The sequence below is a fragment of the Hemitrygon akajei genome, chromosome 23 (genome assembly GCF_048418815.1).
Source record: "Hemitrygon akajei chromosome 23, sHemAka1.3, whole genome shotgun sequence".
Classification (NCBI taxonomy): Eukaryota; Metazoa; Chordata; class Chondrichthyes; order Myliobatiformes; family Dasyatidae; genus Hemitrygon; species Hemitrygon akajei.
This window is the reverse complement of record NC_133146.1, coordinates 34,428,877-34,500,965: the sequence shown is the minus strand read 5'-3', so window position 1 is coordinate 34,500,965 and position 72,089 is coordinate 34,428,877. Positions and strand designations below refer to the sequence as shown.

The 72,089-nt window shown below is 41.4% G+C and overlaps 3 protein-coding genes and 2 pseudogenes across 3 annotated transcripts in view; 4 read left to right on the top strand and 1 right to left on the bottom strand.

Annotated features, from left to right (window-relative positions):
* Positions 1-3,576, bottom strand: part of LOC140715078 (interferon-induced protein with tetratricopeptide repeats 5-like) — a 21,313-nt gene extending 17,737 nt beyond the window's left edge. Inside the window, exon 1 of the mRNA XM_073026807.1 lies at positions 3,523-3,576. Within this exon, the coding sequence (XP_072882908.1) occupies positions 3,523-3,527 (5 nt within the window). The 5' untranslated portion in view covers positions 3,528-3,576. The remainder of the gene's footprint in view (positions 1-3,522) is intronic.
* Positions 3,577-38,976: 35,400 nt separating this feature from the next.
* On the top strand, positions 38,977-47,980 carry LOC140715021 (cholesterol 25-hydroxylase-like protein; annotated as a pseudogene).
* A 6,315-nt stretch (positions 47,981-54,295) lies between these two features.
* LOC140715075 (cholesterol 25-hydroxylase-like protein) lies at positions 54,296-55,427 on the top strand. The gene has a single exon (XM_073026804.1). The coding sequence runs from the start codon at positions 54,306-54,308 to the stop codon at positions 55,116-55,118; it is 813 nt and encodes a 270-aa protein (XP_072882905.1). The 5' UTR covers positions 54,296-54,305; the 3' UTR covers positions 55,119-55,427.
* Positions 55,428-61,509: 6,082 nt separating this feature from the next.
* On the top strand, positions 61,510-62,551 carry LOC140715074 (cholesterol 25-hydroxylase-like protein; annotated as a pseudogene).
* A 4,528-nt stretch (positions 62,552-67,079) lies between these two features.
* On the top strand, positions 67,080-68,178 carry LOC140715020 (cholesterol 25-hydroxylase-like protein). The gene is made up of 2 exons (XM_073026752.1): positions 67,080-67,175; positions 67,278-68,178. The coding sequence occupies exons 1-2, from the start codon at positions 67,080-67,082 to the stop codon at positions 68,028-68,030; spliced, it is 849 nt and encodes a 282-aa protein (XP_072882853.1). The 3' UTR covers positions 68,031-68,178.
* The last annotated feature ends 3,911 nt before the right edge of the window (positions 68,179-72,089 follow it).

Sequence of the window (72,089 nt, the reverse complement as noted above, 5' to 3'; positions counted from 1 at the left end):
ACTGCTACGGCGGAAGAGAAAATATGAACCTGACCCGACAATCCGGATTGACCATATAGGAATGCCGAGAGGTATACCTAACGAATTCAAGGCACGGAATGAGATTGCTGTGGGCTAGGAAGCACTCATACCTGTGATAGGGATAAGCAAAAATGTTGAATGGATAAACTATATATACTACAATCAACAGAGATTCATCAACTACACCGATGATGCGCTGGAGGCCTTAGGGCAACAGCTGGATGCAACTAGCAGGATGGCGTGGCAAAACAGACAGGTACTGGATTGGCTTTTGGCTGACAAAGGGGGTGTGTGTGTAATGTTTGGAGAACAATGCTGCACTTACATACTGAACAATACTAGCCCAGAAGGGTCTTTCACCAGAGCAATGAATAAATTAAAGAATTTGCGGAAGGAGGTCAAACAGAATGCAGGATGTGGGCATCAGTGGTTTGACTGGTTAGAAAGCAGACTAGGGGGATGGGGTGTGTGGCTGACCAAAATGGCAATGACTGCAGGTGTTGTGTTGATAAGCTGTGCAATTATTCTGTGCTGTTTTCTTCAATGTCTCAAGACTTTGATAGTGCGTGCAGCAGCAAAACGATTCCCGATGCTCCTGGAAATTGTTGAATCTGACCCCAGACAAGGAGAAAAACCAATGATGTACTGCTACAGTCTGCGGGACGCATCAAGTGGACTGGAGGGTGCTAATGATGTGGACACTAGTCTGTAAAGGTGTCTGAGTCTTTTTCCCTGTCTCAGCTATGGAGGGACAGGTTTTTGGCTCAGCAGCCTAGGGTAACAGAGAGAGATCATTTTGAGCTCCGAGTACAGAAATTGTAGTTGACCCTAATTAGGGATTAAATACTGGACTTTATTTTGGCTTTTGTGCACGGCCTCTGAGTGTTCTCTTTCTGTGTGAGACCCTGTGGGTCTCAAAGGAGTATACCTGACATAATCACTATATATACCTGAAATATAATCACTACGTACTAGCTATTTACTATACTATGTAATCACTCCTATGTACTGAATATTACTACCGTAGATTCCGGACTACAAAGCGCACCTGATTAAAAGCCGCTGGCTCTAATTTTAGAAATAAAATCAATTTTTTACTTGTAAAGGCCGCACCGGATTTTAGGCCGCACCGGATTTTAGGCCGCACCGGATTTTCGGCCGCAGGTGTCCCACGTTGTAATATGAGATATTTACACAGAAAGATATTACACGTGAGGATTTTTTAACTTTTAATTAAATCCATATGGTAACAAAAACAAATACATATTGCAAATGCTTTTTTTCGAACCGTGCCTGTAACGCGGCTACTTTTAAATATACGTTGCGTATACTTCTTTACTGAACAACATTCCAATATCTCCTAACGACTGGTAAAAAATATATATACTGCAGCCTACCAGGAAAAGTTATTGATCGCCTTTAACTTAAAAGCAGCGTTTTGGCTCCGCCGCTCCGCTCGCGTAATGCCGCTCCCCCCCGCTGTCCTGTTTATCGCAAACCGGCGTTTTCCCACAAGACGCGACGAAACCGGGTGTGACGTCATAGCATCCCGCGATGTAGTACAGAAAACAAATATAGTTAAAACTCTTCTAACTTTAACCAGAAAATGAATTACTAAGCGAAAATATTATAAACTAAATAACTGCCATAAGGCAGCACAATGCTTCGAGTGTTTTCCATGTTGATGAGGGTGAGTACAAATGACTGATTTACAATAATTTAATTGTGAAAGTGCGCTTGATTTATCGTACAATTTCATTGGACCTCTGTGAACTACTCATCAATTTTATTGGTCTACTGTTACGAGGCAAAATGTTTACGAGGCGGCATGAAAAAAAATAATGCATTAGCCGCTCCGTATTAAAGGCCGCAAAGTTCAAAGCTGTTCAAAATGTGGGAAAAAAGTAGCGGCTTAAAATCCGGAATCTACGGTATTTATTATTTTACTAGACACATTTCACTATGTATTGTTTTACTAGATACCTTGTATTCTCTTACCTACATACTATGGCAGTTAAAGAACATCCGTTTAGCATTAGCAGCACTAATTAGCTGAAATGTACTCCATATATTATACAATAGAATGGCTTATGAAGAGATACCGGTGGCAGACAGGATGGTATGAACAGGAACTGTAATGTGAGGGAGGTTAAGGGAGGCTGACTGAGAAACAACCGTGGCCAGGAATGAGGCCCAAGATGTGAACTGAAAAGAAATACTGGTGGCGCACCGAGAGCTAGGCAAGGGCGATTGATTAGTTAATATATAGATGATATGCAACTAAAAATTGATTGGGTATGCTGATAAAACCGAAATGTAACTGAGATAAGAAATTACGATAAAGAATGCTGTACACCAGAGCTCGGTGGGCTTTCGGTGACAAGTTCATTGATTGCCTCAGCCTTTGTTTGCAAATAAAGGTTTAATTTTCTCGAAGGATCGTCTGCATCTCCTGGTCATTTCAAGTAACCACGACAGGATCTGAACCCGATCTGTGCGCACAGAATCATAAACTGAGGAAGAGCATGAGTGGATCAGTAAGACAGATTCAGTTGTTGGAGATCGAGACAACAAAGGTGAATGAGATAAGTCTGGGGAACGTAGCACTGACAACTGATCCAACCAAGTACAGACACAGATGATCATGAGTGTGGGGAGAATCTGACCATTCATGTCAAAGCCTGAAGCCACAAATGTTGGAAGCAATGGAACAAGGAATAAGTCTTGGGAGGGAAGAGTGGGGTTGGCGAAGGAAGTCAGGATAGGAGGTTGGTGGCCGGGGTTGGGAAGGAATATTAGTCAGTCCATGGACAAGAAGGGATACTGGGCAATCGATTGGAGGAGGGATAGGATGAGGACTATGAGGATTTTCTCCTTTTGGGGCTGCATACAACAGATGGATCATGTTACTGGCAGATCAGTAGTTGGTGGAGAAAAAGTGAGGCCAGGAGATTGCCGGGCAAAATTCTGATTGTGAACTTTCCCCACTCCCCTCGATGCAATTCTGTTAACATTGATTGATTGATTGATTGATTGATTGAATGAGCCCTAAAATTAAGATTATAGGCTATTGCAATGTCCTTCCCTTGTCAAACTCATCAAGTTATTTAGCTTACTAAACTTGGTATGGTCTTTCTAAATGTCCTTCAGTCAAGCAAATATCAGTCCAGCTGCAAAAACTGATGACATATTTTAATGTTGCCAATGCGGATTCCCCAATGCAGATTCCTTGAAATGGAGAACACGTTTATTTATTTGCCTCTCGGGGCTCTCTCTCCTCATGAATTCTGTCCATTTCAGGGACTGGACTACAAACCTTACCTCAAATCATCATCTCCTGGGATGAAAAAATGAGTACTCATGAACATGAGTACTCTCATGTTCTTCACCTCCCCCACTAACTCCCAGTTGTCCGAGTTCCCAGGATCAAGTAAAGTGCTGACACTATTGGCATTTTCTGAGACTTCTAATAACATTGTGGTAAGGGAAGGGTTTACTCACCTCATTATGTGGTTTGGGATCGCAGATATACTTCAGACGAGTTGAAAAGCTATGTGGCTGTTCAATTTGTGGGTTTCTGGTAGCTTTTATAATCTGGGGGCTGGTCCCAGTAGTACGATTTATTGACTGAGAGTGGAATGGAAACTGAAACTGGAAACTGAAACTGGCAAACCTGCCCCTTCATTGAGAATTGAATTGGTCACAATAATCTACTATCTTTAAAGCAGGCAATTTTAATACAAACATCACCCAGATTAAACCCTTTACATGCTAATCCTGACAACTAGTTAGACTTTTCAATAATATTCCAACAATCTTTGATGGTTTACAGGAATTATTTAATATCTCCCCCAAGCAATCCAGAAGAGTTCAGACTTTAACCCACTGTTATCCATCATTGCTCTCACTCTGTAATGATCTCCTCCCTATGTTCTAGCTTTCATTAGTTCTGCTCAGTGGGGATGTGACTTACAGACATCACGGGCATTGACGTAGCAGGCAGGTGACACAGAGAGTCTACTGAAGAACATGTGGAGATTCAGGAACAGAGAGCCTCCTACACTGAACTCACCTCTGAAATCAGAATGGAATCTTTTCCATGAGACATCTCTGAAATCAGGACTGGGCTGACTGAGGAGAAAGGAATGAATGAGGAAAAGGAGGTTGTGAAACGTCTGTGATGGAGTTTTGCTGCAGGAAGAGAGGAGAATGAGGTGTAAGGGAAATTAATGGGGAATCAGAAAGAGAGAATGGAAACTGTAGGGGAAATTTCGGATTCCAATGGGCCTGTGATCAATGATCTGATGCCCACCGGAAGAGAAAGTCCAGGGAGTGAATATAATGAGTATTTCTGAGAGAGCTGGGAGCATCAACCAGTAAACTGTTGAATGATACCATGGGACAAAACTTGTGCGCCAACATTGTGTTGCACTTCTTAACATTCAGATATCATAAAAGAAGTAGCTGAAGAAAATCCCCAATTTAGCTAAAGAATTGCTGCATTGGGAAATCCTGTGGAAAAAGCTATTATTTTATTTTTTAATGTATGGAATCATGTTGAAAGAGGCCTATATCTTACATTGGACAAATTCCCATGCCACTTAATGGGATGTGATTTGATCATTTCATAAGATCGGGACTGCTAGTCAGCAAGGTGGCCAGAAAAGCTCACTTGAGACTTCAGAGGATTAGTTTCCTCAGGGGTTTTCTCACATATTATCGTCCATGTTTTTAACTCACAGATTTGCCAGTGAAGCTTTCCACTACCCATTCAGGCACAGCAGCAACTTCCCAGAGAGTGGAAACTTGGATAATGGCCTTCCCAAGGCAGAGCTCAGTTATTAAAGATTTTAGACCATAAAACTATAAGACATAGGAGTAGAATTAAGCCATTTGGCCCATGGAATCTGGTCCAGCATTCAATCATGGCTGATATTTATTTCCCCTCCTCAGCCCCACTCCCCAGCCTTCTCCCCAAAACCTTTGATACCGTGTCCATTCAAGGACTGAACAAGCTCCGCTTTAAATACACCCAACAACCTGACCCCCACAGCTGCCTGTGGTAATAAATTCCACAATTTCACCACCTTCTGGTTGAAGAAATGTCTCTGCATTTTGTTTATTGTTTCAAATGGATGCCCCTCTATCCTAAGGCTGTGCCTTCTTATTCTAAACATCGCCCCCCCTTGGGAAAAATCCTTCCCACATCTACTCTGTCTAAGCCTTTCAACATTTGGATGGTTTCAATGAGATCCGCCCTCATCCTTCTAAATTCCAGCAAGTACAGATGGAGAGCCATCAAACATTCCTCATATGATAACCCTTTCTTTCCCAAAATCATCCTTGTGAACCTCCTCTGAACACTCTCCAATGTCAACACATCTTTTCTTAGATGAGGAGCACTGAATTGCTCACAATACTGAAGGTGAGGCCTGAGCAGTGCCTTATAAAGCCTCAGCATCACATCCCTGCTCTTGTATTCTACACCTCTGGAAATGAATGTTAACATTGCATTTGCCTTACTCACCACCAACTCTATCTGCAAGTTAACCTCTAAGGTGTTCTGCACAAAGACTCACAAGTCCCCTTGCCTCTCTGATTTTTGGATGTTCTCCCCATTACAAAAATAGTCTGCAGATTTGCTTCTTCTATCAAAGTGCATGACCGTGCATTTTCCAGCATTGTATTCCATCAGCCATTTTTTGCTCACTCTCCTAATCTGTCTAAATCCTTCTGGAGCCTACCTGGTTCCTCAAAACTACCTGCTCATCCACCAATCTTTGTATCATTTGTAAATTTGGCAACAAAGCCAGCTATTCCCAGATCTAAATCATTAATAAATAGCATATAAAGAAGCAGTCCCAACACAGACCCCTGCAGAACAACACTAGTCACTGGCAGCCAACCAGACAAGGATCCTTTTATACCCACTCACTGTCTCCTACCAATCAGCCAATGCTCTAACCATGCCAGTAACTTCCCTGTAATAACATGGGCTCTTAACTTGGTAAGCAGCCTCATGCCTGGCACCTTGTCAAAGGCCTTCTGAAAATCCAAGTAAACAACATCCACTGCATCCCCTTTATCTATCCAAATTGTAATCACCTCAAAGAACTCCAACGGGTTTATTGAGAAGAAAGAAGAGGGGGAGGAGAAGGACAGGACACCATGTAAGTGAGGCTACCTTGCAAGGTCTCTTCCCAATGCCCACAGTGCTCAGCTGTGAGGAGCTCAATGAACTGAATCTTTCGATGGATTCAGTTGTTTGCCAGTCTCTATTTGCGTCTGTGGTGAGACTAAGACAGGGAATTGCTGATGTTCACTGCTAGAAGTAAAGTTTCTGGTGGGACATGTGCAGTGCTGGCAAACAATAAAGTGCAAAGATGTAAGACTGTGAGATCAAGAGTCCATATTATCATACTAGGAAACCATTTAATCATCTTATAGCTGTACGGTCTCATCGTGGTTAGGAAAATGCTTCTCCTACAGGTGAACTGGTTTCAATTCCTGCCACTGCCTGTGAGAAGTTGGTACGTTCTCCCTATGACCATATGGGTTTTCTCCGGGTTCTCCGGTTTCCTCCCACTGTCCAAGGTTGTATCAGTTGGTAGGTTAATTGAACCTTTGCTATCGGTGTTTGGGGGAGAAATGTGAAAAGAACATCATGCAGAACTGATTTCCATCAGCAAGGATGAAACATCTATGTGTTGACCACTAAAGAGGCAAAGCACAACATCAAATGAAAGAGGAGTTATGGGAAAAGGTCAAACAAAAAATAGCCTGCGAGACCAAGCACAACAATGACAAAGCAGAAACCAAGATCACCAGGTACTGGAAAATGAAAAAAAAACTTATAATGGTTATCAAAATCAACATGGACTGTTTTTAGAAATTATCTTAGGAAGCAGACGTTTGCTGGGCGAATTGCCAACCATTTAAAAACAGAGACTGTGAATTTTAAGTGAATATGAAAAACATTCATATTTTGATCCATATTCATATCAACAGAGGAGAAGACAGGGTGAACATTAAAATGTCAACATCAAAGCAAAAGCACACAAAATGTATAATATACACAAAGGAAACATTATATATATATATACAAATTATACAAAAATTATTCAAGACATCCTCAGGCAACAGCCATCAGTTTGGCAAAACTGGAGGAGATACTAGAGGGATGTGAATTCAGCTTTGGATTACATGAGTTTGAAAATATTGAGAAGAAGATTCCCCTTGTGAGAATTCTGTATCGAGGCCATGTAGTCTTGGAAAAAGGATATGGGGGTCACTTTTTTATAATAGAGACACGGAGGAATTTATGGAATTCCTTTTCCCAGGTAGCAATGGAAGCTGAATTGTCAGATATATTATATACAATATTCAAGGCTGATATGGGCCTCATTCTAGAGTCATAACCAGTCACAAAAAGACACATAATGCTTCCTGTGACTGTGTGTGAAAGGTGTGCTCCCACATGGAAATATGAACAATGAACTCATGGAGGCTATAAGCAGTTGCTTAAAATTCCAATTATTGCTTTTATCAGAGTTGTTGAGATTTCTGTGAATGTTTCTTTCTTTCTTTATCAATCTTTTTATTGAGTTTCAAGTAGATAGACATAACAATGATACTGATACAAAGAGATCGGGATTACATTAATAACGGTTAACGTATACAGAAACAGACTCCGAGTAACATGTGTAATCTAAGCCTCCCAATCTCTTAGTAACTAAACATGAAAAAGTTTTAAGGAAAAAAAAATTTTACTAGAGAAAAAGAGTCCCCCTAAACTAAAAAAGAAACAAAATGAAAACAAAACGAAATAAAAGCTGTTCTGCCATGTTTCATCGGTTAAAATTGTTATTTGTCATGAACTCCGCTCCTCTATACACGAACAAAAAGTTATTGAGAAGGATTCGGAAAAGGTCAGCTTACATCACATGAAAATGTTGAATAAATGCCTCCAAGTTTCTTCAAATTTAACCGAAGGGTTGATAGTGCCACTCCTAATTTTTTCCCAAGTTTAATCATGTTATAGTTTGGGAAAGCTATTGAAATGTAGTAGAGGAATTAGCATCTTTCCATTTGAATAAAATGGATCTTTTGGCTATTAATGTAACAAATGCAATCAAATGGTAAGCTGAAGGGGATAATTGACTAGAGTCCATCACTGGTAATCCAAAAATTGCAGTAATAGGATGAGGTTGTAAATCAATATGCAAAACTGCTGAAATAATATTAAAAATATCTTTCCAATATTTTTCCAAAAGAGGACAAGACCAGAATATATGTGTCAAGGAAGCTACCTCAGACTTACATCTGGCAGAGACAGGATTTATATGGCAATAAAAACGAGCTAACTTATCCTTGGACATACAGGCCCTATGAACCACCTTAAATTGTATCACTGCGTGTCTAGCACTAGTTGGAGAATTTTCTCCCATTTTTCTATAGGTAAAAATACCTTAAGTTCTCTTTCCCATTCACATTCTGTGAATGTTTCACTAGTCTTAAAAATGTGTGTAAAGGATTGAGATAGTCTGTTGGCATTTTAGACTTGACAATATTGTGAAACAAGTAAGAAAGTACATAAAGGCCAGTACATCCTATGCTCTAAATTGAAGTTGGTCCAAATCAAGAGTTCAACATTGATAAGCAGCACCATCATGCACCAAATAAAGAATCAATTTTAAGTTGTACTATTGTAACATTGTATTAAGTTGCTCAATATACACTCAGTGGCCACTTATTAGATATGTCCTGTACATAATAAAGTGGCCACTGAGTGTATATTGTGGTCGACTGCTGCTGTAGCCCATTCACCTCAAAGCCACAGTTTTTAGATTACGTTTCTTCCTCACGTTGATGTTTGGTCTGAAAAACAACTGGTTTGCACTACTAAGCTGGTGCACAGGTGTACCTAATAAAGTGGCCACTGAGAGTCTGCCCAAAATGTTGACAGTTTACTCTTTTCCAATAGATGCTGCCTAACCTTCTGAGTTCCTCCAGCATTTTGTGCGTGTTGCACTGAGAACATGTTTAAATAGTATGGTGCACTTTGGCATTAGAGAGACATGGTCATTAACAAGGAAAACATTAGCAAATGGTTTAATACAGAAGAAAGAAATATCTGCTGCAGACTTCCCAGAGAGAGTGATATTTTGGGGAGATGGGTAAATAGGGAGCTGAGAGAAATATTTAGTCAAAGTCAGCTCTTTAAAATTGAAAATACTAATTTTCCTATGCAACAGGAGATGTAAAACAGATCAAATCATAATGCAAGGAATTTACAGAGATATACTTGTGTTATGTATCTGGAACAGCTGAGTTTCTTTAAAATATATTTATTCATCTAAAGTTTAATACAGCTACAGCATGACTTCCCTACTCATATACACAATATCCCCAGCAATGAAGGTAAGCATGCCTTATGCCTTCTTTACCACCTTAGCCACTTGCACTGCTACTTTCAGTGAACTATCAGGACCCCAAGATCCCTCCATACCTCAACGCTGTTTGGGGGATAACTATTAACTGTAAACAATGGCCTTTTTTTTACATCCCTGAGTAGGATTGCTCACACTTACCTGGATTAATCTTCATCTGTCCATATCAATAACTGATCTATATCCCACTGTATTAATTGATAGCCCTCCATACTCTCCACAATTCCACCAGTCTTGTGACATCCACAAACTTGCGAATCCACTGTCAATGTTTTCATCAAAATCATTAATATTTAATCACAAGCAACACAAATCCCAGCACTGATCCTCCTGAAACACCACTGGTCATGATATTTCAAAGGTTTCAAAGGTACATTTAATGTCAGAGAAATGTATACAATATACATCCTGAAATACTTCTTCTTCGCAACCATCCACGAAAACAGAGGAGTGACCCAAAGAATGAACGACAGTTAAATGTTAGAACCCCAATGTCCCACCCCCCAACCAGCTCCCCTCCCTCTTGCGAGTAAGTGGCAGCAAGCAACGTTCCCCCCTCCCCCCACCGGCAAAAAAAAAGCATCAGCACCCGCCACCGAGCACTCAAGCGTGAGCAAAGCAAAGATACAGACTTGCATTTACCCCAAAGACTACATTGTTCACCCGGCATTCGACACACCACAGGCTCTCTCTCTCCCTAATAAGGGAGAAAGAGTTGTCTCCATTTCACAGCGTGTGGGGAGACATAACAAGCAACTCGCTGGTTTATGATGTTAAAAGTCCACTACGTTGCTCTTTTCGAGTTCTGTGCCCAAAGATCTTGAGTCACTGGGGACACAGCAGTAGATATTCCAGCTCCCCGATGACACACAGGTCTCCTTCAATCTGCCTGGCTCCAGAACCCCGAGATTCTAGGCCTCCAAGCCGAGCCAAACTCTTAGGCCGAGCTCTTGGTGTGCCAAACAACGGCCAGTTATGAAACCTCGAGAGTGGGTCCCATTCCCTCAAAGAACTGTAGTCAATGTGTAACTCAAGGTCAGGGTCTTCAAAAGAGCCCTGAAAGGGAAAAATAAGGATATTAAAGATGGAAATAGAGCTGTTTCCAAAGATGCAGGTAAAGGAGTCGCCGCTTAGCGCCATGAATTTCCAGCATGGAGTAGCCGACATCCACCCCTACTCTTGGTCTCCCACAGGTAAGCCAGCTCTGAACCCGTATCTGCAATTCACCCTGGATTGCATGCATCTTTATCTTCTGAATCAATGTGAGAATCAATTTACCATGAGGGATCTGATCAAATGTCTTACTAAAGACCTTGTAGATTATGTCCACTGACTTACCCTCATCCTTTTTCTTTGTCACCTCCTCAAAACTCTTATTCAACTTTTTAAGTCATGACCAACCCTGCAGAAAGCCATTTGGACTCTCCCTAAGCAGGACAGGCCATTCCAAATGTGTATAAATCCAATCCCTCAGTGTCCTCTCCAACATCTACCCTACCACTGACGTGAGGCTGAGTGGCCTGTAATTACCTAAATTACCCCAATTTCTTTTCTTTAATAAAGCACAGCATTTGTTACTCTCCAGTCATTGGAGCCTTAGTCCGTTCCTTGTGAGGACACAAAGATCTTTGTCAAAGCCCCAGCAATCTCTTCACTTGCATCTTTCAATGTACTGGAAAGATAAGCCATCAGGTCCCTAGACTTATCCACTTTAATGCTTTACAGAAGAAGACCTAGCACTAACTCCTTATCTTCAGAATGTCCCAGCATGTTTGTATGTTCCACTCTGGCTTCATTATCCTCAGAATGTTTTCCTCTGTAAAGGCCAGTACAAAGTACATATTTGGTACCTCAGCCACCAGTCTAACAGAAATCACAAATTACCTCCTTTATCTTTGAGTGGACCTGCGTTCTCCTTGGTTATCCCCTTCTTCTTATGAGGACAAAAACCTTGGGAGTCTCCTTCCTTAATCCTGTTCACTAAGGACATTTCATGCCCCTTTTGGCCTTTCTAATCATCTGAGTGCTTTCCTGCTTTATTAATATTCCACAAGGGTCCAGTCTGATTTTACCGCTCTCTCTCTCTCTCTCTCTCTCTCTCTCTCTCTCTCTCTCTCTCTCTCTCTCTCTCTCTCTCTCTCTCTCTCTCTCTCTCTCTCTCTCTCTCTCTCTCTGTCTCTCCCCCTCCCCTCTCTCCCTCCCTCTCCCCCTCTCTCTCTCTCCCCCCTCGCTTTCCCTCTCTCTCTCCCTCTCTCCCCCTCTCCCTCAATTCAATTCAATAGTTTAATAGTTCCATTTAATATCAGAGAACGTGTACAATATAAAACATGAAATTCTTATTGTTCGCAGACATCCATGAAAACAGAAGATTGCCGCAATGAATGAATAACATTAAAAACGTTAGAACCCCAACCCCCCCACTCCCCCCCACACAATCAGCAAAAAGGAACAACTCTCCCTCCCCTATTTATTCAGCCAAAAAAAGCTTCCGCACTCTCCACTGACTAAGCAAGCAGTAGCAAAGGCCCTGAGCAAGATCATGATCTGTGTTACAAAAAAAGTAATTGTTCACCCAACAACTCGACATACCACAAGCTTTCTCTCTCCCTTTACTAATAAAGAGACAGAGAGGTGTAACACTCACATCGAGAGGGGAGACATAAACAAAACAACTGGCTAATATAAGTTGTTAATGTCTACCGCATCACTTTTTTCCGAGCTCTACAACTCAAGATTCGCAAGAAACTCTCCCCCATCAACGAGAGAAAGAGAGAAAGTGTTGCGGGTTGTGGAGTGTGATGAATTGCGATATGTACGGAGGAAGTTTGGCAAGCTTCTGATTCAGTGGCTGTGTAGGGTGTTCTGCTGACATTGCTCGCAATGCGTTCCTTAGACTCTGGACAAACCTTTGTTCCACCCCACATGCAGGTATGGTGCAGGTGTAATAAAAATAGGCATCTGTTAGTCTCATGAGACCATGGATTTGCGCCTTGGAAGGTTTCCAGGGCGCAGGCCTGGGCAGGGTTTTGTGGGAGATCGGCAGTTGCCCAAGCTGCAAGCCTTCCCCTCTCCACGCCACTGATGTTGTCCAAGGGAAGGGCACTAGGACCCAAGCAGCTTGGCACCGGTGTCGTCGCAGAGCAATGTGTTGTTAAGTGCCTTGCTCAAGGACACTACACGCTGACTCAGCTGAGATTCAAACCAGTGACCTTCAGATCACTAGATCTGATGCCTTATCCACTAGGTCACACACTAACACAGGTGTAATATATCTTATTCCATTCATTTTTAGGAATGCCTGAAACTGACCAGCAACAAACTATTGTCCACTGTCACTGACTAACAGTTCTTGAATGCCAATCCTTAGGAAGAGGCTTCTCAACATATCAAAGGTGTGCGAGGCTATAACAGAGGCTATTGGGATCCCTTCTAACTACTTTGTAGTTGTATCCACTACTGCAAGAAATTTGGTCCATGAATGGTCAGCAAAATCCACATGAATCCTCCGCCAGGGCAAGGCAGAACAATCCCAGGGTTGAGACACGTTGCCATCAAGATCAGTGCAAGGCAAGTAACTTGATCTGCTGATCTACCCTGCCCTCCAAAGCATTGAGCTAATCCTTTCATTTTGACCATGCCTAGATGATCAACATGTAGCTCCTACAACACTTTAGCTCTCAGCTTCAATGATACAACAACTGTCAATCCCCACAGAAGACGTTCCCCCATTGAGGGCTAGCTCATCTCAGCGCTGTTTAAAATGGGGAAACTGGAACTACTGCTGCACTTTCCAACTATTCTGGTTGCCATGTAGTCCTCAGACACTGTAGGGTTTTTCCTACTTTACCTTTGGATCATCTGTGCTGTAATAGGGAGACTTTCAGTTTGTATTAAGGAAGACACATCAACAAGAGTGTACCCTTTTGTAAATTTTTCACTTACTTCCTTTTCCAAGGGAAATTAATGTTAATTCTGATTGACTCTGGGACACATTCATGCATATGCAGGCACCTGAGGCCAAATGGACTGCTTTATTGTTTGCAATCAATCCCAAAATGCAGCTCCAGGAAGACCATTGTTCAGAGCTGCACTTTAAGTTCCATCTACAATCCACGTGCACTTGCTGTTTACCATAACTCCAGAATACCCCAAGCATACAGAATGGTCTATCAGCACTTCCAACACGAGTTGTCCTCTTGAATTCGATCGTGTAATTGTGTCCTCCAAGGAACAGAGCCCATTTCTGCATTCATGCTGCTGCTGTTAGTGAAACACCCTTTTGTGGATTGAAAATGGACACCAGTGGCTAATGATTGGAAATGAGGGTAAACTCTCTCCCATACAGGTAGTGGCTGAAACATTTTCACCCCAAGGCCACTCAGTCAATCTGCAGCATAAAAGAACATGATACAAAGGCTATGGGGCATTCACTTCCATCACTCATAACATGTGACTTGACTGCATCTATACCATAAGGTAAGGTGTCACAGGAAAGCTTCACTGAACGATGTGGATCATAAAGTGTGAGTACAGTGTCTGACATCACCATTTCCTTTACCTTTTGGAAACCCACCTCACACTGCTTTGTCCCTTGCCATTTCATCCCTATCGGTAGTAATGAGTTCAAAAGGCTGAGCACAGTAGCCAGGTATGGTGAGAAACATTCTGACTCTTCTTCTATCTCTATCTGTAGGTAAGCCTCAGCTAAGTCCACTTTGCCAAAGTGAATTGATAGAGGGGTGCACAAAGGTGAGACACATATATGGAGTTGCTAGCCAGAGACATTTTCCCAGGGTGGAAATGGCTATTACAAGGGTGTATAATTTGAAGATGATTGAAGAAAAGTTTAGGGGAGATGTCAGAAGTAAGTACTTTACTTGTGGGTGCATAGAACACCTTGGCAGATGTAGTGGTAGAGACAGATACAATAGGGGCATTTAAGAAACTCTTAGATAGGCACATGGGTATTAGAAAATGGAAGGTAATGTAGAAGGGAGGGGTTTCATTGATCTTAGAGTAGGTTAAAAGGTTGGCATACATTGTGCGCCGAAGAACCTGTACTGTGCTGTAATATTCTATGTTTTATGTTCAAATCTAAATCAAAGTCATTCCAATCAGCAGAGGGTGTCAATACCCTCATTTTCAGAGGACCTGTCCTGGTTCCAGCATGAAAGTACAATTAGAAAGAAAGCACAGCAGCGCCTCTACGTCCTTAGAAGATTGCAAAAATTCAGCATGACATCTATAACTTTGACTAACTTCTACAGATATGTGGTGGAGAGTATAATGACTGGCTGCATCACTGCCTGGTATGGAAACACAAATTCTCTTGAATAGAAAATCCATCAAAAAGTAGTGGATATGGCTGGTCCATCATTGATAATGCCCTTCTCACCATTGTGCACACCTATATGGAGTACTGTCACAGGAAACCCGTCATCGAAGACCCCTACCACTACAGTCATGCTCTCTTTTCACAGCTGCCATCAGGAAGAAGGTACAGGAGCCTTGGAATTCACAGCACCAGGTTCTGAAACAGTTATTACCTCTCAACCATCAGGCTCTTGTACCAGAGGGGATAAATTCACTCATCTTCGCTTGCCCCATCACCGAACTATTCTCACAACCCACAAACTATGGACTCACTCACAAGGGCTCTTCTTCTCATGTTCTCGATATTTATTGTTTATTTATTTATTATCATTATTTCCTCATTTCTGTATTTGCACTGTTTGTTGTCTTTTGCACACTGGTTGTCACCCTGTTGATGTGATTTTTCATTGATACTATTATGGTTATTGGATTTATTGAACATGCCTGGAACAAAATTAATCTCAGGTTTGTATATGGTGACATATATAGTATGTATTTTGATAATAAATTTACTTTGACCTTTGAACTTTAAACCTGCATTGGTCTGATGTATATGAACCCCTGCCACAATGGTAACACAAGCATCTGTTTAGACAGTGCAATTTTGTTCACACTCACTTTCATTCTTGAATACAACGCACTTGTGTCTCTGGTCGCTGTTTCCATTGATGCAGTGATTTCAACTGCTCTTTTAAACGTGAATTGTGCCTCAGTTAGGGACCATTTTTGAATGCTTTCTTATAAGATTCCACCAACTAAATAATCTCTCAGTGCATCATTAAACCCATCACTGAAATGACAATGCTTGGACAATTTCTTCAATACAACATGGTGGCATACGATGTATGCCATTCATATACTGCTTACATATAACCCATAATATATTATGTAAACAAACAGAGAATGCATAGACAAACAATATATTTACAATATTACTCAAATATTACTGAAATATTAAATACAGTGCAGAAAACAGTCAACGGACTGCTAAGAGAAAAACAGACTTTAAGTTTCAGGTCAATTTCGTTTCATCAGAACTGTGACAATAGCAACTGAGTTTGGGAATAGGCGATACTCTAGCAGATCAATTGATTGGATGGTTTTGCTCCTGTCATGTTGTTCTAAACCAATGCCTTTCATAGGAGGAATGCGAAAGCTTTAGAGATGACACAGAGGAGATTTAACAGGATGCTGGCTGGACAAAGTGCATTTCATATGAAGACATGCTGAGTGAGTTAGGGCTTTTTCTTTTTGTTGCAAATGAGGATGGGCAGTGACTTGTTAGAGGTGTGCATGATGATAAGATGCATATACAGAGTTGATAGCCGGAGACTTTTTCCCAGGGTGGAAGTGGCCAACAGAAGGGGGCATAATTTTATGGAGATTGAGGGAAAGTTTAGGGAGAATGTCTGAAGTAGGTTCTTTACACAAAGAGAGTTAGGTGCATGGAACACCTTGGTAGAGGTACAGTAGTGGTAGATGCTGATTAGTTCCAAGGGTTTAGATGGGGCAGAGTTCGTTAAGTGTGTCCAGGATGGATTCCTGTCTCAGTATGTTGACAGGTTGACTTGGGGGAATGCCATACTAGATCTAGTATTAGGTAACGAACCGGGTCAGGTCACAGATCTCTCAGTGGGTGAGCATCTGGGGGACAGTGATCACCGCTCCCTGGCCTTCAGCATTATCATGGAAAAGGATAGAATCAGAGAGGGCAGTAAAATTTTTAATTGGGGAAGGGCAAATTATGAGACTATAAGGCCAGAACTTGCGGGTGTGAATTGGGATGATGTTTTCGCAGGGAAATGTACTATGGACATGTGGTCAATGTTTAAGGATCTTTTGCAGGATGTTAGGGATAAATTTGTCCCGGTGAAGAAGATAAAGAATGGTAGGGTGAAGGAACCATGGGTGACAAGTGAGGTGGAAAATCTAGTCACGTGGAAGAAGGCAGCATACATGAGGTTTAGGAAGCAAGGATCAGATGGGCCTATTGAGGAATATAGGGTAGCAAGAAAGGAGGTTAAGAAGGGGGCAGAGAAGGCCTTGGCAAGTCCCCGGGGCCTGACGGAATATTCCCCAGTCTGCTCCACGAGGCAACGGAAGAGACTGCTGAACCCCTGGCTAGGATCTTTATGTCCTCATTGTCCATGGGAATGGTACCGGAGGATTGGAGGGAGGCGAATGTTGTCCCCTTGCTCAAATAAGGTAGTAGGGATAGTCCAGGTAATTATAGACCAGTGAGCCTTACGTCTGTGGTGGGAAAGTTGTTGGAAAAGATTCTTAGAGATAGGATCTGTGGGCATTTAGAGAATCATGGTCTGATCAGGGGCAGTCAGCATGGCTTTGTGAAGGGCAGATCGTGCCTAACAAGCCTGATAGATTTCTTTGATGAAGTGACCAGGCATATAGATGAGGGTAGTGCAGTGGATGTGATCTACATGGATTTTAGTAAGGCATTTGACAAGGTTCCACATGGTAGGCTTATTCAGAAAGTCAGAAAGCATGGGATCCAGGGAAGTTTGGCCAGGTGGATTCAGAATTGGATTGCCTGCAGAAGGTAGAGGGTCGTGGTGGAGGGAGTATATTCAGATTGGAGGGTTGTGACTAGTGGTGTCCAACAAGGATCTGTTCTGGGACCTCTAATTTTCATGATTTTTATTAACGACCTGGATGTGGGGGTAGAAGGGTGGGTTCGCAAGTTTGCAGATGACACAAAGGTTGGTGGTGTTGTAGATAGTGTAGAGGATTGTCGAAGATTGCAGAGAGACATTGATAGGATGCAGAAGTGGGCTGAGAAGTAACAGATGAAGTGTGAGGTGGTACACTTTGGAAGGACAAACTGCAAGGTAGAGTACAAAGTAAATGGCAGGATACTTGGTAGTGTGGAGGAGCAGAGGGATCTGGGGGTACATGTCCACAGATCCCTGAAAGTTGCCTCACAGGTAGATAGGGTAGTTAAGAAAACTTATGGGGTGTTAGCTTTCATAAATCGAGGGATAGAGTTTAAGAGTCGTGATGTAATGATACAGCTCTATAAAACTCTGGTTAGGTCACACTTGGAGTACTGGGTCCAGTTCTGGTCACCTCACTATAGGAAGGATGTAGAAGCATTGGAAAGGATACAGAGGAGATTTACCAAGATGCTGCCTGGTTTAGAGAGTATGGATTATGATCAGAGATTAAGGGAGCTAGGGCTTTACTCTTTGGAGAGAAGGAGGATGAGAGGAGACATGATAGAGGTGTACAAGATGTTAAGAGGAATAGATAGAGTGGGTAGCCAGCACCTCTTCCCCAGGGCACTACTGCTCGGTACAAGGGGACATGACTTCAAGGTAAGGGGAGGGAAGTTCAAGGGGGATATTAGAGGAAGGTTTTTTACTCAGAGAGTCGTTGGTGCGTGGAATGTACTGTCTGAGTCAGTGGTGGAGGCAGATACACTAGTGAAATTTAAGAGACTACAGGACAGGTATATGGAGGAATTTAAGGTGGGGAGTTATATGGGAGGCAGGGTTTGAGGGTCGACACAACATTGTGGGCCGAAGGGCCTGTAATGTGCTGTACTGTTCTGTGTTCTATGTTCTATGTTCTATGATACTTTAGGCGAATTTTAAAAACTCTTAGATAAGCACATGGGTGATAGTAAAATGGAAGGTTATGTAGGATGGAAGCATTTCATTGACCTTAGAGTAGGTTAAAAGGTTGGCACAACATTGTAGGCTGAAGGACCTGTATTGTGCTGTAACTTTACATGTCCGATGTTCTCATCAAAATCAAAATTATTCCAGTCAGCAGAGGGCGCCAATGCCCTGCATGACAATTATTCAGATCTATGACCTCAGCTTTTGTCTGAAAACTAATTCCAAAGTCAGTCACCTCATTAACTCCAGTGATCTAAGGCTTAAGAACTTTTATTCCTTCAGTCACCAATGTCTTAGCGGATCTTTTGACATTTGGAGTGGTGCAGCTTGTGGAGCTGCTGCCTCACAGTGCCAGAGATCCGGGTTCAGTTTGTCTGCGTAGAGTTTGCATATTCTCCCCGTGACGGCCTGGTTTTCGTCCACCTGGTCTAGTCTTCCCCCAACCCCCTCCCCACCAACAGCTCTAAGGTGTTCTGATTAGTAGGTTAAATGGATACAGTAAGTTGCCATTAAGTTGTAGGAGAGCGGTGAAATCTGGTGGAATTGATGTGAATAGGGCTGAGATTAAAATAAGACTAACATGTAACTAGATGGTTGATGATTGGCATAATTTCAGTGGGTGTGTTCCTGTCCTGTATCTCTCTACAACTGTCCGACATTATTCATCTTTCAACACATCACACTGTATTTCCCCTACAAATCACCACCTAAATACTGTATAACCACCATGAATTCAAAATATCACTTTGACCAGACTTTGTGCTTGTGTTGGACTTCAGACTCGGCACTGGTATTTTCCCCAGCTGGTCTCATTTCTGCTCTTCATGACCGACACTTCCTCTTTCAGATCATCTCTAATCTCTGTGTTTCTTTTCCCTCTGATTAAAAGGTCATTTATTTGGGAGAGGCAGCTGTAAATTTGCAGTGGTGTCTTTAACAGCAATTTTAGATACTGAGATGACATTGGTTGAAGAACAAGTTTCTTCAGGGCTCTTTTCTTTTATTATCTGCAGAATAATGTAATTCATTTATATTATTTCAGTGAGTTAAGGAATGATTGTTTGTCCATTCTGTCTGATGATGACAGCACAAAGAAACACACACAAGATGCTAGAGGAACTCAGCAGGCCAGACAGCAGCTATGGAAAAAAGTGTAGTTGACGTTTTGGGCCGAAGTCCTGCTAAAGGGTTTCAGCCCAAAATGTTGACTGTACTTTTTTCCATAGATGCTGCCTGGCCTGCTGAGTTCCTCCAGCATTTTGTGTGTGTTGCTCTGATTTCCAGCATCTGCAGATTTTCTCTTGTCTGTGGTTTGACAGCACAAATAAAAAACCTGTTTTGTAAAGTGGAAAAGCCATTCCACTGGGGCGGTTGCATTCTCTCGACCTCGGAAGTCTGGGTACTGCATAACCGTGGTCTTCATTGACTGCAGTGGATGACCATGACTTCTCCTGTGCCTTGTCATGTACTTCACTCTCCACGGAGCGTGGCAGGACTGCCTTCCTTGCCATTGGATCTCACTGCTGATCTCAGCCACTCAGTCTGTCGCATTGACTTAGCATGCCCGGTCAGGCATGTCCACAAGCTGGTCCAGCCCGCCTGTCAAAGTCATGTAAAGGGGTGAGGCTGCTGACACGTGCAAACAGCAACTCGGAGCCACAGGTGAGATCAGATCTGGTGTCTGGTCGGGATGCATGGAGAGCGTGCTGCCCCAGAATGGACATGAAGAGCCCCTTTACCGGTGTCTACCCCTCCCTGGCCACCCCATAGAGTAAAGGAATGGGAAAATACCAAATGGGATAGTCCAACATTCGATCACCATGATTATCTTTTATGACTAATTAAAAACTGAAGTACTGTTAACAGGTTTTAAGCCCAGGGTCGGGGAGTCAATGGTCTTCTTGCTGAGTGTATGGGTGAGGCCAGTGGTATTCCCCTGTCGACCACCAACACTCACTATCAGACCCGCATATCAGCCAGTGATGCTCTCTGGAAAGACACTAAGCACCTTCCACAGAGAGCTTTAATTAACAGTGTGACTTTTCTATTACAACTAGGAAAAATTCCATAGAGCTTCAACAAGTTAGCTATTAAAATTGATTCAGAACAAATAACTAAATTATACTCAACTAGGTGAAAAAAGTTCCTCCTCCCGTCAGTAGGCCCATCGTACAGCAACCTTGCCATTTCTTCAGTGTTTGGCTGTTTTACAAGGCTGAGTTGCTAACATGACATTCAACCCAGCATGGGTTGAACTCGTGCAAGGAGGCGGCCGGCGTCGAAGCTGGACCTCATGTTCCGAAGACCAGGTGCGGATGCCACTACATCACCCGCACAGACGTACTCACTGAAATAATTAAAATTATATAACAGACGCACAAAACACACACTCTATTCTGAGCATATTCCTGGAATGAGATATTGGTTCAAGGTTGCTCAAAGTGGAGGAGCATTCGGGATAGTACCGGGAGCATCAAAACTGGGAGCTGCTAGAAGTACCAGCAAAGTGGCAGAGGGAGAGCAGGCATCCACACAACCACCCACCCCTTGAGCTACCTTTCTGTGGACAAGCCTATGGACGCCTTCTGGATGCCATCAACTCTTTCAAAGTCTACAGATCCAGAGGGGGAGCAAGTCACATAGAGCACAGAACAATACAGCAAGTACAGGCCATTCGGCCCACAATGTTGTGCCGACCCTTAAACCCTGCCTCCCATATATCCCCCCACCTTAAATTCCTCCATATTCCTGTCTAGTAGTCTCTTAAATTTCAAACCCGAGAGACAGCCGAAGAAAATTAAGAAGCTCCACTGAAAATTCACCAGTTATTTGTATGATGCTGTAAATGAATCATTTCACAGTAGCACATAATCCAATTCAAAGTAAATTTGTGATCTAAGTACCGTAGATTCCGGATTTTAAGCCGCTACTTTTTTCCCACATTTTGAACAGCTTTGAACTTTGCGGCCAATAATCCGGAGCGGCTAATGCATTTTTTTTTCATGCCGCCTCGTAAACATTTTGCCTCGTAACAGTAGACCAATAAAATTGATGAGTAGTTCACAGAGGTCCAATGAAATTGTACGATAAATCAAGCGCACTTTCACAATTAAATTATTGTAAATCAGTCATTTGTACTCACCCTCATCAACATGGAAAACACTCGAAGCATTGTGCTACCTACCCTCTTAGTTTAAACTATATTTGTTTTCTGTACTACATCGCGGGATGCTATGACGACACACCCGGTTTCGCGGCGTCTTGTGGGAAAATGCCGTTTGCGATGAAACGGAAAGGAGGGGGTCGAGCGGCGGAGCGGCTTTGGATCTGAGCGAAATCTGCTTTTAAATGCCGTTTGCGATGAAACGGAAAGGAGGGGGGGGGGGGGGAGCGGATTCCGCGAGCGGCTTTGGATCCGAGCGAACTCTGCTTTTAAGTTAAAGGTATCAATAACTTTTCCTGGTAGGCTGCAGTATATATATTTTTTACCAGTCGTTAGGAGATATTGGAATGTTGTTCAGTAAAGAAGTATACGCAACGTATATTTAAAAGTAGCCGCGTACGGGCACGGTTCGAAAAAAAGCATTTGCAATATGTATTTGTTTTTGTTACCATATGGATTTAATTAAAAGTTAAAAAAATCCTCACGTGTAATATCTTTCTGTGTAAATATCTCATATTACAACGTGGGACACCTGCGGCCGAAAATCCGGTGCGGCCTAAAATCCGGTGCGGCCTTTACATTTAAAAAAATGATTTTATTTCTAAAATTAGTGCCAGCGGCTAAAAATCAGGTGCGCTCTGTAGTCCGGAATCTACGGTACATATATGTCACCACGTTCTACTTGAGATTCATTGTCTTTCAGGCAATTATGGGAAAATAAAGAAATGTAATAAACAAACAAAGACTGGCGAACAAGCAATGTGCAAAAGTGCAGATAAAAAATTAACACTGAGAACATGAGAGTCCCCGGAGCCCCTGAAAGTGAGGTTTTATGTTATGGAAACAGTTGAAAGTTCAGGTGAGTGAAGTTATCCATTCCTCTTCAGGAGACTAATAGTTGAAGGGTAATAATTATCCCTGAACTTAGTTGGGAGGGGTTTTAGGCTCCTGTACCTACTTCTCGATGGCAGCAACAAAAGAGCATGACCTGGAAGAGACCATGACCTAAATGATGGATGCTGCCTTCTTGTGGCAGCACACCTTGCTGCTGTGCTCAATGGAGGGGTGGGCTTTGCCTGTGATGGAATTAGTGTTATCTACCATTTCCTGTAAACTTCTCCGTTCCTGGGCCATATTGTATTTTACTAAGTATAGCAGAGATACTTGAATACTCAAAGGAACAGCATTGAAGGGAAACACAGTAAACAACTAACGCTAAAAGATAATCAATTGAGATTATCTTAAGTAGATGTTACAGTCCTTAAATTCTCAAATGAAATTATCCTAACTAGATCGTTATTTATGGGGGTGATTGATAAGTTCATGGCCTATGGTAGAAGGAAATTTTAGAAAACCTAGCACATTTATTTTTCAACATAGTCCCCTCCTACATTTACACACTTAGTCCAGCGGTCGTGGAGCATATGGGTCTTGGACCTCCAGAAAGTGTCCGCTGCGGGGATGATTGATAAGTTCATGTCCTAAGGTAGAAGGAGATAAGTTATACAGCTCTCGTTACATGCACGTGCAGTTCAACTCTTTGAGTGATTATGCAGAAAGTTCCACATTAATAACTCATCAGGGTGATTGATAAGTTCGTGGCCTAAGGTAGAAGGAGATGAGTTATTAACTTCAAACTTTTTGCATAATCGCTCAAAGAGTTGACCTGCATGTGCATGTAACAAGAGCTGCATAACTCATCTCCTTCTACCTTAGGCCACGAACTTATCAATCACACATCTGGCGACACTTTCTGAAGGTCCAATATCCGTATGTTCCACGACCGCTGGACTAAGTGTGTAAATGTAGGAGGGTTCTATGTTGAAAAATAAATGTGCTAGGTTTTTAAAATTGATTCCTTCTACCTTAGGCCACGAACATATCTACCACCCCTCATATGCAAGATAAAGAAACAAACTTAGCCAAAAAGGAAATATGTAAATTGGAGATGTTCTTAAGAATGGAGTCTGGAAACTCCCTGCACATGAAAGTGAAGATTTTCTGAGTAATTATGCATATAAAGGGATCTTATCAGTGAATTTTTTTCTTTTGAATTACTATCTAGGTCAGTCCCAACCTCAGGGTGTATTTTTTATGTGCTTTCACCAACGAAAGCCTGGTGCATATAAAAAAATTCTTGAAAAATCAGATCAGTGAAATAAAATAAATATAGCCTTTCTAATAAATTAACCATTAAGTTACTAAACCATCCACTGTTTTTCACAACCCTCCTCGTCAGGGCCCTAAATGCCATGATGCAGCTGTACCAAAGTTCAGTTAGAGTTTCTTCATACATCAGTAATTTCATACAAAGAATCCCATTGATGGTGCTTAGCTGTTTTCATGCTGGGTAATTCATGCAAGGCTAAGTTCTTGATTTCTTTGAAGTCAACATGCAAGATGCCGTAAACATTAATTTGGCGGCTGAGTTGGTGGAAAGGAAGGCAAGTGCAATTTTAGCATTCATTTTGGGAGGACTGGAACATAAAAGCAATGATATAATGTTGAATCTTAATAAGACATTGTTTAGACTGCACTTGGAGTGTTATGAGCAGTTTTCGAGCCCCTTGTCTAAGAAAGGATATGCTGGCAATGGAGAAGGTTCTGAGGAAGTTCACAGGAATAATTCCAGAAATGAAAGGGTTAACATGTGTGAAGCACTTGATGCTTCTGGGCCTGTACTTGCTAAAGTTTAGAAGAATTACGGGGGGGCTGGGGGAGATGGAAGCTTATTGAAAACTATTAAATATTGAAAAGCCTAATGGACTGGACTTGGAGACGATGTTTTCTCTAGTTGAGCACTGTAGGACTAGAGGGCACAGCCTCAGAATAGGATGTACCTTTAGAACAAAACTGTGGAGGAATTTCTTAATCCAGAGGGTGGTTAATCTGTGGAACTCATTGCCCCCGAAGCCTTTGGAGTCCAATTCATTGGGTATATTTAAAGCAGAGGTTCATAGGTTCTTGGTTAGTAAGGGCGTCAAAGGTTATGGGGAGAAGGCAGGAAATTAGGTTGAGAGCGATAACAAAACAGCCATGATTGAATAGTGGAGCTAACACGATGGACTGAATGGCTTAACCCTGCTCCTATGACTTATGGTTCTAAGTATGCAGATTTCAGCTAGCGTTCTAAAAAGATTTGCCTTTCACAAACCAACTAACTACATTTGACATGTGGTCATCTAGATAGTTCTCTTCCAGCAGTGCTTCACGTACTGTAAGTGATCTGGATATTAACCAGTGACTAGATGAACCATTGTTGAGTGTCATTCAAGAGTAACTCTAGAAGAAAAGCAGATAAATATCAGGGCTGCTTCAGGCACCGATGAATTATATTGAATTCTTGCACAAAGGAGGGAAAGGGTATTGGGGCCACTTCTACAGAAGTTGGGAAAAGAAAGCAAATGATCATCAATGTGGTCAGAAGTAAGATGGTGTGTGACACAGATATTAAATGTAGCATCAAATTACAAAAAAGTTTGATACAGTTAAAATTAATAAATGATTTAACTTAGAAATTTTGTTGATTAAAACAATATGCAACAGGACACAATTACACATTATCAAAAGCATGATTATACAAGTCATATAACTACCCAAATTAGGTGCAGCCCTCCATGTGTTTGATGTTCAGCAGACTAATTAATATAACCTGACAATATTTAATCTTCTTCATTATAAATCCAACCATTATGTATCAGCATTCATTTATGATCTAAACTCTCATGAGTTTGCCACAGATACAGAGACCTAGACACATGTTGAAACAAGTCCATGTGTCAGAGGCCCATTGGCATTTCTGAAAGTCAGTGTCTACAAGTCTGCAAGCCTGGGCCTGTTACTGGAGGTAGCCTGTACATGGGTGTGTCTAAGGGCGTAGCTGTGTGGTAGGGAGGGAATGGGCTTATCTTTCTGTTGTTGTTGCTGTGAAGATACAATGGACAATCAGTTGCAATTATGACTGTCATGTGACTTGATACAGTTCAGATCATAAATGAATATTGATACATGACGGATTTATGATAAAATCCATTAATAGATTATACTAATTACATTGTATATCATCAAAGAACTTTGTCCAAGTTCTGAAGCCACGTTAAGGTCTTGCAGGCAGCATAGCGAATATTTCAGAAGTCATTAGCAAGCTCTCATTATGATTGCTGCATAGACCCCTTTGCCAAATCAATCAGGGCGGCCTTAGGAATAAGAAGAGTGACAAGAGTACCAGCCAGTACCAGTCATTCAGATGAAAGACTCCTTATTCATGAATGATGTCACTGTTTTCTGCTCAGATCCACAGTCAGTCCACAGAGAGACCAGCATCTGTGATCAGCTTCACCTGGCCTCATGCTCTTTGGCAACTGGCCCAACCAATCCTACATTCCTTCACTGTCAAGTCTGACCACTGAAAGGTGCTGAGGATCTGGTTCAAAGGGGCTGGATTTCCAAAAAAAAATGTTTTGTGTTAATTGGGAATTCCATCAAAAGTTGCAAATGTGAAAGTGGCATTTCCTCTCAATAAATCAAGGAATTAATAATTCAATAATACGAGGAATTCTGCAGATAATGGAAATCCAGAGTAACACACACAAAATGCTGGAGGAACTCAGCAGGTCTGACAGCATCTATGGAAATGAATCAACAGTCAACGTTTTGGGCCAAGACCCTTCTTCAAGATTGGAAAGGAAGGAGAGGAAGCACTCCCTCTTGATGGCTTGCAAGGACCTGGTCAGAAAGTGAAAAGTGTTCTTGGTGTTGCTGTACCCAGAACAGATGAGAACATGTCCTGCTCCCTCTGTGTTGCAGTCACCTGAGCCATCCACCATTTCATTTGGATGGAACATGATCAAAGATTACAATACAAATACAAAGATTATTTTCAGATAATGAGGGGAAAAGCATACCCAAGATCATCCTCATTCTGATGGCTACCTTTTTTGCTTGGTTGCATCAAGCTGTGGGTCGGACTAAAGTCCACAAGTACCAAGTGTATTTATGTGTTGATGTTATTTCAGTCCCCAGCATTGCAAAGGTTAGACTTGACCTCATTGCCATGCAATGTTCCATTCCATTGGACTTTGCCACACTATTGATCTTTCAGAGAAAGCTTTCTGCAGACCACAAGTCCATCAGGAAATGGTCAACACGAAACCTCTTGCAAGAGAAGGACACAATGGGCCCTGTGGAGCAGGTTCCCAGCAGACTGTCAAACCATTAAATAGGGTGAGAGGAGAAAGAGTTAAGAAGGACCTGAGATACAACTTTTTGTACACAGAGGGTGGTAAGTATATGGAATGACCTGCCAGAGGAAATGGTTGAGGTATGTACAGCAGCACTTAGATAGTTACACACTTCATCATGACTGGAAAAAAGTTGTGGAGTTAGAGTAAGAAAGTGTGGGGAGGAGAGGGAGAATCACAAGGTGATAGGTGAAACTGGGAGTGGGGAGGGGTGAAGTAAAGAGCTGGGCAGTTGATTGGTGAAAGAGATACAGGGCTGGAGAAGGGGGAATCTGATAGGAGAGGACAGAAGGCAATGAAGAAAGAAAGGGGGAGGAACACCAGAGGGAAGTGATAAGGTGAGAGAGAAAAATGGGAATAGGGAATGGTGATGGGGTGGAGGCATGACCGGAAGTTCAAGCAATCGACGTTCATGCCATCAGGTTGGATGCTACCCAGGCAGAAAATAAGGTGCTGCTCCACCAGCCTGAGTGTGGCCTCGTTGCAACAGTAGAGGAGGCCATGGGCTAACATGTTGGGATGGGAATGGGAAGTGTAATATAAATGCAGGAAATTGGGACTAGTTTAGATGGCACCATGATTTCCATGGACTTATTGGACAATGGGGCCAGTATCTATGCATAAAGAAAGATCATGGCTAAAACCTATCAACAAGCATCAGGACCTGATGGCAAAGGAAGGGGCCCTACACATCAGGTCATTGCCACAAAGGTGAAGCCTCACTTCCAAGGCATGCTGCCCACCAGAGAACTATGATGAGGATGAGAAAATTGCCCACACCTTTGTGTATTGTGCCTTTGCAAGGAAGGCCTGAGAAAGGAGGCAAGGGTCCTTGTTGTCCTTCACCCCAAGCCGCTCTGTTAACAAAGGATTCCCTAATCTATGGACTATTTCCAGAGACAAACACCGTGCTGCTCAATAGAAGTTGCTCTTTAGATTCCACATCCTTGTTGGTTTTCCAGTACAATGTTGAATGTAGAATAGGGCATGTACTTTGAACTTTAACATAAAATCGGAGAACACGTGTGGCCTGTCCTGCTACATATGTCCAGAATTTTCGGGTTTTATTTTTATGATTTTCACTGCTACGTATTTCCTCTATACACACTTTTATGAATGAAATGGTGGATAATACCATGATCCATCTCTGTTTTCTGTGCCCATGAGGTAGACTTGATTTTACAACAGTAGAGAACGTTGTTTGTTCTCCCATTGGTAATCCCCACAACACTTTTTTTTCCAGATATGTGACAAACTGCACGTTGGAAAGAACTTTCTTGAGCTAGCTTTTATTGTCTGACTGGAAAATGTGTGAGTTGGTGTCACAGAGTTCATCGCATATGTGCTACATTGATTTAACTCATGGTTGTACTGAGCTGCTGAGGGTTTTGTGGTTAAGGAGGTCTGGGTTTGCACAGATACAAATGCAAGTCTTTCAGCCTTGTTGCAGAGCTTCTGAGATCCGAGGTGAGTGAGTTTGAGGTAGCATCTATTTGTGATGCTTTTATTCAGTGATTTCTTGTGTGCCAACAGCACATAAGAAATCACTTGTCAGTTTACCTAAGTAAGCTCACAGTGACATTGGATACTGTGTTTTTCAGGGCTTGAAGATGGGTCTTGGTTCGAAGCATCAACTGTTTATTCATTTCCATTGATGATGCCTGACATGCTATGTTCCTCCAGTATTTTGTGTGTGCTGCTTTGGATTTCTAGCATCGGCACAATACCTCATATTTATGTGTTACAACAAAGCCACTTCTATTTATTTTTTTTTAAATGATTGCAACTCTTCTCATAAGATTTAGTTTGAAAGGCAGATTGTCAGAGCATGGATGAAATTAATTGTCAACAGATGTGAACTGAGGAATTGATTACCCTGAGTACAGATTTTATGCGGCAGAGAAGTCTAGGGTAGAGCACACCAGCAGTCATTTACAGATGGAAGCACTGCAATTTTATTGCTATGCCTTCTCTTCCCTGATTTTCACAAACAAGAGAAAATCTGCAGATGCTGGAAATCCAAGCAACACACACAAATGCTGGAGAAACTCAGCAGGCCAAGCAGCATCTACGGAAAAGTGTACAATCAACATTTCGAGCCAAGACCCTGCAGCAGGACTGGAGAAAAAAAAATGAGGAGTGTACTTAAAAGGTGGGGGAGGGAGGGAGTAACACAAGGTGATAGGTGAACCTGCCAGGGGGAGGAGTGAAGTAAAGAACTGGGAAGTTGATTGGTGAAAGAGACACAGGGCTGGAGAAGGGGGAATCTAATCAGAGTGGACAGAAGGCCATGGAAGAAAGGAAAGCGGGGAGGAGCACCGGAGGGAGGTGATGGGCAGGCAAGGAGATTAAGTGAGAGAGGGAAAAGGGGATGGGGAGTGGTGAAGGAGGGGGACATTACTGGAAGTTCAAGAGATCAAATTTCATGCCATCAGGTTAGAGGCTGCCGAAGCAGAATATAAAGTATTGTTCCTCCAACCTGAATGTGGCCTCATCACGATAGTAAAGGAGGCCATGGACAGACATATCAGAATAGGAATGGGAAATGGATTTAAAATGGGTGGCCATTGGGAGATCCCACGTTTTCCGGTGGGCAGAGCAGGTGCTCGGTGAAGCAGTTTCCCAATCTACGTCGGGACTCACCGATATACAGGAGGCCACACTGGGAGCACGGGTGGATAAGCTGGACACGGCTTATCTACTGATATCTACTATAAACCTATGGACCCTCACAGCTACCTGGACTATTCCTCTTCCCACACTGTAACTTGTAAAAATGCCATCCTGTTCTCTCAATTCCTCCATCTCTGCTGCATCTGCTCTCAGGATGAAACGTTTCATTGCAGAAGGAAGGAGAGGTCCTCCTTCTTCAAAGAAAGGGGCTTCCCTACCTCCACCATCAGTGCTGCCCGCTGCCCTCAACCACATCTCTTCCATTTCACACATGTCTGCTCTTACCCCATCCTCCCACCTCCCTACCAGGAAAGGGTTCCTCTAGTCCTCACCTACCACCCCATCAGCCTCCGCGTACAGCACATAATTCTCCGGAACTTCCTCCATCTCCAACGGGATCCCACCACTAAGTACATCTTTCCCTTCCACCCCCCCCCCCCCACTTTCTGCTTTCCACAGGGATCGCTCCCTACACAACTCCCTTGTCCATTCGTCCCTCCCCACTGATCTCCCTCCTGGCACTTATCCTTCCAAGCAGAACAAGTGCTATACCTGCCCCTACACCTCCTCCATCACTACAAATCAGGGCACCAAACAGTCCTTCCTGGCGAGGCAACACTTCACCTGCGAGTCTGTTCGGGTCATATACTGTGTATGGTACTCCCGTTGTCTTCCTGTCTATAAGTGAGATCCGATGTAGATCAGAAGACCGCTTCGCTGAGCACCTATGCTCCAACTGCCAAAAAATGCAGGATTTCCCAAGAGCCATCCATCTTAATTCCACTTCCCATTCACATTCCATATGTCTATCCATGGCCTCCTCCACTGTCATGATGAGGCCACACCCAGGATGGAGGAACAACACTTCATATTCCATTTGGGTAGCCTCCAGTCTGATGGCACAAACTTCCTGTAATGCCCCCCCCCCCACCATATCCCCATCCCCTTTTCCCTCTCTCACCAGTAGCACTCACATCTATGGTGATGCAATGCTTTGGGAGATTGGCAATTACTAGACTGAACTCCTGCCTCAGCAAAGACCTGGATCCATTGCAATTTGCCTATTGCCACAATAGGTCAAACGGCAGATGCAATTCCAATGGCTCTTCACATGGCTTTAGACCATCTGGACAACACAAACACCTATGTCATCGACTGTAACTCAGCATTTGATACCATCATTCCCACAATCTTGATTCAAAAGTTGCAGAACCTGGGTCTCTGTACCTCCCTCTGCTATTGGATCTTCGATTTCCTAACCGGAAGACTACAGTCTGTGCAGATTGGTGATACTATCTCCTCCTCGCTGATGATCAACACTGGCGCACCTCAGGGGTGTGTGCTTAGCTCACTGCTCTACTCTCTATATACACATGACTGTGTGGCTAGGCATAGCTCAAATACTATCTATGAATTTGCTGATGATACAACTATTGTTGGTAGAATCTCAGGTGGTGATGAGAAGGTGTACAGGAGTGAGATATGCCAACTGGTGGAGTGGTGTTGCAACAACAACCTGGCACTCGGCATCAATAAGATGAAAGAGTTAATTGTGGACTTCAGGAAGGCTAAGACAAAGGAACACCTGCCAATCCTCATGGAGGGATCAGAAGTGGAGAGAGTGAGCAGTTTCAAGTTCCTGGGTGTCAAGATCTCTGAGGATCTAACCTGGTCCCAACATATCGATGTAGTTATAAAGCAGGCAAGACAGCAGCTATACTTCATTAGGAGTCTGAAGAGATTTGGTATGTCAACAAATACACTCAAAAACTTCTATAGAACTTCTATAGAATGGAGAGCATTCTGACATGCTGCATCACTGTCTGGTATAGGGGGCTGCTGTACAGGACCAAAAAGAACTGCAGAGGGTTGTAAATTTAGTCAACTCCATCTTGGGTACTAGCCTACAAAGTACCCAGGACATATTCAAAGAGCGGTGTCTCAGAAAGGCAGTGTCCATTATTAAAGACCTCCAGCAACCAGGGCATGCCCTTTTCTCACTGTTACCATCAGGTAGGAGATACAGAAGCCTGAAGGCACACACTCAGTGATTCAGGAACAGCTTCTTAGAAACAGAGGAGATGTCAGGGGTAAGTTTTTTATGCAGAGTGGTGAGTGCATGGAATAGGCTGCCGGCGACAATGGTGGAGGCGAATTCTATAGTGTCTTTTAAGAGACTCCTGGATAGGTACATGGAGCTCAGAAAGATAGAGGGCTATGAGTAACCCTAGGTAATTTCTAAGGTAAGGACATGTTCGGCACAGCTTAGTGGGCCGAAGAGCCTGTATTGAGCTGTAGGTTTTCTATATTTCTATGTTTCTTCCCTTCTGCCATCTGATTCCTAAATTGACCCATTGGACACTACCTCATGTTTTAAATATGTATTATTTCTGTTTTTTGCACGATTTTAACCTATTTAATATATGTATACTGTAATTGATTTACCTATTTATCATTCTATTATTTTATTTTGTTTTATTTTCTTCTATATAATGTATTGCATTGAACTGCTGCTGCTAAGTTAACAAATGGCATAACACATACCAGTGACAATAAACCTGATTCTGATTCCTCACCTGTCCATCATCTCCCTCAGGTGCTCCTCCCCCTTTTCTCTCATCCATGGCCTTTGGTCCTCTCCGATTAGATTCCCCCTTCTCCAGCCCTGTGTCTTTTTCACCAACCAACTTCCCAGCTCTTTACTCTGCCCCTCTCTCTCATGGTTTCACCTCTCCCTCCCCTTTCCCCACCTTTTAACCCTACTCATTTTTTTACTCCAGTCCTGCTGAAAGGCCTCGGGCCGAAACTTCGACTGGACTCTTTTGCATAACTGCTGCCTGGCCTGCTGAGTCCCTCCAGCATTTTGTGTGTGTTGATCCCCTCTCCTTCATGACAGATTTTTACCTGACGTTGCACACAGTGGTGCTCATGGGGAGAGTACTGCAATGACCTGACAGCTGTGAGGCACTCCTGCAGCTTTCCAGCGAGAGCAACTGGGAATACATGAATCTGTGTGCAATAGGCCACATTGTCTTATTTTAATTAACCTTGCCCAATTTAGTAATTTTTTATTACTAATTTTTTATTGCAACCCCAACAAATTACATTCAATACAACCAATTGCCAATTACATTTTGACTGTTTAACCTAGCCACCCCCCAACCTTCCTCACCATCCCCTCTCTAGCCTTCTCTCCCCACCATCCCTCTCCCCTCCACCAACCAACTGAATAGCAGTGCATACACAGACAGAGCATTCCTATTTTAACAAAAGATCTTTTAAGTTAAATATCAAATTTGTCCACATTAAGATTGTGATTGGTCGTGCATCATTTACTCTGGCTGATGAAAGTTCCAAGTAAGAAATGTCCAAAAAGTTCCAAAGCCAGTGAGTATTTGAAATATCATGGGGAGGTTTCCAATGGTGGACTACAATCTTCTTAGCTGTAGTCAGGCTTGCCAGCCAGACTTTGCGTGTTTTTTCCGTAAGGGAAAGGTGGGAGTCATCATTTAGAAGATGTACAGTGGGGTCCATTGGTAATTGTACCCCCGTTAGTTCTGTAAGAGTACTGATTACCTTTCCCCACAAACCAAAAACCCCTGGACATTCCCATACAACATGTATAAAAGAGCCAATGGTTCCGTGGGGGCAAAATGAGCAATATGGGTCAGGAACCAGTCCCATTTGATGTCTAATTCTTGGTGTTAAATATGCCCTATGACAAAATTTCGAGTGTATATACTGATGATTTGGGTTTTTCGAAGCACCGGCAGCATTATCCCAAATCGCATCCCAGTCTAAGTCTTGTCCCAATTCAGATATGTCTCTATCCCAAGCTTTCATTCCTGATGTGGGCATATAATTCTGGGAGTTTAATTTATCATAGATATATGACACTATCTGTCCTGGAAACCCTGTATCCAAATTAAAATGGGATGGTCCTTTAAATCTGACCCCCAGGGAACACCGTAGGCTTTACAAGCTGATCTTACTCTAAAGTTAGAAGAAAAGAGAGTGTTTATCAATATTATATCGAGATATCAGTTCTTGAAAGCTAAGGATAATACTTGCCCCATTAATATCTTGAAGAGTAGCAATACTTTTATCCTCCCAAGTTCTGTTAGTGAATGGTTTCCCCCCAGATAGAAAATGATTATTGTTCCATAATGGAGGTGATTTGCACCATACGCTTTTAAATTTTAGGAATATTTCTGCTACTCCAAACACTTGTAGTATATGGGTTAAAATTGGACCGAAATACAAATCACATTTCTTGGTAGACATACCTATAAGGAGAAAGTCCTTCAACATTATTGGTGATATTAGCTCTTGTTCTATATTTTTCCATAATGAAACTTTATCCTCCTTCATCCAATAGCTAAGACTTTTTAATACAAATGGCCAGTGATACAATTTAAAATTTGGAATTATTTTCCCAACTACTGTCTCAAGTCTACTGGTTAAGACTTTGGAAAATATTTTGAGGTCAGCATTTATCAAGGAGATTGGATGGTAATTGGCACACTCCAAGGGGTCCTTACCGGGCTTAGGTATAACTGTGATCAGGGCTGTGTTTAGATCTCTATGGAAAGCACCATTTCCAAAAGTATAATTTAATGTTTCTGACCATACTGGTCCAAGAATATCCCAAAGTGCTAGGTAAAGTTCCACAGGTATGCCATCTATACCTGGCATACGGCCCTTACTTGTAGCTTTGACTGCTGAAAGTAGCTCATCCAGTGTAATAGGAGAGTCTAGAGTTTTGGTGTCCTCTAATGACGACATAGGGAGGTCTAATCCACTAAAAAATCTGTGAAGTCATTCTCAGAAGGAACTGAGCCACTTGTATACAGTTCTTTAAAGTAATTCTTGAATGTCTCGTTTATTTCTTCTGTTGAAGATACTACTCCACATTTAGCATATCTAATCACTGGTATAGACCTTTTAGCTTCCTGTTGTTTGAGCGTTAGTGCCAAAAGATGGCTCGGTCTGCTGCCTTCTGCATAATACTTATGTTTGGTTATATGGATCATATATTCTGCCCTGCTTCTTAATAAATCATTTAATTCTGCTTGTTTTGTTTTGAGCTCATTTTCTTTTGTCATGGTGTATCTCCTTTTGAGATCATTCTCCAAAACCTTACATTGTTCTTCTAGGGTGGAAATCTTTTGAAGCTGACTTTTATGTAGATGGGCATTGAACCATATGGCATTATTTCGTAAGAAACCCTTGATGGAGGCCCAAATCACTGTCACATCTGAGACACTATTTTTATTTAAATTTATAAATTCTGTCAGTTTTGTTCTTAGTTGTGATAGAAATTCGTCATTTTTTTAGAAGGGTGGGGTTAAACCTCCACCTAGTAGCCTTATTTTTAATTTTGCCATAATTAAAAGTAGATATGACTGAGTTGTGATCAGATAGATGACTGGGCAAAAATTCTATTGAGTGTACTAAAGGCAGCAGACTGGAGGATACAAGAATGTAATCTACCCGAGAGAAAGTTTTATGTCTTGTGGAGGAGAAGGTATAGTCTTTAACATATGGATTATGCACCCTCTACACATCAGTTAAATTTAATTCCGTTAGAAAAAGGTTAAGTGCTTTGGAAGCAGATTCTTGAGAGCTTGATATAGTTGAGGAAGATTTATCAAGGTTAATGTTTACCAAAGCATTCATGTCCAAGCCATCATATAGTTGGTAGTTACTTAACTTCAGTAATTGTGAGGCAATTGAGGGAAAAATTCAACCTCGAATATATTTGGGGCATATAGGCTAATGAATGCAACTTTTTTTTACCCTAAATGGATGTATAGCAAAAAGCTAGATGTCCTTTATTGTCAGTGCCAGTCCTTTCAATTGCTACATTAATACTATGTCTCACTAATATCATACGAGTACCATCAGCTGATGCCACAACGGGTTTATAAAAGCGGTTTTGAACCCTGGGAATGTCATTAGGTTTAAGATGTGTGTCCTGTAACAGTGCGTTATCTATTTTCTTTCTGTGTAAGAAATCCAAAACCTTTGAACGCTTGTAGGGAGAGTTTAATCCTCTAACATTAAATGATACAATAGTAAGATCGCTCCCTACGTGACTCCCTTGTCTATTCGTCCCCCCATCCCTTCCCACCAATCTCCCTCCTGGCACTTACCCTTGTAAGCGGAACAAGTGCTACACCTGCCTTTACACTTACTCCCTCACCACCATTCAGGGCCCCAGACAGTCCTTCCAGGTGAGGCGACACTTCACCTGTGGGTTGGCTGGTGTGATATACTGCGTCCGGTGCTCCCAGTGTGGCCTTTTGTATGTTGGTGAGACCCGACGCAGACTGGAAGACCATTTTGCTGAACACCTACGCTCGGTCCACCAGAAAAAGCAGGATCTCCCAGTGGCCACACATTTCAATTCCACATCCCAGTCCCATTCTGATATGTCTATCCATGGCCTCCTCTATTGTCAAGATGAAGCTACACTCAGGTTGGAGGAACAACACCTTATATACTGTCTGGGTAGCTTCCAACCTGATGGCATGAGCATTGACTTCTCTAACTTCTGTTAATGGCCCTCATCCCCTTTTTACCCCATCCCTGATATATTTAGATTTTTCCCCTCCTCTTTTTTTTCTCTCTCTCTGCCCATCACTCTGCCTGTTCTCCATCTCCCTCTGGTGCTCCCCTCCCACTTTCTTTCCCCCTTAGGCCTCCCATTGCAGGATCCTTTCCCTTCTCCAGCTCTGTATCCCTTTTGCCAATCACCTTTCAAGCTCTCAGCTTCACCCCACCCTCCAGTCTTCTCCTATCATTTCACATTTCCCCTTCCCCCTCCTACTTTCAAATCTCTTACTATCTTTCCTTTCAGTTAGTCCTGACAAAGGGTCTCAGCCCAAAACATCGACAGCGCTTCTCCTTATAGATGCTGCCTGGCCTGCTGCGTTTCACCAGCATTTTGTGTGTGTTGTTTGAATTTCCAGCATCTGCAGATTTCCTAGTGTTTGCAATAGTAAGATCTTCTAATTTATCTGTGTTGCTCAACTTCCCCTGGATCTGTTGTTGTAAGTTGGTGTCAGAGCCCTGAGTTACCCCCTTCCCATCACCCCTCGCATTCAACCCTTTACTTTGTAACATCAGTGAGTGTCACTTAGCGATGTCAGACACTGAATACTGACATTAACCGCCCCCCCCCCCCACCAGCAACAATAAATTGGAAAGGCAAAGCAGTTCTTATAATCATATCAAAGAGACAAGAGGGAAAAAAACCTGGACAAACCCGTTAACCTATATAATTTGTTACGTACCCCGTAACTGGGTCACTTACCAGCAAAGATAGAGAGGTCCGTTGAAGTCTGATGGTACTATTTTTAAAAGTCTTTATTTATAAAGGGGCACAAAAATAAGATTAATACAAACATCCAGATAATATGTCATCAATACTCAATCTAAAAGCGCGGGTATAATAATAATCATCAATAAGCAATAGCTCTATCGTTTGTCTAGGGGATACTATATTGTCCGATGGAAAAATAAAGTCAATGTCATTCAAGATGCTCATTCAAGATGCAGCTCTTTGGGTCTTAGAGAGAGACAGTCTTAAACTTGCCCGGGTCTTTTGATGAGGCCAATCCATAGAGTCGGGGGAGTTGGTTCCCCGTTGTTAGTTCAAAGTCATTTTCTGTAGTATCAGCCACTGGCTCCCAGGCAAGGGAACCGAACGCACGTGGCTTCCTTCAAATGGCTTCCCGCTACTACGGAATCACTAGCGTTTCTTCTGGTGCGTCTGAGGGGCCGTCTCTACAGCCCCTCTTTTATCTTGACTCGCAGGCTAGTAGATGTCAATCAGGTTGGGGGATGATGCAATCTCTCTCTCAACCAGCCCACTTTGCCCGAGGGCTGTCACGTAGCATAGCATCGCAATCCACAAACGTGTCTCCAAGAGACAATGGCCAATGTCTCGTGACTTTACATCGCTGGGGAATGAGGCAATTTTCACATCTCTCCCTCATTTCCTGGGTCCACTGACCCAACCCAAGAGTGCTCTTGCAATTCTCACAAAGGAGGGGGCTGCGGGCATAACAAATTAAAAACATTTCCGTCTCAAATATAGTATAACACATAATCAAGACCCCAACAGCTCTCTTGCGAGAAACTGTCGATGGCGCCAGTGCTGTCTTATCTGGTGCCCAGGAACGTAAACAAGTCTACTGGAGACATAACGTTCTAAAGTTATTCAGGACAAACTGCTGTTTTTCAGCTTCATTCTTAATGAAATACGACATTTGGGTATATTGAACTCTGACCTGCAATACTCAGAAACAAATTGGCCCCTTAATTAACTAAATACAAAAGTGCAACGAATGACTTTCCAATAAAAGAATAACCAGAGAAATTCACAGCTAGGACGTTAACTTGCCCGTGCCTGTTAGATTGCGCATACAGGCTGGTCAGAGCTCTTGATGCAGTTCCATCTCCTCCCAAGAGGCGTGTGGACTTTGCCCAGAGTCTTCTTCCATATCTCCCAGCACCGATGATTTCAGGGCTTCTTTCGCTTCCTCTGCTGAGTTAAACGACATCTTCATGCCTTTGATCCTCACTCTCAAAATCGCCGGGTATATGAGGAATGAGTTGATCCCCTTCTGTCCAAGCTTAGCGCGGATTTCCTTGTATCCCTGCCGTTCCTGCATCGTACCGGGGCTGTAGTCGGCGAAGGACTGCAGCTGGATGCCATCAGGGAGAGCAGGTTTGGCTTTCCTCGCGCCCTCCAGGATAGCCTGCCGGTCGGTGTACCGTAGAAGCTTAAAGACCATGGTCCGCCGTCTTGCGGTGTTGTTGGAAAAGATCCTATGTGCTTTATCGATCTCCAGTGGAGTGTTGTGGGAATTCTTGAGCGCTGGAATCCAACTAGATAGCATCTTCTGGAGGTAACCTCTTGGATCGTCGCCCTCAGCGCCTGTCAGTAAGTTGACCAGCTGCAGATTGTTTTTCCTGGATCTGTCCTCCAAGTCGTTTAGCTTCTTCCATATCTTAGTCACCTCCACGAGACAGAAGTTAGTAACTTTCTCATTCTTGTGTAAGCTAACCTGAATGTTGTCTATTTTGTTGAAGACCGTGGTAAATTTTTTAACATGAATGTCCGCTTGCTCCTTTAACGACCGGAGAATATTGCCATTCTCTGTCATATGCTTCTGTATAGGGTCGAGAGCCTTTTCCAGTGACTCCTTTAGCATGTGGGCTACCGTTTCTTGCAGCGATTCCATCTCCGTTGCCATTGTTTGCTTAACTAGCAAACATTATTTCCTCGGATGAATCGCTAGCTTGGTGTCTTCTGCTGATGTTTTGTTTCCTGGTTGAGATTGAATCATTTTTGGGGTCATGTCTTTAGTTAGATCTTTCTCCAACTCAACCTTGTATTAAGACCGTCTATGAGCCCTAAAGAATGTGAAAAAGGAGGGTCATATGTTAGCGCTCAGTGCTGTGCTGCCATCTTGCCTCGTGCCTCAGCGGAAGTCCCAGTAATTTTGATAGTCTGCCAAGGAAGGTGATGTCGAGTTCATCATAAGGAGGTGAACACCAGTTTCCAAGCAATAATTTTATTTCATTAGTGATATTGTCAAGGGTTATGGGGAGAAGGCAGAAGAAAGGGGTTGAGTGAGAAAATAAATCAATCATAATTGAATAGCAGAGCAAACTTGATGGGCCAAAAGGCCCAATTCTTCCCGTGTGTCACATGATTTTATGGCCTTAAACCTTTCAAGAATATTTTACCCATGCTCACAGGTTTCACACTTCTGCACAAGCTTCATTAATTTTTCATTAAAATCTATATTCTAATCTATCTGAACCATGAGCGTGAGCATCAGATAACCAGGTAATTGTTTATTGAACATCTTTACATGGAGAAAACCTACAATGCATCTTTCAACATTCAACCAGAAGTAGTCTGGTAGAAGAATTGGGCTGGCTGGTGGTGTAGTGGCATCAGCACTGAGCTTCAAGGCAGATGGTCCTGAGTTCAAGCCCAGCCGAGTCCCAACCGCAGTATCTGCACAGAAGAAACGCCTGGCCATCTTCTGCCTGGCTTCCAGAGCTCCTCTGGCATTTTGTGTGTGTTGCTTCGATTTCCAGCATCTGCAGATTTTCTCTGGTTTGCAATCCATATCTCAGCAATGAAGTCAATATTCATCAATAACAACAGTAAACTGTAGTTATATAACATTTTACGTGACAAATATTGCTTTATGGATGGCTGTGCAAAAACAGGTGCTTAGGAAAGATGACCAAACTTGTGGAGGCAGGGATCACATAAAAAAAGACTCCTTTTGAAAGTGCAATAGGGCTATTAAAACAAAACTTCGCACCATCTTAGAAGTTTCCACCCCAGTTAATCTGATCAACTATTCTGGTTAGTCCACCAACCCCTGACCCCCCCCCCCCAACTAAAACCCCTCTATTTCCTACACTGTAAACACTTTTTATAAAACAACATTTGCTTTGGATTTCCAGCATCTGAAGAATTTCTTGTGTTTATGATTTACCACTCTTTATAATGCTATTCACATTGTAAATACAGCACATGCTGGTATTTATGTATTTTTGCATACTTTTTTCCACATTGGTACTTTAACATCAAGCTTTTTTACATAATTAATTATTCTTCATAATTATTCAATGGTGTTTGTTTTTGTTGCATGTCGAGCCAACACACCACAGCAACTTCCTAATACATAGAAGTGTAAATGGTGAATAAAGTTGATCCTTCAAGGGGGTTGGAAAGGAGAAGTAAGGAAAGAAATACAGACGGCAATTCTGGCAAGATGGCTAAGATAGCATAGAGGCATGGTGGAAATTCACACCAGATTGTGAGAAGCAAAGTGTCAAAGTGGAAAAAAAACTCTGGAAATGCGCAGAGCTGGACTTTTGGTGGCAGCTTAGTAAAGGCCCGAGAGGAACCGTGAGAGAAGGCTGAAGATAAAAACATGAGATATTAGAGGATGCCAATATAACAGGAGAAATAAAACAGAACAATGTATAAAAGGTCAAGCATCCATTGGCTTATTGTAATTAGATACAGAATTATGGACTGGAAAATCCACATTCAGTCAATTGTGTCTCTGGTAGATCTAATCTGGCAGCCTTACTGTCACATTGAGGCTGACTCAAGGAGACACGTAATATTGTTTGCCTCTGCTACCAGTGGCCTTTAGTAAAATATAACATTGACCAATTTACATCCAATGGAATTTAAAATGAATTCTCACTACAATTTTGTTCTTCTTAAGTAGTTAAGAAAGAATTATCAATCATTAAGAACAAAGCTGCCAGTGGGGATGACTGAGGTGAAGTCCATCACATTCATTTTCAATCTCAGGTCAAGTAGTCAAAATCCTACAAGCTACCATCTCCAGGCTCACATGATAGAACATAGCACATAGAACATTACAGTATACCCTAAGCTCTTTAGCCCTCGATGTGGTGCTGACCTTTTAATCTACTCTAAGATCGATCTAACCCTTCCCTCCTACATAGTGCTCCATTTTTCTGTTATCCAAGTGCCTATCTAAGAGTTTTTTAAATGCCCCTAATATATCTGTCTCAACCCCCTCACCACCCTTGGGAGGGATCCACCACTTACCTCTGACACCTCCACAGTACAATGCTCAAATCACCTGAAAATTATGCTCCCTTGTAATGGCCATTTCTGCCCTGGGGGGAAAGTTTCTGGCTCTCCATGTGACCTATACCTCTTATCTTGTACACCTCTATCAAGTTACCTCTCATCCAAAGAGAATAGCCATAGCTTGCTCAAACTTTTTTCATGGGACAAAGGAAATTTTTAAAAGCAAAATTTCTTGTTTGTCTATGTTAAAGATAAAGTTTAATGGGATTTGTGTTTGAATAAGTGTGCCAAATGAAATCCAGTAACAACAATTGCAGGATAATAAATATTGTAAGAAACAATGAAATGACTGAATGAGAAAGCTGCAAAGATAAACATCAAGTGGGAAAGCTGATAGCGCTAAAGATAAGTGCTGGTCAACTGATTCGGACAGTAAAAACAACAAAGGGGAAGTATGCCAAGATATCTTAGCAAATGCGATCTTACTGATTTCATATAAGCTCTATCAGTGTTTAGTCTATATTTCTAAGCTGACATGCCAGATATAGAACTGTACCCATGTGAATGGCAGATAACTCAACAACTGTTTTATTAACATTCCAATTTTCATGATACATCATGCAACATTCGATGTTTACCATATATGGTTTACAACTACAATCCACACTAAGATTCGAGGAGCAAGTGGGCTGAAGAGTTTGAATGTAATTAATCCATCATGGGATAAAATTTGTGGAATAGCGGAAACCAATTATGGAATGAAGGATGCTGGGAAGATTCTGAAAGACCATCACATGAAATTCAATTTTGTTTTTTCAAAGAAAAGCAAATTGCATTCATATAAAGCCACTTGCATGACAAATCTTGCAATATGCTCTCAGGATTGCTACATAAATCAGGAATTTAGGAGGCAAAACCAAACTTTGGTGGAAGTGATTCTTTTTCCTGTAACATCTATTGGTGGTTGGCAGACCAACGTAAGATGCATTACCGCCACCTACCATGTTGGAGTGTGGAGTACAGAGACAGAAAGTATCGCAACTAAATAACACACACACACACACACACACACACACACACACACACACACACACACACACACACACACACACACACACATTTAGTGATATTCAGAAAGTCAAATGCACACTTAATATACATTACAATAGCAGTGCTATCCGAATAACCTTTCCATGTTAAACTCTACTATCCCAAAGATCACAATTTAGCAATTAATTGTTTCCTTTACACCTCACAGGAACTATATTCAAACAATATATACCGTGCTATTTCTTGATAAGTATCCTCCTGAACATATGCCTGTATCAAGTGTATTCATTCTGAACAGGGAATTATTTAGCCTAGTATATCCAATACATAAACGTGTAAGTATAAATTCTTCTCTCCTTTTATACCCATCTCCTAAATGACTTCTCACCATCCTCTTTAATCTTATATGAATACTGTTCTTTCTTTTCCTTATCCAACTTCATTGCCACAGTGATTGAACAGACCTTTTAATTATGACTTTCATCTCCCATTTATTCAAAGGCAATACTACATTTATATCCTTAATTTTAAGTGATTGCTTGGCAAGAATGTCTGCCACCTCATTTTCTTCAAACCCAACTTGGGCAGGAATCCATATACGCAAGCCTAGACTCTGCAGCCTGAACAGATGTTGTCAAATCTCAAGAAGAATGTCTGGCCTACAATTTGAAGAACCTGATTTAATAGATAAGACCAAGAACGAACAAGAACACAGACATACATAATCAGGGCAAACTTCTTCAAAGGCTAAAATGATAGCAACCATCTCAGACATGAATTCTGATACTTTGCCTGATAATCTTTTCTTAATAGTCACCTGAAACTTTGGAACATAAACAGAAACACCTGTGCAACCTCTAATTATATCTTTTTAACCATCTGCATAGATATGCAAGAATTCATAATATTGTCTTGCAAATATTGCTGAACGACCTGTGCCACAGATAGACAATCAGTCCTCATCTTGGTCTCTTCCTAAGGGCCCATGTGAGCCACAGGCAAATTGAAAAACCATGGAGGAGTGACAGAAAGGGATACACTGGGACCACAATCCACATTGAACAACCTTAAGATTTAGGGCCCATTCAATTCCTATCCAACCAAAACTGAAGACCTTACGAATACAGTTCTCCCAACACTCTACTAATGTAGGCAATAATGGATGACCAACTTTACGTCCTCTTACATTAACCCAATACATCAACACTAACCGTAACCTGCATCGATGTAAAGGGAGCTCACCCATTTCTACCAGTAATGCTGAAATTGGGATGATTTAATAGCACCACAATATAATCTCAATGCTTGAACTTGAACTTTACCTAGGGGCTTTAAGACCACTAGTGAGGCTGACCCAAAAGCAACACATCCATAATCAAAGACAGATCTGATTAAAGGAATATACATTTGTTGAAGTGACCTCCTACTCACACCCCAATCACACCCAACTAAGCACCTGAACACATTAACGGCTTTTTTCACACTTCTCTAGAATTTTATTCACATGCACCTTCCATGTTAGCCTTGCGTCCATCCATATACCCGGAAACTTATTAGTGGAGGTGATCAAACATGAAGTTTTTAAAGGAAGGTGGAGATAAAAGAGTTGAACTGATATAAACTTTCTAATGCTCCCTTCTAATGAGAGTTGTAAAATTAGCCAGCTCCTCATGGGCACTAGCCTCTGAAATATCCAGGACATCTTCAAGGACCCATAGCACCCAGGACATGCCATCTTCTCATTGCCACCATCAGGAAGGAGGTACAGAATCCTGAAGGCACACACTTAACGATTTAAGAATAGCTTCTTCCCCTCTGCCACTCGATTTCTGAATGGACATTGAACCCATAAACACTACCTATTTTTGGGGGCTTTTCTTGCACCACTTATTTGACTTAACTGGGCTCATTAGTAAGCAATTTCACAGTATTTTTCTCTATTGTTATGTACTGCATTGTACTGCTGCGGCTAAGTTAATAAATTTCACGATATATGCCGGTGATATTAAACCTGATTCTGATTCTGTCAAGGCAGTTCAGATCAATACCACTGCTCTGTTTAATTTCCAATCATTCCTATGCAAAAAAAATTTATTCTTTCCTCTACTCTTTGACTAAGTAATTAAGTTAATTTGACAGAGAAGCAGTAATTGTTCATTTCTGTAGTTGGTTATACATTGATTGGGTTTCAGCTACTGAACAGTGAAACTCATGGACACACTAAAAATCGCGACAACCTCTATCAGTCGAAAAAATGCAATACAGTAAACAGCCAAAGTTCATTTTTGAAACCTCAGCATATCTCAGTTTCATTTCCAGGTTTCCATTCACTTCTAATCTGTGTACATTTGATGATGCAGGGAAGTTAAATTGACCCAGATAAAAGCAATTATGCACCATTGTGTGAAAACTAAAATTCCACCAGATCATCAAAGGGCTAGTTTTCCTTAATTAGAAATTAGTCAATTCTTTCCACATAGAGCAGAAAACAATTACATACTAAACATGGGAAATTCTGAAGACGCTGGAAATCCACAGTAACTCACACAAAATGCTGGAGAAACTCGGCAGGTCAGGCCGAGCTGAAATGAGTAAAGAGTCAACATTTTGGGCCATAACCCTTCTTCAGGACTGGATGGAAAGGAGGGGAGAAGAAGACAGAATAAAATGGTGGGGGGAGGCGAAGGAGGATAGCTAGAAGGTGAAAGGTGAAGCCAGGTGTGTAGGAAAGGTAAAGGGCTGGAGAGGAAGGGATCTTAAAGGAGAGGAGAATAGACTACAAGAGAAAGGCAAGGAGAGGTGAATCCATTGTTGGTGATAGGCAACTGAGAAGAGATGAAGGGTCAGAGTGGAAAAAAAATCCCCTCCATCTCCCCTATCCCCTGTTCTCCAGTTTGGCACCCAATGTCGACTGCCCTCTTCCCTCCTATACTGCATTCCTCCAGTAATTTGCATTATTATTAGTCTATCTTCTCTTTTGTCTTTCTTCTTCACAGTCCTACTCTCCCCATTGAAATAATGGGGTCATGGATTGTGCGCCATCTAACTTTGTACAGGACCAGAGAGTTCATACCCAGCTGTAAAGGTCGGGGAAGATAGAATTACATGACAGAACCCCATGGGGAATTTAACAATGGAGTATCTTGAAACATATACCGCATACTAATGGCTAGATGGTTCTGCACTTTGTGTGATAACACACCCTCAGACTACTGTACCTGTTGCCACATAACTACATTCTAACATATCCTTTCCAATATTGAACAAGACAGTGTGATTGCTATTCATTTCATTTCTTGTGACATGAATCCAGAACAGTTAGAGAAGGAATTTTCCAACTATTTGGGTCTACCTCGGAATGTCAAGAATCTTGTGTTCAACTAAGTTGAATGTTATTCAAAAAAAAATTTACATTGTTTTATGATACTGAGTTACCAAGTAAATGTCACAAACTTCCCTTAATGAAAAACATACCAAACATATCTTGCTGAAACTAACCCTGGAAATCAGGTTTGCTCATCTGATTTCCAAAAGGAAGTAAAAATATAGATGCTAACTCTTTCTGGGTATTTTTTAAAATCATTCTTGAGAAAAGGGATTTTACATCCCTAATTAATGGAATATCAGTGAATATACAGCACAGAAAAAGTTCTACATTTTATTTAGCAATACACCACACTAATTACATCTAAGTTACTTCTAAACACTATACATAGATTGTTTCTGCTTCCTTCTGCATCACTATGAAAGCAAAAGATCATCAGCAATGACTCTGTCACCTCGTTCTACTGCCATTTCTGTGCTTTGGAAACTTGGCGCAGAGTTAGTCCCAAATGCCGTGAATTTCCAGCAGTACCTCCCAAAAGATACAGGTGATGTACCACGAATATGATGACAATTCAGATAAATTCTCATGCCAAAGTGCTTTTCAAACAGGTCCATTGTTATCGTCAAGCCGAATTCTGTTATCATACAGTACAAAATCAGATTTTTTGGCCTTCAGCTGGAAACAACCTATGTTTAAAATGTGTGTCTCTCTGAATTGATTTCAAGTAAAATTGCTGTTTCATGGGAAGTAGCTCCTTAAAGCTCTTCATTCTCTATTTACACCTGTGTTAGACCAGGTGTGGAGTAATGGATAGACTAGGGGCAATACCGGTCTTAGTTCCACCATTGAAAACTATTTCCATTAATCCTACAATCATTCCATTTTATTCTCCTCACACTTCCACCACTCTCCCACCCTCTAGATTCTAACACCCACCCATAATAGAGGTGATTTACAATTACCCCTAGACCACATTTCAAATTCAAGTTTATTGTCTTTCAGCCATACACGCGTAGACAGCGAAACAAAACTTCGCTCCTCTGGGGTCAAGGCAAACACATAGAGAACACATAGTCATGACACAGCACACACAATCACAAAATGATGTCAGGCACAAGTCCTGGGTGGCGTGGCCTGAAGATTGACAAGTTGACATAAAGTGAGAGGTGCACGTCTATGTATGACAGAGTAATGTTACAGGTGCCAGTATAATAAAAACATAGAGTAGTATAAATACAGGAAACAGCAACAACAGAAGGTGACAAAGTGACAAGTCAATCATTGACTAGGGCAATCAGGCAGAGTGTAAATATGTGCAGAGTGTAAATATGTGCAGAGTAGTATAAATACATGAAACAGCAACAACAGAAGATGACAAAGTGACAAGTCGACCATTGACTATCAGACATGGTGTAAATAAGTGCTGGGTGGCAGCAGCGTGTTAAGCAGTCTAACAGAGTGTGGGAAGAAGCTGATGCCCAACCGCACGGCTGTGGTGCTTTCTTTAGGATTTGGTATGTGTCTGAAACTGGAGGAAGCACGGAGAATCAAAAACGAACAGTTTTTGCACAGTGATGTGCACAGCTTCTATCTGCGCACTAGGGGTCAGGGCTAAGCTGAGTAACTGGATTTGTGAGGTAACAGCTCTACTGCCTTGACACTGTGCCATTCACACCAGAGTGACGCAAATGCTGCTGATACTGGACTGCCTCCCAACAATAGTATCGCCTGCTTGGATTCTCTTCTTTATGCGGACCTGTTTGAACACTACGCAACTGGCGAGATTTCTATAGAGAACACTTCTCGGTTACGGACATACAAACATCTCTCCAGCAGTTTGGGTTCCATTAATTATAACATTCTCCAAAACTGCCTGGAACAGACCCTGTACAACCACATTCTGTACATCTTACCGCTGTCGGTGGCGCACTGGTACTGGCCCCCGGTGGACCTCCCGCTCGCAGCGTCTGAGCTGCCCAAGGTGTTTTTGGACGTTGCTGCCTGCCTCCTTATTTTCGACTTCCAGTACTTCGTCTGGCATCTCCTCCATCACAATGTGCCCTGGCTCTACCGAACCTTCCACAAAGTTCACCACAAGTACACGGCCACCTTCGCTCTTACAAACTACCACTCGGGTGCCTAGGAGACCCTCTCGCTGGGATTCATCGCCGCTCTCAGCCCAGCCATCCTGAACTGCCGTCCTCTCACCAGCTACCTCTTCTTTATCGTCAATATCTGGCTGTCGATAGAGGATCACTCGGGCTACGATTTCCCCTGGTCCACGCACAGGCTGGTGCCCTTTGGACTGTACGGAGGGGCTCCTCACCATGATCTACATCACATGAAGTTCAAAACCAACTATGCTCCCTACATCACGCACTGCGACAGGCTCCTGGGAACCTATTCCACACTACATAAAAAATCCCAGTGATTTATTTCGAACTAACTTGGTGAAGATATTTTAAGAGACTAATTTATTTATCATAGACTCTTAAATTTATTGAGCAGCATCACTGTGATTTACCATGAAATCAACTGCTCAGGAGACGAAAATTCTTGCCGTAAAGAGAACGTTCTCATTTTCTTAAACTGCAAAGCACTCTGTTGATTATTTTTGTTATTGATCAGTGACTAAAAGCAACCGTACTTGACATAAATGTATCGTTTCTTACATGAAAATGTACTTTTGTAGTTTTTGTTACTAAAGATTTTGCTGTATATATTTACAGTTAGTATTCATAAAGGTTCAAAATAATAAACGTCTGCATTTACTGTATTAATAAACCAATTTAATTTACATATTCTTTATCGGCATTGGTGTGATATTTGAAAAGTGAAAATATCTTTGTCTTATGTGGTTGCCATATGTAGCAGATTGAGTTCTCCACTGATGGAGCAGCTTAAATTCCAATACAATATTCACTTAAAATGAGTCATTCCAAATTTAGTATGTCGATGAGCTTTCCATTTGAGCATCATCTGAGAGTTTCCTATGCACCCTGTATGTAAGGCTTTCGATTTGCTAAACTGGAGAAATCCTGGTATCAGCTGAGAAAAACAAATAATTTGTAGTTTCAAGTCTGCATAGTAAACAAAGATTACAGGGAGAGCTGCTCTTACATGGTGACTTAAGGATAACACACTTAACTAATTAGAGTTTCTTCAGTACTTGCAGCATAAGGACAGGACAGCGACTTTGTACAGAGCAATTTCTTAGAAGCAGTAATATAACATTGACATGATAATTTGATTATACTTGAATTTAGTTGATTTACTTTACTTGGGACAATTTGCCTTCTTTTGGATAAATCTTTGGTATCTATGAGAGAACACTGATAGACCTCTATTTTTTTCCACCAAAGGACCGTACGTCTGCAGTAAGCACTTACTTAATACCACTATAGTGTGGCAGCTAAGGACATTTTGTCAGTTTTCAATCCCCTGGAGTCTGATTTGGACCCAGAATCGAGTGAGAAATGCAAAACTACATCCAGCTCAGTTATGGATAACACCGTCAATGAGAATGGAGGGTTCTGGCCAAATATGTACAGCCTTCAGAGCCACAGCAGATGATTTGTAACACAAGAAAAGCTTTTGGGGTAAGGACAATTGGGGGTTGACTTAAGTATATTGTCCAGAAATTTACATTCCATTAAAGCTACAGACAGCATGGTTATAGCATTCTCTACAAGGAAGGCTTCTGCATGCGTGAAGATTTTGGTTGCTTCCTAGCATAACTGAAGCACAACTGCATTACTCTGTACTCCTGTACATAATAGAAATCTCATGCAGTTGCTTAACTCAGCCTTCAGCATACAACAAGCAGATCTCATTAATATTCTGCTAGACTAACAAGAATATGTTGCACTTTTTCTATAACACTGCTAACTTGCCTTTCTAGAGCTTGTTATGAAGCCCAGTGTCTTTCAAACTACAATCAGAATTAAGTTTAATATCACTGGCGTATGTCAGGAAATGTGTTGTTTTGTGCTGCCAGTACATTGAAATACATGACAAAAAATCTATTAATTACAGTCTATATAAAAGTAAAATTTAATAAGTAATGCAAAAAGAGAGGGAAAACAGTGAGGCAGTATTCAAAGGTTCATTGTCCACTCAGAAATCTGATGGCAGAGGGGAAGAAGCTGGCCCTGAAACTTTGAGTGTACGTCTTCAGGTTCCTGAAGTTATTCCTTGAGGATAACAATGAGAAGAGGGAATGTCCTGGGTCATTGGAGTTCTTAATGATTGATGCCATCTTTTTCAGGTATTGCCTTTTGAAGCTGTCCTCGATGCTAAGGACGCCAGTGCCTATGATGGAGCTGGTTGAGTTTACAACATTCCACCGTTTTTTTCCTATCTAATGGCCCCTCCATACCAAATGGTGATGCCAGAAGTTAGAATGCTCTCCATGCTACATCTGTAGAAATTTGTGAGTGTCATTTGTGACATGCCAAGTCTTTTCAAACTCCAAATGAAATATGGCCATTGTCGTGCCTTCTTTGTAATTGCAACAATATGCTGAGCCCAGGATAGACATTTAGAGATGTTGACACCGGAAACTTGAATCTGCTGTAGCTTTCCGCTGCTGATCCCTGGATGAGGACTGGTTTGTGTTCTATCCACTTCATCTTCCTGAAGTCCAAAATCAATTCCTTGGTCTTACTGACATTGAGTGAAAGGTGGTTGTTGTGACACCGCTCAACCAGATGATCTATCTCATTCCAGAACCTTGTTCAAATTCTGCCAACAAGAGTTGTGTCATTGGCAAATATACAGATGGATTTAAGCTATGCCTAGCCACATAGTCATGGGTGAAGAAAGGGTAGCATGGTGGGCTAAGCACACATCAATTATGCACCATTGTGTAAAAACTGAAATTCTACCGGATCATCAAAGGGCTAGTTTTTCCTTCAGTTAGAAATTGGTCAGTTCTTTCTAGATAGAGAAGAAAACAACTGTATACTAAACATGGGAAATTCTGAAGATGCTGGAAATCCACAGTAACTCACACGAAATGATGGAGGAACTAGGCAGGTCAGGCATCATACATTGAAATGAGTAAAGAGTCAACGTTTTGGGCCATGACCCTACTTCAGGACTGGTTAGAAAGGAAGGGGGAAGAAGACAGAACAAAATGGTGGGGGGGAGTCGAAGGAGGATAGCTAGATGGTGGAAGGTGAAGCCAGGTGGGTAGGGAAGGTAAAGGGCTGGAGAGGAAGGGAACTTATAGGAGAGGTGAATGGACTATAGGAGAAAGGCAAGGAGAGGTGAATCCATTGTTGACGATAGGCAAGTGAGAAGAGATGAAGGGTCAGAGTAGAAAAAAATCCCCTCCCTCTCCCCTCTCCTCTGTTTCCCAGTTTGGCACCCAATGTCGACTGACCTCTTCCCTCCAATGCTGCATTCCTCCAGTAATTTGCATTGTATTATTAGTCTATCTTCTCTTTTGTCTTTCTTCTCTACAGTCCTACTCTTCCCTTTGAAATAATGGGGCCCTGGATTGTGCACCATCTAACTTTGTGCAGGACCAGAGTGTCATACACAGTTATAAAGGTCGGGGAAGATAGAATTACATGAAGGATCCCCATGGGGAATTTAACAATGGAGTATCCTGAATCATATACCACATACTAATGGTTAGATGGTTCTGCACTTTGTGTGATAACACACCCTCAGACTACTGTACCTGTTGCCACAGAACCACATTCTAACATACCCTCTCCAATATTGAACAAGACATTGTGATTGCTATCATTTCATTTACTGTGACATGAATCCACATACAGTTATAGATGGAATTTTCCAACTATTTGGGTCTACCTCGGAATGTCAAGAATTTTGTCTTCAACTAAATTGAACGTTATTCAAGTAACACAAAAAAAATTTACATTGTTTTATGATACTGATTTACCAAGTAAATTTCACAAACTTACTTTCCTTAAGGAAAAAGATACCAAACATATCTTGCTGAAACTAACTCTCGGAAACAGGTGTGCACTTCTGATTTCCAAAAGGAAGTAAAAATATAGATGTTAACTCTTTCTGAGTAATTTTTCATAATCATTCTTGGGAAAAGGGATTTTTCATACCTAATTAATGGAATATCAGTGAATATACAGTACAGAAAAAGTTCTACAATGTATTTAATACACAACACTAATTACATCTAAGATGCTTCTAATCATTATTCATGGATTGTTATTGCTTCCTTCTGCTTCTCTCCAAAACCAAAAAATCATCGGCAATGACTCTGTCAACTCAGGTTCCTCTGCCAATTCTGCGATTTGGAAACTTGGCGCAGAGTTTGTCCCAAATGCCATGAATTTCCAGCAATACCCCCCAAAACATATAGGGGATGTACCATGAATATGATGGCAATTCATCTAAATTCTCATTCCAAAGTGCTTTTCAAACAGGTCCGTAGATTCGTCAAGCCGAAAACAGTTATCAGACAGTACAAAATCAGATTCATTGGCCTTCAGCTGGAAACCAGCTTGTGTTTAAAATGTGCATCTCTCTTCATTTATTTCAACTAGAATTGCTGGTTCATTGAAATTTCCTCCTTAAAGCTCTTCATTGTCTATTTACACCTGTGTTATGCCAGGTGTGGAGTAATGGGTAGACTAGGGGCAATACCGGTCTTAGTTCCTCCATTGAAATCCATTTACATTAATCCTACACTCATTCCATTTTATTCTCCTCACACTTCCATCACTCTTCCACCCTCTAGATTCTAACACCCACCCATAATAGAGGTGATTTACAATGACCTCTCGACCACACTTCAAATTCAAGTTTATTGCCTTTCAGCCATACACACGTAGACAGTGAAACAAAACTTCACTCCTCTGAGGTCAAGGCACACACATAGAGAACACATATCATGACACAGCAAACACAATCACAAAATGATGTCAGGCACAAGTCCTGGGTGGCGTGGCCTGAAGATTGACAAGTTGATATAAAGTGAGAGGTGCACGTCTATGTATGACAGAGTAATGTTACAGGTGCCAGTATAATAAAAACATAGAGTAGTATAAATATATGAAACAGCAACAACAGAAGGAGACGAACTGACCAGTCGATCATTGACTAAGGTAATCAGGCAAGGTGTAAATATGTGCTGGGTGGCAGCAGCGTGTTAAGCAGTCTAACAGAGTGTGGGAAGAAGCTGATGCCCAACCGCACGGCTGTGGTGCTTTCTTTAGGATTTGGTATGTGTCTGAAACTGGAGGAAGCACGGAGAATCAAAACGCAACCTTGTAGTGATGTGATTAACACCAGAGTGACGCAAATGCTGCTGATACTGGACTGCCTCCCAATAATAGTATCGCCTGCTTGGATTCTCTCCTTTATGCGGACCTGTTTGAACACTACGCACCTGGCGATATTTCTATAGAGAACACTTCTCGGTTACGGACATACAAACATCTCTCCAGCAGTTTGGGTTCCATTAATTATTACAGTCTCCTAATATGAGATGACACTTTTTAATTAGGTCTTACCGCATGCATTGTAGATATCTGTTTTTCACGGATTTGAGTAGCACCGCAAATCTCATTCTCTGGGGCAATGGAAATAAATTTCTATTCTATTCTATTTATACTCGAACATGCTTTTCCTCCCAGCAGTGAGCTTATTAGACTCACTTTCAAGAACTCTACAGACCATGTTCTCAGTAGTATTTATTTAATCATATATTTTCAATTTCTACAATTTGCCCTCTTTTGCATGTTGCTTCTTTGGCAGTCTATGCTTCTCTACAGTTTTTTTCATAAATTCTATTGTTTGTCTTTATTTTCCTGTAAATGCCAGTAAGAAAATTATTCTTAAGGTTGTATATATATTTATGATAATAAATTTACTTTGATCCACAAAATTACAGTCCATTACAGTTATAGAAAATGCGGTTAACCAAGCACATTTACGAAGAAGCTTTGCGTTGTGAGATATTGGTTGCTTTCTTGCATACATGAAGCAGAAATGCGTTACACTTGAGTTCCCATGTAGAGTTCTTGAACCTTTTCTATAATATTTCTATCTTGTATTTCCAGAGCCCGTCGTAAGCACGGTTAAATATTTTTAGTAATTATACTGTATAGTGTTTTTGAACCGCACTCCTAAACTCTGGAATTCAATACTTAAAGCTATAAGGGGTGCAGATTTCAGTTAGTTGACATTTTTCCATGGCCGCTCAAACCCTATTTATTTAACCTTTCTTTTAACTCACATTGTTCTATCTCTTTTTACTATTTGTACTTTTTTCATTTTAAACTTTAATCTATGAAGGCACGATAAACTACTTCATCTGTGTGCTCAATAATTATTACTTTTTAGTAAATATCCCTCTACCTTTCAAGCTACGTTATAGCATATACATCAACTAAACGGAGAAATTATTTCGCTAATCATGCTCTTCGCTATCAGCAGGTACCGATTCCTCGTAGTTATCAGTAAAGGTTTGTGATAGAAGAGAAATCTACTTTTCTTTAAATTAAATCAAGAAGACCAAAGTTTTAAACTTTTTGGCGCTTTTACAGAGTCCGATCATACAACAACTGAACTCTGCAACAGTGTTTACCTTTCCGGACCACACATTTCGTTATTATGACGTGCTGATTTGTTTTTTCACTCCCGTCGGAATGATGAACTCCTTTCCCACATCAATGACGCGATGGCTCCGCCTCGCCCGGAGGATCATAAAAAGAGAGCAGCGGAGCATCCAGCACTAGAAGGTAAACGTGCTCGCAACAATGAATAACAACGTTTTGCTAATGGCTGAACGCAGCAACTGCTCACTGCCTCCGGCTGCTCTCTGTTTACAACCGGTTTGGGATCGGGTCCGCAGCATGGAGAGCTGGATCAAGTCGCCCTTCTTCCCCGTGAGCTACCTCGCTTTCTGTCTGCCTTTCGTCGTCCTGGATTTCCTGGCTCCAAGGGTCGCCTTCCTGCAGAAATATAAGATCCAGGCGCAGAACAATCCAAATGTGAAGATGATGGCAAACTGCCTGGCACAGACCCTGTACAACCACATTCTGTACATCTTCCCGCTGTCGGTGGCGCACTGGTACTGGCGGCCGGTGGACCTCCCGTTCGCTGCACCTGAGCTGCCCAAGGTGCTTTTGGACGTTGCTGCCTGCCTCCTTATTTTCGACTTCCAGTACTTCGTCTGGCATCTCCTCCATCACAAGGTGCCCTGGCTCTACCGAACATTCCACAAAGTTCACCACAAGTACACGGCCACCTTCGCACTTACAACCGACCACTCGGGTGCCTGGGAGACCCTCTCGCTGGCATTCATCGCCGCTCTCAGCCCAGCCATCCTGAAGTGCCATCCTCTCACCAGCTACCTCTTCTTTATCGTCAATATCTGGCTGTCGGTAGAGGACCATTCGGGCTACGATTTCCCCTGGTCCACGCACAGGTTGGTGCCCTTTGGACTGTACGGAGGGGCTCCTCACCATGATCTACATCACATGAAGTTCAAAACCAGCTATGCTCCCTACTTCACGCACTGGAACAGGCTCCTGGGAAGCTATTCCACACTACATAAAAAGTCCCAGTGATTTATATCGAACTATCTTGGTGAAGATATTTTAAGAGACTAATTTATGTATCATAGACTCTTAAATTTATTGAGGAGCATCACTGTGATTTACCATGAAATCAACTGCTCAGGAGACTAAAATTCTTGCCGTAAAGAGAACGTTCTCATTTTCTTAAACTGCAAAGCACTCTGGTGATTATTTTTGTTATTGATCAGTGACTAAAAGCAACCGAACTTGACATAAATGTATCGTTTCTTACATGAAAATGTACTTTTGTAGTTTTTGTTACTAAAGATGTTGCTGTATATTTGACAGTTAGTATTCATAAAGGTTCAAAATAATAAACGTCTGCATTTACTGTATTAATAAACCAATATAATTTACATATTCTTTATCGGCATTGGTGTGATATTTGAAAAGTGAAAATATCTTTGTCTTATGTGGTTGCCATATGTAGCAGATTGAGTTCTCCACTGATGGAGCAGCTTAAATTCCAATACAATATTCACTTAAAATGAGTCATTCCAAATTTAGTATGTCGATGAGCTTTCCATTTGAGCATCATTTGAGAGCTTCCTATGCACCCTGTATGTAAGGCTTTCGATTTGCTAAACTGGAGAAATCCTGGTATCAGCTGAGAAAAACAAATAATTTGTAGTTTCAAGTCTGCATAGTAAACAAAGATTACAGGGAGAGCTGCTTTTACATGGTGACTTAAGGATAACACACTTAACTAGAGTTTCATCAGTACTTGCAGCATAAGGACAGGACAGCGACTTTGTGCAGAGCAATTTCTTAGAAGCATTAATATAACATTGACATGATAATTTGATTATACTTGAATTTAGTTGATTTACTTGGGACAATTTGCCTTCTTTTGGATAAATCTTTGGTATCTATGAGAGAACACTGATAGACCTCTATTTTTTTCACCAAAGGACCGTACGTCTGCAGTAAGCACTTACTTAATACCACTATAGTGTGGCAGCTAAGCACTTTTTTTTTGTCAATTTTCAATCCCCTGGAGTCTGATTTGGACCCAGAATCCAGTGAGAAATGTAAAACTACAACCAGCTCAGTTATGGATAACACCGTCAATGAGAATGGAGGGTTCTAGCCAAATATGTACAGCCTACAGAGCCACAGCAGATGATTTGTAACACAAGAAAAGCTTTTGGGGTAAGGACAATTGGGGGTTGATTTAAGTATATTGTCCAGAAATTTACATTCCATTATAGCCACAGACAGCATGGTTATAGCATTCTCTACAAGGAAGGCTTCTGCATGCGTGAAGATTTTGGTTGCTTCCTAGCATAACTGAAGCACAACTGCATTACACTGTACTCCTGTACATAATAGAAATCTCATGCAGTTGCTTAACTCAGCCTTCAGCATACAACAAGCAGATCTCATTAATATTCTGCTAGACTAACAAGAATATGTTGCCCTTTTTCTATAACACTGCTAACTTGCCTTTCCAGAGCCTGTTATAAAGCCCAGTGTCTTTCAAACTACAATCAGAATTAAGTTTAATATCACTGGCGTATGTCAGGAAATGTGTTGTTTTGTGCTGCCAGTACATTGAAATACATGATAAAAAATCTATTAATTACAGTCTATATAAAAGTAAAATTAAATAAGTAATGCAAAAAGAGAGGGAAAACAGTGACGCAGTGTTCAAAGGTTCATTGTCCACTCAGAAATCTGATGGCTGAGGGGAAGAAGCTGGCCCTGAAACTTTGAGTGTATGTCTTCAGGCTCCTGAAGTTATTCCTTGAGGTTAACAATGAGAAGAGGGAATGTTCTGGGTCATTGGAGTTCTTAATGATTGATGCCATCTTTTCCAGGTATTGCCTTTTGAAGGTATCCTCAATGCTAGGGAGGCCCGTGCTTATGATGGAGCTGTTTGTGCTTGCAACATTCTACTGTTTTTTACTATCTAGTGGCCCCACCATACCGGACAGTGATGCCAGAAGTTAGAATGCTCTCCATGGTACATCTTTAGAAATTTCTGTGTGTCATTTGTGACATGCCAAGTCTTTTCAAACTCCAAATGAAATATGGCCATTGTCGTGCCTTCTTTGTAATTGCCACAATATGCTGAGCCCAGGATAGACATTTAGAGATGTTGACACCAGAAACTTGAATCTGCTCTCCCTTTCCACTGCTGATTCCTGGATGAGGAATGGTTTGTGTTCTATCGACTTCATCTTCCTGAAGTCCAAAATCAATTCCTTGGTCTTACTGACATTGAGTTAAAGGTGGTTGTTGTGACACCGCTCAACCAGGTGATCTATCTCGTTCCAGAACCTTGTTGAAATTCTGCCAACAAGAGTTGTGTAATTGGCAAATATACAGATGGATTTAAGCTATGCCTAGCCACATAGTCATGGGTGAAGAAAGGGTAGCGTGGTGGGCTAAGCACACATCAATTATGCACCATTGTGTAAAAACTGAAATTCTACCGGATCATCAAAGGGCTAGTTTTTCCTTCAGTTAGAAATTGGTCAGTTCTTTCTAGATAGAGAAGAAAACAACTGTATACTAAACATGGGAAATTCTGAAGATGCTGGAAATCCACAGTAACTCACACGAAATGATGGAGGAACTAGGCAGATCAGGCATCATACATTGAAATGAGTAAAGAGTCAACGTTTTGGGCCATGACCCTACTTCAGGACTGGTTAGAAAGGAAGGGGGAAGAAGACAGAACAAAATGGTGGGGGGGAGTCGAAGGAGGATAGCTAGATGGTGGAAGGTGAAGCCAGGTGGGTAGGGAAGGTAAAGGGCTGGAGAGGAAGGGAACTTATAGGAGAGGTGAATGGACTATAGGAGAAAGGCAAGGAGAGGTGAATCCATTGTTGACGATAGGCAAGTGAGAAGAGATGAAGGGTCAGAGTGGAAAGAAAATCCCCTCCCTCTCCCCTCTCCTCTGTTTCCCAGTTTGGCGCCCAATGTCGACTGACCTCTTCCCTCCAATGCTGCATTCCTCCAGTAATTTGCATTGTATTATTAGTCTATCTTCTCTTTTGTCTTTCTTCTCTACAGTCCTACTCTTCCCTTTGAAATAATGGGGCCCTGGATTGTGCCCCATCTAACTTTGAGCAGGACCAGGGTGTCATACACAGCTGTACATATCGGGTAAGATAGAATTACATGAAGGATCCCCATGGGGAATTTAACAATGGAGTATCTTGAATCATATACCACATACTAATGGTTAGATGGTTCTGCACTTTGAGTGATAACACACCCTCAGACTACTGTACCTGTTGCCACAGAACCACATTCTAACATACCCTCTCCAATATTGAACAAGACATTGTGATTGCTATCATTTCATTTACTGTGACATGAATCCACATACAGTTATAGATGGAATTTTCCAACTATTTGGGTCTACCTCGGAATGTCAAGAATTTTGTCTTCAACTAAATTGAACGTTATTCAAGTAACACAAAAAAAATTTACATTGTTTTATGATACTGATTTACCAAGTAAATTTCACAAACTTACTTTCCTTAAGGAAAAACATACCAAACATATCTTGCTGAAACTAACTCTCGGAAACAGGTGTGCACTTCTGATTTCCAAAAGGAAGTAAAAATATAGATGTTAACTCTTTCTGAGTAATTTTTCATAATCATTCTTGGGAAAAGGGATTTTTCATACCTAATTAATGGAATATCAGTGAATATACAGTACAGAAAAAGTTCTACAATGTATTTAATACACAACACTAATTACATCTAAGATGCTTCTAATCACTATTCATAGATTGTTACTGCTTCCTTCTGCTTCTCTCCAAAACCAAAAAATCATCGGCAATGACTCTGTCAACTCAGGTTCCTCTGCCAATTCTGTGATTTGGAAACTTGGCGCAGAGTTTGTCCCAAATGCCATGAATTTCCAGTAGTACCTCCCACCCAAACCATATAGGGGAAGTAACATGAATATGATGACAATTCATCTAAATTCTCATTCCAAAGTGCTTTTCAAACAGGTCCGTAGATTCGTCAAGCCGAAAACAGTTATCAGACAGTACAAAATCAGATTCATTGGCCTTCAGCTGGAAACCAGCTTGTGTTTAAAATGTGCATCTCTCTTCATTTATTTCAACTAGAATTGCTGGTTCATTGAAATTTCCTCCTTAAAGCTCTTCATTGTCTATTTACACCTGTGTTATGCCAGGTGTGGAGTAATGGGTAGACTAGGGGCAATACCGGTCTTAGTTCTTCCATTGAAATCCATTTACATTAATCCTACACTCATTCCATTTTATTCTCCTCACACTTCCATCACTCTCCCACCCTCTAGATTCTAACACCCACCCATAATAGAGGTGATTTACAATGACCTCTCGACCACACTTCAAATTCAAGTTTATTGCCTTTCAGCCATACACACGTAGACAGTGAAACAAAACTTCACTCCTCTGAGGTCAAGGCACACACATAGAGAACACATATCATGACACAGCAGACACAATCACAAAATGATGTCAGGCACAAGTCCTGGGTGGCGTGGCCTGAAGATTGACAAGTTGATATAAAGTGAGAGGTGCACGTCTATGTATGACAGAGTAATGTTACAGGTGCCAGTATAATAAAAACATAGAGTAGTATAAATATATGAAACAGCAACAACAGAAGGAGACGAACTGACCAGTCGATCATTGACTAAGGTAATCAGGCAAGGTGTAATTATGTGCTGGGTGGCAGCAGCGTGTTAAGCAGTCTAACAGAGTGTGGGAAGAAGCTGATGCCCAACCGCACGGCTGTGGTGCTTTCTTTAGGATTTGGTATGTGTCTGAAACTGGAGGAAGCACGGAGAATCAAAACGCAACCTTGTAGTGATGTGCACAGCTTCTTTGGTAAGGGCTAAGCTGAGCAACTGGATTTGTGAGGTAACAGCTCTACTGCCTTGACACTGTGCCATTAACACCAGAGTGACGCAAATGCTGCTGATACTGGACTGCCTCCCAATAATAGTATCGCCTGCTTGGATTCTCTCCTTTGTGCGGACCTGTTTGAACACTACGCACCTGGCGATATTTCTATAGAGAACACTTCTCGGTTACGGACATACAAACATCTCTCCAGCAGTTTGGGTTCCATTAATTATTACAGTCTCCTAATATGAGATGACACTTTTTAATTAGGTCTTACCGCATGCATTGTAGATATCTGTTTTTCACGGATTTGAGTAGCACCGCAAATCTCATTCTCTGGGGCAATGGAAATAAATTTCTATTCTATTCTATTTATACTCGAACATGCTTTTCCTCCCAGCAGTGAGCTTATTAGACTCACTTTCAAGTACTCTACAGACCATGTTCTCAGTAGTATTTATTTAATCATATATTTTCAATTTCTACAATTTGCCCTCTTTTGCATGTTGCTTCTTTGGCAGTCTATGCTTCTCTACAGTTTTTTTCATAAATTCTATTGTTTGTCTTTATTTTCCTGTAAATGCCAGTAAGAAAATTATTCTTAAGGTTGTATATATATTTATGATAATAAATTTACTTTGATCCACAAAATTACAGTCCATTACAGTTATAGAAAATGCGGTTAACCAAGCACATTTACGAGGAAGCTTTGCGTTGTGAGATATTGGTTGCTTTCTTGCATACATGAAGCAGAAATGCGTTACACTTGAGTTCCCATGTAGAGTTCTTGAACCTTTTCTATAATATTTCTATCTTGTATTTCCAGAGCCCGTCGTAAGCACGGTTAAATATTTTTAGTAATTATACTGTATAGTGTTTTTGAACCGCACTCCTAAACTCTGGAATTCAATACCTAAAGCTATAAGGGGTGCAGATTTCAGTTAGTTGACATTTTTCCATGGCTGCTCAAACCCTATTTATTTAACCTTTCTTTTAACTCACATTGTTCTATCTCTTTTTACTATTTGTACTTTTTTCATTTTAAACTTTAATCTATGAAGGCACGATAAACTACTTCATCTGTGTGCTCAATAATTATTACTTTTTAGTAAATATCCCTCTACCTTTCAAGCTACGTTATAGCATATACATCAACTAAACGGAGAAATTATTTCGCTAATCATGCTCTTCGCTATCAGCAGGTACCGATTCCTCGTAGTTATCAGTAAAGGTTTGTGATAGAAGAGAAATCTACTTTTCTTTAAATTAAATCAAGAAGACCAAAGTTTTAAACTTTTTGGCGCTTTTACAGAGTCCGATCATACAACAACTGAACTCTGCAACAGTGTTTACCTTTCCGGACCACACATTTCGTTATTATGACGTGCTGATTTGTTTTTTCACTCCCGTCGGAATGATGAACTCCTTTCCCACATCAATGACGCGATGGCTCCGCCTCGCCCGGAGGATCATAAAAAGAGAGCAGCGGAGCATCCAGCACTAGAAGGTAAACGTGCTCGCAACAATGAATAACAACGTTTTGCTAATGGCTGAACGCAGCAACTGCTCACTGCCTCCGGCTGCTCTCTGTTTACAACCGGTTTGGGATCGGGTCCGCAGCATGGAGAGCTGGATCAAGTCGCCCTTCTTCAAGTGAGCTACCTCGCTTTCTGTCTGCCTTTCGTCGTCCTGGATTTCCTGGCTCCAAGGGTCGCCTTCCTGCAGAAATATAAGATCCAGGCGCAGAACAATCCAAATGTGAAGATGATGGCAAACTGCCTGGCACAGACCCTGTACAACCACATTCTGTACATCTTCCCGCTGTCGGTGGCGCACTGGTACTGGCGGCCGGTGGACCTCCCGTTCGCTGCACCTGAGCTGCCCAAGGTGCTTTTGGACGTTGCTGCCTGCCTCCTTATTTTCGACTTCCAGTACTTCGTCTGGCATCTCCTCCATCACAAGGTGCCCTGGCTCTACCGAACATTCCACAAAGTTCACCACAAGTACACGGCCACCTTCGCTCTTACAGCCGACCACTCGGGTGCCTGGGAGACCCTCTCGCTGGCATTCATCGCCGCTCTCAACCCAGCCATCCTGAACTGCCGTCCTCTCACCAGCTACCTCTTCTTTATCGTCAATATCTGGCTGTCGGTAGAGGACCACTCGGGCTACGATTTCCCCTGGTCCACGAACAGGCTGGTGCCCTTTGGACTGTATCGAGGGGCTCCTCACCATGATCTACATCACATGAAGTTCAAAACCAGCTATGCTCCCTACTTCACGCACTGGGACAGGCTCCTGGGAACCTATTCCACACTACATAAAAAGTCCCGGTGATTTATTTCGAACTATCTTGGTGAATATATTTTAAGAGACTAATTTATGTATCATAGACTCTTAAATTTATTGAGGAGCATCACTCTGATTTACCATGAAATCAACTGCTCAGAAGACTAAAATTCTTGCTGTAAAGAGAACATTCTCATTTTCTTAAACTGCAAAGCACTCTGGTGATTATTTTTGTTACTGATCAGTGATTAAAAGCAACCGAACTTGACATAAATGTATCGTTTCTTACATGACAATGTACTTTTGTAGTTTTTGTTACTAAAGATTTTGCTGTATATTTTACAGTTAGTATTCAAAAGTTTAAAAATAATAAATGTCTGCATTTACTGTATTAATAAATCAATTTAATTTAGATATTCTTTATCGGCATTGGTGTGATATTTGAAAAGTGAAAATATCTTTGTCTTCTGTGGTTGCCATAGGGAGCAGATTGAGTTCTCCACTGACTGAGCAGCTTAAATTCCAATACAGTATTCACTTAAAATGATCATTCTAAAGTCATTCCAAATTTAGTATGTCGATGAGCTTTCCATTTGAGCATCATTTGAGAGCTTCCTATGCACCCTGTATGTAAGGCTTTCGATTTGCTAAATTGGAGAAATCCTGGTATCAGCTGAGAAAAACAAATAATTTGTAGTTTCAAGTCTGCATAGTAAACAAAGATTAAAAGGAGAGCTGCTTTTACATGGTGACTTAAGGATAACACACTTAACTAATTAGAGTTTCATCAGTACTTGCAGCATAAGGACAGGACAGCGACTTTGTGCAATGCAAGTTCTTAGAAGCATTAATATAACATTGACATGATAATTTGATTATACTTGAATTTAGTTGATTTACTTTACTTGGGACAATTTGCCTTCTTTTGGATAAATCTTTGGTATCTATGAGAGAACACTGATAGACCTCTATTTTTTTCACCAAAGGACCGTACGTCTGCAGTAAGCACTTACTTAATACCACTATAGTGTGGCAGCTAAGGACATTTTGTCAGTTTTCAATCCCCTGGAGTCTGATTTGGACCCAGAATAGAGTGAGAAATGCAAAACTACATCCAGCTCAGTTATGGATAACACCGTCAATGAGAATGGAGGGTTCTGGCCAAATATGTACAGCCTTCAGAGCCACAGCAGATGATTTGTAACACAAGAAAAGCTTTTGGGGTAAGGACAATTGGGGGTTGACTTAAGTATATTGTCCAGAAATTTACATTCCATTATAGCTACAGACAGCATGGTTATAGCATTCTCTACAAGGAAGGCTTCTGCATGCGTGAAGATTTTGGTTGCTTCCTAGCATAACTGAAGCACAACTGCATTACACTGTACTCCTGTACATAATAGAAATCTCATGCAGTTGCTTAACTCAGCCTTCAGCATACAACAAGCAGATCTCATTAATATTCTGCTAGACTAACAAGAATATGTTGCACTTTTTCTATAACACTCCTAGCTTGCCTTTCCAGAGCTTGTTATGAAGCCCAGTGTCTTTCAAACTACAATCAGAATTAAGTTTAATATCACTGGCGTATGTCAGGAAATGTGTTGTTTTGTGCTGCCAGTACATTGAAATACATGACAAAAAATCTATTAATTACAGTCTATATAAAAGTAAAATTTAATAAGTAATGCAAAAAGAGAGGGAAAACAGTGAGGCAGTATTCAAAGGTTCATTGTCCACTTAGAAATCTGATGGCAGAGGGGAAGAAGCTGGCCCTGAAACTTTGAGTGTACGTCTTCAGGCTCCTGAAGTTATTCCTTGAGGATAACAATGAGAAGAGGGAATGTCCTGGGTCATTGGAGTTCTTAATGATTGATGCCATCTTTTTCAGGTATTGCCTTTTGAAGCTGTCCTCGATGCTAAGGATGCCAGTGCCTATGATGGAGCTGGTTGAGTTTACAACATTCCACCATTTTTTTCCTATCTAATGGCCCCTCCAAACCAGATTGTGATGCCAGAAGTTAGAATGCTCTCCATGCTACATCTGTAGAAATTTGTGAGTGTCATTTGTGACATGCCAAGTCTTTTCAAACTCCAAATGAAATATGGCCATTGTCGTGCCTTCTTTGTAATTGCAACAATATGCTGAGCCCAGGATAGACATTTAGAGACGTTGACACCGGAAACTTGAATCTGCTGTAGCTTTCCACTGCTGATCCCTGGATGAGGACTGGTTTGTGTTCCATCGACTTCATCTTCCTGAAGTCCAAAATCAATTCCTTGGTCTTACTGACATTGAGTGAAAGGTGGTTGTTGTGACATCGCTCAACCAGATTATCTATCTCGTTCCAGAACCTTGTTGAAATTCTGCCAACAAGAGTTGGGTCATTGGCAAATATACAGATGGATTTAAGCTATGCCTAGCCACATAGTCATTGGTGAAGAAAGGGTAGTGTGGTGGGCTAAGCACACATCAATTATGCACCAATGTGTAAAAACTGAAATTCTACCGGATCATCAAAGGGCTAGTTTTTCCTTCAATTAGAAATTGGTCAGTTCTTTCTAGATAGAGAAGAAAACAACTGTATACTAAACATGGGAAATTCTGAAGATGCTGGAAATCCACAGTAACTCACACGAAATGATGGAGGAACTAGGCAGGTCAGGCATCATACATTGAAATGAGTAAAGAGTCAACGTTTTGGGCCGTGACCCTACTTCAGGACTGGTTAGAAAGGAAGGGGGAAGAAGACAGAACAAAATGGTGGGGGGGAGTCGAAGGAGGATAGCTAGATGGTGGAAGGTGAAGCCAGGTGGGTAGGGAAGGTAAAGGGCTGGAGAGGAAGGGAACTTATAGGAGAGGTGAATGGACTATAGGAGAAAGGCAAGGAGAGGTGAATCCATTGTTGACGATAGGCAAGTGAGAAGAGATGAAGGGTCAGAGTGGAAAAAAAATCCCCTCCCTCTCCCCTCTCCTCTGTTTCCCAGTTTGGCGCCCAATGTCGACTGACCATTTCCCTCCAATGCTGCATTCCTCCAGTAATTTGCATTGTATTATTAGTCTATCTTCTCTTTTGTCTTTCTTCTCTACAGTCCTACTCTTCCCTTTGAAATAATGGGGCCCTGGATTGTGCCCCATCTAACTTTGAGCAGGACCAGGGAGTCATACACAGCTGTACATATCGGGGAAGATAGAATTACATGAAAGCACCCCATGGGGAATTTAACAATGGAGTATCTTGAATCATATACCACATACTAATGGTTAGATGGTTCTGCACTTTGTGTGATAACACACCCTCAGACTACTGTACCTGTTGCCACAGAACCACATTCTAACATACCCTCTCCAATATTGAACAAGACATTGTGATTGCTATCATTTCATTTACTGTGACATGAATCCACATACAGTTATAGATGGAATTTTCCAACTATTTGGGTCTACCTCGGAATGTCAAGAATTTTGTCTTCAACTAAATTGAACGTTATTCAAGTAACACAAAAAAAATTTACTTTGTTTTAGGATACTGATTTACCAAGCAAATTTCACAAACTTACTTTCCTTAAGGAAAAAGATACCAAACATATCTTGCGGAAACTAACTCTCGGAAACAGGTGTGCACTTCTGATTTCCAAAAGGAAGTAAAAATATAGATGTTAACTCTTTCTGAGTAATTTTTCTTAATCATTCTTGGGAAAAGGGATTTTTCATACCTAATTAATGGAATATCAGTGAATATACAGTACAGAAAAAGTTCTACAATGTATTTAATACACAACACTAATTACATCTAAGATGCTTGTAATCACTATTCATAGATTGTTACTGCTTCCTTCTGCTTTTCTCCAAAACCAAAAAATCATCGGCAATGACTCTGTCAACTCAGGTTCCTCTGCCAATTCTGCGATTTGGAAACTTGGCGCAGGGTTTGTCCCAAATGCCATGAATTTCCAGTAGTACCTCCCACCCAAACCATATAGGGGAAGTAACATGAATATGATGACAATTCATCTAATTCTCATTCCAAAGTGCTTTTCAAACAGGTCCGTTGATTCGTCAAGCCGAAATCAGTTATCAGACAGTATAAAATCAGATTCATTGGCCCTCAGCTGGAAACCAGCTTGTGTTTAAAATGTGCATCTCTCTTCATTTATTTCAACTAGAATTGCTGGTTCATTGAAATTTCCTCCTTAAAGCTCTTCATCGTCTATTTACACCTGTGTTATGCCAGGTGTGGAGTAATGGGTAGACTAGGGGCAATACCGGTCTTAGTTCCTCCATTGAAATCCATTTACATTAATCCTACACTCATTCCATTTTATTCTCCTCACACTTCCATCACTTTCCCACCCTCTAGATTCTAACACCCACCCATAATAGAGGTGATTTACAATGACCTCTAGACCACACTGCAAGTGCAAGTTTATTGACTTTCAGCCATACACGCGTAGACAGTGAAACAAAACTTCGCTCCTCTGGGGTCAAGGCAAACACATAGAGAACACATATCATGACACAGCACACACAATCACAAAATGATGTCAGGCACAAGTCCTGGGTGGCGTGGCCTGTAGATTAACAAATTGACATAAAGTGAGAGGTGCACATCTATGTATGACAGGGTAATGTTACAGGTGCCAGTATAATAAAAACATAGAGTAGTATAAATACATGAAACAGCAACAACAGAAGATGACAAAGTGACAAGTCGACCATTGACTATCAGACATGGTGTAAATAAGTGCTGGGTGGCAGCAGCGTGTTAAGCAGTCTAACAGAGTGTGGGAAGAAGCTGATGCCCAACCGCACGGCTGTGGTGCCTCCTTTAGGATTTGGTATGTGTCTGAAACTGGAGGAAGCACGGAGAATCAAAAACGAACCTTGCAGTGATGTACACAGCTTCTATCTGCGCACTAGGGGTCAGGGCTAAGCTGAGTAACTGGATTTGTGAGGTAACAGCTCTACTTCCTTGACACTGTGCCATTCACACCAGAGTGACGCAAATGCTGCTGATGCTGGACTGCCTCCCAACAATAGTATCGCCTGCTTGGATTCTCTTCTTTATGCGGACCTGTTTGAACACTACGCAACCGGCGATATTTCTATAGAGAACACTTCTCGGTTACGGACATACAAACATCTCTCCAGCAGTTTGGGTTCCATTAATTATAACATTCTCCAAAACTGCCTGGCACAGACCCTGTACAACCACATTCTGTACATCTTCCCGCTGTCGGTGGCGCACTGGTACTGGCGCCCGGTGGACCTCCCGCTCGCTGCGCCTGAGCTGCCCAAGGTGCTTTTGGACGTTGCTGCCTGCCTCCTTATTTTCGACTTCCAGTACTTCGTCTGGCATCTCCTCCATTACAATGTGCCCTGGCTCTACCGAACATTCCACAAAGTTCACCACAAGTACACGGCCACCTTCGCTCTTACAACCGACCACTCGGGTGCCTGGGAGAACCTCTCGCTGGCATTCATCGCCGCTCTCAGCCCAGCCATCCTGAACTGCCATCCTCTCACCAGCTACCTCTTCTTTATCGTCAATATCTGGCTGTCGGTAGAGGACCACTCGGGCTACGATTTCCCCTGGTCCACGCACAGGCTGGTGCCCTTTGGACTGTACGGAGGGGCTCCTTACCATGATCTACATCACATGAAGTTCAAAACCAACTTTGCTCCCTACTTCACGCACTGGGACAGGCTCCTGGGAACCTATTCCACACTACATAAAAAGTCCCAGTGATTTATTTCGAACTATCTTGGTGAAGATATTTTAAGAGACTAATTTATGTATCATAGACTCTTAAATTTATTGAGGAGTATCACTCTGATTTACCATGAAATCAACTGCTCAGAAGACTAAAATTCTTGCTGTAAAGAGAACGTTCTCATTTTCTTAAACTGCAAAGCAATCTGGTGATTATTTTTGTTATTGATCAGTGATTAAAAGCAACCGTACTTGACATAAATGTATCGTTTCTTACATGACAATGTACTTTTGTAGTTTTTGTTACTAAAGATTTTGCTGTATATTTTACAGTTAGTATTCAAAAGTTTAATAATAATATATGTCTGCATTTACTGTATTAATAAATCAATTTAATTTAGATATTCTTTATCGGCATTGGTGTGATATTTGAAAAGTGAAAATATCCTTGTCTTCTGTGGTTGCCATAGGGAGCAGATTGAGTTCTCTACTGACGGAGCAGCTTAAATTCCAATACAGTATTCACTTAAAATGATCATTCTAAAGTCATTCCAAATTTAGTATGTCGATGAGCTTTCCATTTGAACATCATAAACGAGCTTCCTATGCACCCTGTATGTAAGGCTTTCGATTTGCTAAACTGGAGAAATCCTGGTATCAGCTGAGAAAAACAAATAATTTGTAGTTTCAAGTTTGCATAGTAAACAAAGATTAAAAGGAGAGCTGCTTTTACATGGTGACTTAAGGATAACACACTTAACAAATTAGAGTTTCATCAGTACTTGCAGCATAAGGACAGGACAGCGACTTTGCACAGAGCAAGTTCTTAGAAGCATTAATATAACATTGACATGATAATTTGATTATACTTGAATTTAGTTGATTTACTTTACTTGGGACAATTTGCCTTCTTTTGGATAAATCTTTGGTATCTGTGAGAGAACACTGATAGACCTCTATTTTTTTCACCAAAGGACCGTACGTCTGCAGTAAGCACTTACTTAATACCACTATAGTGTGGCAGCTAAGCACTTTTTTTTTGTCAATTTTCAATCCCCTGGAGTCTGATTTGGACCCAGAATCGAGTGAGAAATGTAAAACTACAACCAGCTCAGTTATGGATAACACCGTCAATGAGAATGGAGGGTTCTGGCCAAATATGTACAGCCTTCAGAGCCACAGCAGATGATTTGTAACACAAGAAAAGCTTTTGGGGTAAGGACAATTGGGGGTTGACTTAAGTATATTGTCCAGAAATTTACATTCCATTATAGCTACAGACAGCATGGTTATAGCATTCTCTACAAGAAAGGCTTCTGCATGCGTGAAGATTTTGGTTGCTTCCTAGCATAACTGAAGCACAACTGCATTACACTGTACTCCTGTACATAATAGAAATCTCATGCAGTTGCTTAACTCAGCCTTCAGCATACAACAAGCAGATCTCATTAATATTCTGCTAGACTAACAAGAATATGTTGCACTTTTTCTATAACACTGCTAACTTGCCTTTCTAGAGCTTGTTATGAAGCCCAGTGTCTTTCAAACTACAATCAGAATTAAGTTTAATATCACTGGCGTATGTCAGGAAATGTGTTGTTTTGTGCTACCAGTACATTGAAATACATGACAAAAAATCTATTAATTACAGTCTATATAAAAGTAAAATTTAATAAGTAATGCAAAAAGAGAGGGAAAACAGTGAGGCAGTATTCAAAGGTTCATTGTCCACTCAGAAATCTGATGGCAGAGGGGAAGAAGCTGGCCCTGAAACTTTGAGTGTACGTCTTCAGGCTCCTGAAGTTATTCCTTGAGGTTAACAATGAGAAGAGGGAATGTCCTGGGTCATTGGAGTTCTTAATGATTGATGCCATCTTTTTCAGGTATTGCCTTTTGAAGCTGTCCTCGATGCTAAGGACGCCAGTGCCTATGATGGAGCTGGTTGAGTTTACAACATTCCACCGTTTTTTTCCTATCTAATGGCCCCTCCATACCAGATGGTGATGCCAGAAGTTAGAATGCTCTCCATGCTACATCTGTAGAAATTTGTGAGTGTCATTTGTGACATGCCAAGTCTTTACAAACTCCAAATGAAATATGGCCATTGTCGTGCCTTCTTTGTAATTGCAACAATATGCTGAGCCCAGGATAGACATTTAGAGATGTTGACACCGGAAACTTAAATCTGCTGTAGCTTTCCACTGCTGATCCCTGGATGAGGACTCGTTTGTGTTCCATCGACTTCATCTTCCTGAAGTCCAAAATCAATTCCTTGGTCTTACTGACATTGAGTGAAAGGTGGTTGTTGTGACATCGCTCAACCAGATGATCTATCTCGTTCCAGAACCTTGTTGAAATTCTGCCAACAAGAGTTGTGTCATTGGCAAATATACAGATGGTTTTAAGCTATGCCTAGCCACATAGTCATGGGTGAAGAAAGGGTAGTGTGGTGGGCTAAGCACACATCAATTATGCACCAATGTGTAAAAACTGAAATTCTACCGGATCATCAAAGGGCTAGTTTTTCCTTCAGTTAGAAATTGGTCAGTTCTTTCTAGATAGAGAAGAAAACAACTATATACTAAACACGGGAAATTTTGAAGATGCAGGAAATCCACAGTAACTCACACGAAATGATGGAGGAACTAGGCAGGTCAGGCATCATACATTGAAATGAGTAAAGAGTCAACGTTTTGGGCCGTGACCCTACTTCAGGACTGGTTAGAAAGGAAGGGGGAAGAAGACAGAACAAAATGGTGGGGGGAGTCGAAGGAGGATAGCTAGATGGTGGAAGGTGAAGCCAGGTGGGTAGGGAAGGTAAAGGGCTGGAGAGGAAGGGAATTATAGGAGAGGTGAATGGACTATAGGAAAAAGGCAAGGAGAGGTGAATCCATTGTTGACGATAGGCAAGTGAGAAGAGATGAAGGGTCAGAGTGGAAAGAAAATCCCCTCCCTCTCCCCTCTCCTCTGTTTCCCAGTTTGGCGCCCAATGTCGACTGACCTCTTCCCTCCATTGCTGCATTCCTCCAGTAATTTGCATTGTATTATTAGTCTATCTTCTCTTTTGTCTTTCTTCTCTACAGTCCTACTCTTCCCTTTGAAATAATGGGGCCCTGGATTGTGCCCCATCTAACTTTGAGCAGGACCAGGGAGTCATACACAGCTGTACATATCGGGGAAGATAGAATTACATGAAAGCATCCCATGGGGAATTTAACAATGGAGTATCTTGAAACATATACCACATACTAATGGTTAGATGGTTCATCACTTTGTGTGATAACACACCCTCAGACTACTGTACCTGTTGCCACAGAACCACATTCTAACATACCCTCTCCAATGTTGAACAAGACATTGTGATTGCTATCATTTCATTTACTGTGACATGAATCCACATACAGTTATAGATGGAATTTTCCAACTATTTGGGTCTACCTCGGAATGTCAAGAATTTTGTCTTCAACTAAATTGAACGTTATTCAAGTAACACAAAAAAATTTACATTGTTTTATGATACTGATTTACCAAGTAAATTTCACAAACTTACTTTCCTTAAGGAAAAACATACCAAACATATCTTGCTGAAACTAACTCTCGGAAACAGGTGTGCACTTCTGATTTCCAAAAGGAAGTAAAAATATAGATGTTAACTCTTTCTGAGTAATTTTTCTTAATCATTCTTGGGAAAAGGGATTTTTCATACCTAATTAATGGAATATCAGTGAATATACAGTACAGAAAAAGTTCTAAAATGTATTTAATACACAACACTAATTACATCTAAGATGCTTCTAATCACTATTCATAGATTGTTACTGCTTCCTTCTGCTTCTCTCCAAAACCAAAAAATCATCGGCAATGACTCTGTCAACTCAGGTTCCTCTGCCAATTCTGCGATTTGGAAACTTGGCGCAGAGTTTGTCCCAAATGCCATGAATTTCCAGTAGTACCTCCCACCCAAGCCATATAGGGGAAGTAACATGAATATGAAGACAATTCATCTAAATTCTCATTCCAAAGTGCTTTTCAAACAGGTCCGTTGATTCGTCAAGCCGAAATCAGTTATCAGACAGTACAAAATCAGATTCATTG

Excerpts from the sequence above, each read along its gene's own strand:
- LOC140715075 (XM_073026804.1), top strand. The coding sequence starts at position 54,306 with ATGAATAACAACGTTTTGCTAATGGCTGAACGCAGCAACTGCTCACTG.
- LOC140715020 (XM_073026752.1), top strand. The coding sequence starts at position 67,080 with ATGCCCAACCGCACGGCTGTGGTGCCTCCTTTAGGATTTGGTATGTGT. Across the intron at positions 67,176-67,277 it reads AAAACGAACCTTGCAGTGAT|AGTGACGCAAATGCTGCTGA; the intron begins GTACACAGCTTC and ends CATTCACACCAG.